The following is a 71,542-nucleotide window of genomic DNA, read 5'->3' on the forward strand; positions in this document are numbered from 1 at the left end:
AGTGAGGGCTGGGAGCCGTGGCTCATGCCTGTAGTCCCAGCACTTTGGGAGGCAGAGGCAGGTGGATTGCCTGAGGTCAGGAGTTCGAGACCAGCCTGGCCAACATGGTGAAACCCCGTCTCTACTAAAAATGGAAAAATTAGCCAGGCATGGTGGCGGGTGCCTGTAATTCCAGCCACTCAGGAGGCTGAGGCAGGAAAATCGCTTGAACCTGGGGGGCGGGGGTTGCAGTGAGCTGAGATTGCGACATTGCACACCAGATTGGGCAACAAGAGTGAGACTTCGTCTCAAAAACAGAAAAAAAAAGAAAAAGAAAAAAAGGAAAATCTAGAGTGAGTCAGCAGACGGGAGTGGAGGAGGGGAACAGTGTCTATTGCTCCTCCAGAATGGAGCACAAGGGAATTCAGGTCACCTAAGAACAACTGGGGCCACCTAGCCGAGTGGCTGGCCGCCTCTAGACCTTTGGGGCTTGACTTCGCCTCAGAATTCTGGATTTGGGAAAGTTCGCCTTTTATGTTGTTCATATATCCTGTAATTATTTCCCTTATTTTCTTTTTTTTTTTTTTTTGAGATGGAGTCTGGCTCTGTCACCCAGGCTGGCATGCAATGGCATGATCTTGGCTGACTGCAACCTCTGCCTCCTGGTTTCAAGTGATTCTCCTGCCTCAGCCTCCCAAGTAGCTGGGATTATAGGCATGCACCACCATGCCCGGCTAATTTTTGTATTTTTAATAGAGACAGGGTTTCACCATGTTGGCCAGGCTGGTCTTGAACTCCTCACCTCTGGTGATCCATCCACCTCAGCCTCCCAAAGTGCTGGGATTACAGGAGTGAGCCACCGTGCCAGGCCTGGTTATTTATTTATTTATTTATTTATTTATTTTATTTTTTTATTTTTTTAAACTTTCCATTACTAGCTACTGGGCCAAGGGGACTCAAGAGGAAAGATGGTTGTGTCTCCCTCCTTGGGCCGGAATTTGAAAAATACAATTGCCTGGCTCTGAGGGCTAGGTTTGGTGGCAGTAGCAGGAATCAAACAGAGAGAACTCCAAAGCAAGGGGGATAAATCTGAGAGAGAAAAGTTGGGGTCATTTGTGTAATTAAACTTTCCTTCCTTGAAGACCTTCCATTTAGAGGGCTGTTTTATTAAGAGATTTAATAAATAAAATAACATGTATTAAGTGTCTTCATGTCACTACACATGGCGATCGATGTCCACTTGGAATCACCAGGCCTCTCCACCAAAACCAGGGAGGCCTTCAGGGAAGCTCCCCTATCCCAGCCCAGGAGTCTCACAGGCACCGCCTGCCTCTGTCCTACAATGTGACTCATCTCTAACAGCAAAAGCATTGCCTCTATTCCAAGAGGTCTGGGACCTTGGAGTGTGGACCATGTGCACTGCTTGCGGGGCAGGCACACCTCTCACCTCCTTGGGAAGGGCCTGGGGTTTGGCGAGATGAGCTCCAGGAGACTCCTGTGCATCCCTAATACCCTGTGTTCACACATGGACCAACTAAGTCAACTGAACAAGGACCTGGTTCCCAGATGGGGCAGTTGAGCCCAGCCTGAATTCAACTCATGCCTGCAAAGTGAAGATATTACTCTGTGGGAACCTGTGTGTGTGGTGGGGGTGGGAACTGAGGAAAGACCCTGTCCATATGCTCAGCCAAGAGTACTGGCTGCAAAGGAAAAGGGGGCAACACGTTCCAACTCAGTTTCTCTGGCCAGTGCCATGGTACTTCAGGCCAAGGTGAAGGGTGCATCCGAAGGGACCAGACATGTCCATCCTCTCTGAGAAAAAGGACCTTGGGACTCCTGGGCACCAGGCAAGATGGCAGCAGCAGAAATCCCAGTGAGAGACGCTCATGGGATGAGAAACATCCCCCGACCCCCACCAAGAGAGGTTTTCCAGGAAGACAGAATAAATTTTTATTGCACCCATACCAAACTACAGACACAAATCTTTGAAAGGTAGTACCATTTCATTTAGTGTTGTAGGAAATGTTGGGTTACTTCTTAAAAATGAAACCAAAGAAATTCAAAAGTCTCAAAGAAAGAAAGCAGGAAATAATTCTATAATCCAAAAACATTGGGCGATCCTTCAGTTGGAGGAAGGGGGCGTCAGTTAAGTAGCTCACACAGTAGATATGGAGACACCACGGAGTTAAGTTTGGTGGATACTAGGAATTAAGTTCTCTACCTAAGGCAATTAATTTTTCAGTCGTGAGAGGTTATTATTAGTTCTAGAAAAAGAAAAAAGTTGACTGGGAGAAGGGACCCAGGAAGGAAGAATGGCGTGTCATTTAACATTAAATTGCCTCTCCAGTATATGGCTGAGCATCATGGACCTTCCTCCCTCTCTGCCCCATTGAGCTCCCACTGTTAGCAAAACTGAGAAGCACACGCCTGTGTCTTCTTCATACAGGCATGTGCACACACACCTGTATCTCCTTCATACAGGCATGTGCAGAGCCGTCACCAATCGGGGCCCACAGCTGTTCAGTATGGCAAAGGGCAGGCTTGCTCCTTCATCCACTCTGCTGCCTTGATGAGGTGAACACACTGGAGTAAGATGGAGGGCAGGATACCTGCCAAAGCCTGAGGAATGAGATGATCTGCAACAATCAGGCAAATGCTGGACATTTCAAAAAGCTGACCTCTAACTGCAGTTTATGGGTATAGAATTTGATGCTTCCTTCAAGTCCTAACTGCTCTTTCTGAGGCAGCCAGGCTAGGCCAAGAATGAGCTGCTCCAGTTTCTCCAGAGCACAGCTGCCTCCCAGGGCCTGTCAGCATCTGCAGCAGTTGGAAGGAGGTCCCACCTCTTCTGAGATACAGTCCATTTGTAGGATTCTCCAGTGCTCCAATTCACTAATGTCTGCTAATGGCTCAGAACAGGCTAAAGCTTCTATCAGATAACCCCTCCCCCAAAACTGAGTCCTCAGGGACAGTTGTTGACTGAATGATCTCCAGGTTATCTACTTTGGGAGGTGCAGAAATGCTATAAATTGAATTTTTTCTCAGCAGCAGCAGAAGCCAGGCACCCTTGAGTCAATTGTCCTTCATTGTCCAGAGCTCCCAAGTGGCATTTCAGAGCACAGGAATTCACTCCTCCACCCAGATGTCCCTCTCATATGGACTGAGTCACACACCCCAGGTCCTAGCAGCAGACATCTCCAAACCAACATCCTTATGAACACTGCAGGTCTCTACTCCAGCTCTCCAATGGAAGAAGAACCACGCAGAGCACAACTGCCCCCAGTGCATTTGGGCTATCACAGTAAAAATACATTTATATCAAGTAAAAAACATAATGCGGGACAAATATATACATGCACACTTCCTTTCTTTCTTTTTCTTTTTTTTGTTTTTGAGACAGAATCTCACCTGTTGCCCAGGCTGGAGCACAATGGTGTGATCTCGGCTCACTGCAACCTCCACCTCCTTCGCTCAAGCGATTCTTGTGCCTCAGCCTCCCAAGTAGCTGAGATTACAGGTGGCTGCCACCACACCCAGCTAATTTCTATATTTTTAGTAGAGATGGGGTTTTGCCATGTTGACCAGGCTGGTCTCGAACTCCTGACCTCAAGTGATTCACCTGCCTCGGTCTCCTGGGATTACAGGCATGAGCCACTGCGTCCAGCCATACGTGTACATTTTCAGAGTTCAAGTGAATATACAGTTTTCTTTATAAGTATGTAAATAAATTTCATAACACTACAAAAATACAAGTCATCTGAGAAGTTTACAGTGTTACAGTGATCCCAGTACTGTAGGAGAGAAATAAAATAGCTGTAGATAATTAAAAGCTAATTAGATAAATCAAGTTACAGTATCATCCTTCAGATTAAAGTGCTCTGATACAACCAATGCCACAGCAAACAAAATCCTGGAAAGGGACTGCACTGCCAATGATTTTGCCTTTTAACCTCAGTGTAACAAGTACATACATAAAAGTGATTCTCGATTTCATAACTGCTAGCATCTCCACCCCTGCCCACGCTATTGGCCTGTGACATTCTTCCCCTAGGAGAGATGTCAAGGTTAGATGAGATTCTATCATAGCCAGGAGAAAAAATGAGCAATACCGGAAACATACTAATTCCAGTCTTAAGTGAGTAACAACAAAATTACCTGAAAAATCTGAACTGGTGCTTTTAGCTAAGAAGGAAGCAAGTGTCCTAGTTTAAAAAAAAAAAAGTCTATAAATCTAGTTTTAAAAATACAAATTCAAAAATAAGTATCATCTTCTTGCTCTGCACAATTTTATAACAAGGGGGTAAAATACTGGTGAGTCTATTCATGAGGGAAAATGGAAAAAAATGCAACCATTTGAAGGCTGAGGCATTTCTGTTTTCTACTGACTTTTCACTTTTATTAACTACATTAAGCCCTTCACTACAATTTCCCCAGTATCCCAGAAATAATTTGGGTTTCCTTTTGGGCAGGCAGAGAAAGTGTTCAAAGGACAGACATGCAGATGCAGTTCAATCCCTTTGTGGTCCAGTCCGTGGTCTCCTGTCCCCTGCACAGTGAAGGAGCTTTTTTCTATTTTTTTTTTAAGACGGAATCTTAAAAAAATTGCCCAGGCTCTTTAAGAGTCTTAAAAAACCTCTTGCCCAGGCTGGAGTGCAGTGGCATGATCTTGGCTCACTGCAGCCTCCATCTCCCAAGTTCAAGTGATTCTTCTGCCTCAGCCTCCCAAGTAGCCGGGATTACAGGCACGCACCACCACACCAAGCTAATTTTTGTATTTTTAGTAGAGACGGGGTTTCGCCATGTTGGTTAGGTTGGTCTCGAACTCCTCACCTCAAGTGATCCACCCTCCTCGGCCTTGCAAGGTGCTGGGATTACAGGCATGAACCACTGCGCCTGGCCTGAGGGGGCTTCCTCATCTTGGGGAGTTGGTGGACCCTGTCTCTGCCCCTCACAAGGAGTGTTGCTGAGGAAACCAGGGCACCGAGCAAAGGCACAGGGGGAAAAGGCCAAGCAATCCTATTGACATCATTCCACACCTGCCAGAACTGTATTAGCGAGTGCGTGGACCACCCAAGCAAAGCGCTGAACAGGCTGGTCTAGCCAGCAGGAACCTGGCTGTCAATAAGAAGAGGGGCTTTTACCAAGTTCCTCAAATTGAATAAAGAGTAATTCTTTTAATTCCTGAATTCTACTTTTCCAATCTCCAGTAAAAGGGCCCTGGATCTAAGCAGAACATATTTTAAGGCTAGAGAGTAGTAGAAGTTGATGTTTAGAAAAGGCCACTTGTTCGAAATCCGAAAGGCACACTCAGAGGCTTATTCTAAACACCCCTGCTCCCATCAAAAAACAAGACCCAAGTTTGAGAAGCTGGGTAGGTTTACATGGTATCAAAATTTAACATCTGCAGCCAAAAGCCACACCTGAGCTACTCAAAAGCCAAGAAAGTATGTGTATGTAACACAGCACCAATGGCATGGTCCTTTTTTCATTTAAAGCTTTCTCAGGTAAGCTTTAAGAGCTGGAGGATACATATTGAAAAAAATCTCAGTATGAAAGAAAGAAAACCCCAGTGTTAAAATACATGAATACCTCCTGTGCCATCTGAATCTCTGGCTTAGGATCAGATCTTATGACCACGTCTCTGGTGGGCATAAAATATTTACAACCTAGTTAAAGGCACAGCGGCATTTAAAAATAAAGCCCTGGGAATGTATAGTAAAAGATTCATTGTAATCATTAACCTGGCTTCCATTGGTAGAATTCACTCTTGCCAGATAACATGTGAGGGAGACGGTGATTCGGAGTCTGCTGGCTGGTTATCAGGCAGGGCGAGTCCTTGACCCCTAGAGCAGGTGAAGGTGAAGTCACAAAAACGTCTCGGGGTTTTTTTTCCTGCTGATTTACATCTTTCCTGCTTTTTTGCCAACCTGAGTCGGGATGCGGAGGATATTGGGGGTTTCTTCCATGACTCGGACAAGCAGGTTGTCAATGTAGTCTTCCAGCTCTCGGACCTGGAACTCCTTCTTGCTTATCGTTTCCTTCTGTTTGAGGACCAGCTGGATGAGCTCATCATGGGTCAGCTGTGCGTACGCAAATGCAGGGTCTGAGGGGCTGTATTTCTTTGGAGAGGGGGAGAAAGTTGGGAAAAAGGAGTTATAAAATCAGCATAGAAATCTAAAACCTAAAAGAAGTGCAAAGGAGGAAAAAGTGACTAGTGATCTGGGTTTCTTGGGATCCATTTTCTTTCCTTTTTTTTTTTTGAGACTGAGTCTCACCCTGTCACCCACCCTAGAGTGCAATGGCATGATCTCGGCTCACTGAAACCTCCGCTTCCTGGGTTCAGGTGATTCTCCCACCTCAGCCTCCTGAGTAGCTAGGACTATAGACACGTGCCACCATGCCTGGCTAAATTTTGTGGGGTTTTTTTAGCAGGCACAAGGTTTCACCATGTTGGCCAGGCTGGTCTTGAACTCCTGACCCCAGGTGATCTGCCCGCCTCAGCCTCCCAAAGTGCTGGGATTACAAGGATAAGCCACTGTGCCCAGCCAGGGAATCCATTTTCAGTTTATGGTGAAAACAGGTTGTTGACTGATGAAGTTTTCTGGAAAGGGCCAGATAGCACATATTTGAGTCTTTGCAGGTCACAGATGGCCTTTGTTAATATATTCTTCCTTGTTTTTTTTTTTTTATTTGTTTTGTTTTATTTTGTTGTATGACCTTTCAAAAATGTAAAAACCATACTTGGCTCACAGGTCGAGGACCTCTGGACTTGACTCTGGGTTTGGATTTTAAGCAATGCCATCATGGGAGGACTCAGTTCTCCAAATGAGTGCTCACTCCTCTGGGAACACTAGGAGCTCACATGACCAAACATCAGTGCAGAGCTGGAGACGACTCCCAAGCCAGAGGGGGCCCAGGAAGACATAGCTGTGACAGCAGGTGCAGGGGGCAAGGGCTCTCCTTCCAGGGCAGCAGGTCGAGGTCCAGCCCAACTGTCTGCTCCTGCCAAAGCTGTGCTCGGAAGGACTCGGTGAGCAGGTGGATGCAGAGGACACCCAGGGACTCCAGTTCACATCACTTCATACTTGAGAAATATGCGGAGTCAGAGCCAGGTGCCATCATGCCCCGTCCTCACCCGTGGACATCTAGGCACGCCCTTGGGTACACAGCGGCCTGTCCCAGAGCTGAGTGTTCTGCTCCTGAGGAGAGCACACACCCTGTGGAGTCACTGTGCTTTATCAGCATTTGTGATCTGGGGCCCCTGCCAGCCCAAGCAGCCTGAACCAGGAGGACACGCAAGATAAAGCTTAAATGAAAAGTCACACGCTGTGCAAGTCCCCAGTAAGGAAAAAAAAAGTGACTTTTCCTGAAATCTGTAGCCTGAGATTTACATGTTTAAAGAATCAAGATGATTTTGCTGGCAGAGTTCTGAGGCAGGAATAGCTTTATTGCCCTGAGGGTCTAACGGTCTCACTGTCTACCAGGAAGGCCAAGAGACTACCTTCTCCACGAAGAATCAACACTCGCTCCTCAGTGACATGATAGAAGCCCCAGTTCAGTCCAGTGACGCAAACTGCCTGGACACGAGCCAGAAGTCAAAGGAGGGATCCCAGCCCTCCCATCCTGGCCAGGAACAAAAGCACGATGATGGCGGTACTAACTTAGACACACAACACCAATGTTTCCATAGACAGAGTGAGTTCAACCCCATACAGGCTGCACATTCAGAGGCGAGACACTGGACTGCTTTTCCAAAACCTGCTTCTCCCCTAATCTTTGTTTTTTAAAACTTTGAAGGCATGCATTCATAGCGCACCTTCTCTGGACCTCAGTCACTGTAGATATGACTTCCAAAACAATATTTCATTGAAAAGTTGCATGTCTGGAAAAAAGCCCTAGAGATTGGTTGTACAACAACGTGAATGTACATAATGCCCTTTTTTTTTCCCCCATAGAGACAGGGTCTCGCTATGTTGCCTAGCCTGGTCTCAAACCCAAGCTCAAGTGATCCTCCCACCATGGCCTCCCAAAGTGCTGTGATTACAGGCATGAGCCTCCACACCCAGCCTTACATTTTATATCAAGAAAAAAGAGTCACCTTTGTAAATCATGGCAAAGAGTATGTCCTCAAGGGATTTTAGATTATACTTCTGTCATATAAGGATCTTATTTATTTATTTTTATTTATTTATTTTTTTTTAAAGTTGCAATACATAAGATATTCTGCATGGAATTTGAAAGACAGAGGGATACAGAGGCTGACACCTGTAGGGTGTCCTATAATTAATTCCAACACCTAACATTTGGGTCTCTTTATTTTTCCTGGGATTCTTTTTCTTTCTTTTTTTGAGACAGTCTCACTGTGACGCCCAGGCTGGAGTGCAGTGACACGATCTCGGCTCACTGCAACCTCTGCCTCTCAGGTTCAAGTGATTCTCCTGCCTCAGCCTCCCGAGTAGCTGGGATTACAGGCACCTGCCACCATACCCAGCTAATTTTTGTATTTTTAGTAGAGATAGGGTTCTACCATGTTGACCAGGCTGGTCTTGAACTCCTGACCTCAAGTGATCCTCCTGCCTCAGTCACCCAAAGTGCTGGGATTACAGGCATGAACCACTGAGCCTGGCCTTCCTGGGGTTCTTGATGATATGTTTTATAATGTCAGCCTCATACAAAGTAATAGTTTTACAGCTTTGTACTATTTAGTAAGCATTTTTTCCATCATAACATTTTAGCAAAACTTGCTTTTCTAGTGGATGCTTAAAATCCCATTATATTTTAACTATTCCTCTATTGCTGGATATTTATGTTGTTTTCAATTTGTACAATTATATATAACATTTTAATCAAAATGCATGAACATAAATCTTTGGCCATATCTCTAAGTACTGATAAATGCCTAGAATTGAAAATGTGTACACACTTAAGGTACTTCATACGAACCACCAAACAGCTATTTAATTTGGATTATGTAATTCAAAGGGAAAAAGGATATAAAGGACTTTAAAATCATTAGAAGAGCCTAGTTTTGCGATATTAAAAAATTATAAAACAGGGCCAGGCATGGTGGCTCACATCTGTAATCCTAGCACTTTGGGAGGCTGAAGCAGGTAGATCATGAGGTCAGGAGTTCGAGACCAACCTGGCCAACATGGTGAAACCTCATCTCTACTAAAAATACAAAAAAATTATCCAGGCATGGTGGCGGGCACCTGTAGTCCCAGCTACTTAGGAGGCTTAGGCAGAAGAATCGCTTGAACCCGGGAGGCGGAGGTTGCAGTGAGCCAAGATCGTGCCACTGCACTTGAGTATGGGCAACAGTGCGAGATCCTGCCTCAAAAAAAAAAAAAAAAAATCATAAAATAATCCAGCATCATAAAAAGTGAGTAATGGCCTTGAAGAAAAAGCACAGAGAAAATACCCACAAATGCAAGAAAGAATGGTACCCATTGTCATGTATTTCTCACCAGGATTCTTACCCTGGACTTTTCCTTTTACGTAGTTGTAATAATGACATACATTCAAATGTGCATCCAACTTTTTCCATATCACAGATGATTTTTGGATCTAGTTGGCTTTATTTTAAAACGGAAATGTTAAAGCCACCTGGGTAAATAAGACACTCTCAGTTATAAATCATCTATAAAGGATGGAGGCCCTAAAACAACAACCAAGAAAAGAAAAAAAAAATCACTGTAGTAATGATCCAGCTAGCTTTTCATAACTTTAGCTATGCAATTTCTTTCCCTTAAACCTCTCTTACTTTGCAACATTCCAAAGAGTAGGTATCTTTATAAATACTGTCTTATCCCTTAACACAAAACATCTATCATGCGGCAGGCCAATAGCAGAGTCTCCAGGAAATGTCCCGTATTTACCCAGAATGTTTACTAGGCATGGTCCAGAACCAAGAGATGTGTTGCAGGCAGGCAGCAGGGCGGCAGTCAGGCTTACAAATCATGAGCAAAATAAGCAGCAGTTGCCTTTGTTTTGAGCTAAGTTATTCTCTTAGGGCCAGGAGATAAGCCATTGAATTAAATGAGCTTTGAAGAGGAAATAAAATGGTAGCCAAAGGTCTTGCTAACTTCCCAGAAACAAGGTGTTTGTTTCTCTTTGGAGCCACACTGCATTCCAGTGTGTAGTAAAAGGAAGATGGATGGGAAGCTGCTGAATGACTCTAATGTTCATTGCTGTCCTTTTATCCCATTTCCTGATAAATATCATTAACTCCAGGAAGACAAGTGCTGCCTCTTCTATCTGCAACAACCACACAGAAGCCAGGCAAGCTGGTTCACATATTGTACATTTTTAGGCTAGGGCTGAAATGTAGTAGGTACACAGTTCTGGCTGTGGCTGATAATTTTGAGACCAATGCTTACCACCTGCCCTGTCAATGTGTTCTACAAAGAAAGAGTGGGGGCCAGGCACAGTGGCTCACACCTGTAATCCCAACACTTTGGGAGGCCAAGGCGGGTGGATCACCTGAGGTCAGGAGTTCGAGACCAGCCTGACCGACATGGTAGAACCCCATCTCTACCAAAAATACAAAAAAATTAGCTGGGGGCCGGGCGCGGTGGCTCAAGCCTGTAATCCCAGCACTTTGGGAGGCCGAGACGGGCGGATCACGAGGTCAGGAGATCGAGACCATCCTGGCTGACACAGTGAAACCCCGTCTCTACTAAAAAATACAAAAAAACTAGCCGGGCGAGGTGGCGGGCGCCTGTAGTCCCAGCTACTCGGGAGGCTGAGGCAGGAGAATGGCGTGAACCCGGGAGGCGGAGCTTGCAGTGAGCCAAGATCACGCCACTGCACTCCAGCCTGGGCGGCAGAGCGAGACTCTGTCTCAAAAAAAAAATAAAAATAAAATTAAAAAAAAAAATCAGCTGGGTATGGTGGTGCATGCCTGTAATCCCAGCTACTTGGGAGGCTGAGGTTTAAGAATTGCTTGAACCTGGGGGGTGGAGGTTGCAGTGAGCTGAGATCGCACCATTGCACTCCAGCCTGGTCAACCAGAGCGAAAATCCATCAAAAAAAAAAAAAGGAAGGAAGGAAGGAAGGAAGGAAGGGAGGGAGGGAGGGAGGGAGGAAGGGAAGGAAGGAAGGAAAGGAAGGAAGGAAGAAAAAAAAAAAGTGGGGCAAGAAAGAAGATGCTAACTTGTTTTCAGCAATCATCAGTTAGGATTACTTGGCTTCTTTTACCAAAAACTTGGACCTCCAGCTTCCTGTGAACCTTTATCCCAGCTCTTACTGGTAGATGTGCAATGAAGCCAGAGGGAATAACAAGTACCCAGCACTTGAAAAACACTTTCAGCCAAGCATGGTGGCGCATCTGTAGTCCTGGCTACTTGGGAGGCTGAGGTAGGAGGATCACTTGAGCCCAGGAGTTCGGGGATGTGATAAGCTATGATTGCACGTATGAATAGCCATTACCCGCCAGCCTAGGCAACAGAGCAAGACCCCATCTCCATTAAAAAATAAAACAAAGCTAGGCATGATGGCTCATCCCTATAATCCCAGCACTTTTGGAGGCCAGGGCTGGTGGATCACCTGAGGTCAGGAGTTCGAGACCAGCCTGGCTAACATGGCAAAACCCCATCTCTACTAAAAATACAAAAATTAGCTAGGCATGGTGGCAGGCGCTTATAATCCCAGCTACTCTGGAGGCTGAGATAGGAGAATTGCTTGAACCCGGGAGGTGGAGGTTGCGGTGAGCCAAGATGGCGCCATTGCACTCCATCTTAGGTGACGAGAGCAAAACTCCATCTCAAAAAAAACAAAAAAAAACAAAAAAGAAAACTATTCAATATCCAGAGTCCCTGGGACTGTAAAATCTATGATGGAATGAAATTTTAGCTGCTCTGAACTAAAATAAAAATAAAGTGTATTTCTATAGACTGCAGTTCCTAGTGTCAGTTGGGAAGTCCCTCTCTACATATTTGAAATACAACATATCCTGCCCACTAAAGGTCACCAATCCCTCAGTAAATCATTCTCTTCTAGTCCAGATAATGAGTTGAAGACCAGGGATTCGCAGCAAGGCAGTATTCTAAATCCTTGATTCTAGAACCAGAAAGGGCAGGATGAAGACACTCCCAGGCAGAGTTCATCTGGGAGGCTGGTTTTCTTTTGTGGGGAGTTGTTTTTTAATATGAGCCCATACTTTTCAAAGAGAAGAGACCCTCCAAATGAGCAAGATACTTCCTGGAAATTTAGCTTAAGGAAATCATCTAAAAGAGGAGAAAAAGTTCCATATAGAAAATTATTGACTATAGTGTTAATTCATACTGAAAAACAGAAAACAGGCTGGGCATTGTGCCTCACACCTGTATCCCAGCACTTTGGGAGCCCGAAGCAGGTGGATCACTTGAGCCCAGGAGTTCAAGACGAGCCTGAGCAACATGGTGAAACCCCATCTCTACAAAAAATACATAAATTAGGCCGGGCGCGGTGGCTCACGCTTGTAATCCCACCACTTTGGGAGGCCGAGGCAGGCAGATCACGAGGTCAGGAGATCGAGACCATCCTGGCTAACATGGTAAAACCCCATCTCTACTAAAAAAAATACAAAAAATTAGCTGGGCGTGGTAGCAGGCGCCTGTAGTCCCAGCTACTTGGGAGGCTGAAGCAGGAGAATGGCGTGAACCCGGGAGGCGGAGCTTGCAGTAAGCAGAGACCACGGGCCACTGCATTCCAGCCTGAGCGACAAAGCGAGACTCCGTCTCAAAAAAAAAAAACAAAAAACATAAATTAGCCAGGCGTGGTGGCGCTCGCCTGTAGTCCCAGCTACTTGGAAGGCTGAGGTAGGAGGTTTGATTGGGCCCAGGTGGTCGAGGCTATGATGAGCCGTGATCATGCCACTCCATTCCAGCTTGGGCAACAGAGTGAGATCCTGTATCAAAAAAAAAATTTCCTGATTTTGATGAATCTCCTTACTGTTAGAAATATTTAGGGGTAAAAGGAGCATGAGGTAGGCTGGGCGCAGGGGCTCATCCCTGTAATCGCAGCACTTTGGAGGGCCAACACAGGCGGATCACCTGAGGCCAGGAGTTTGAGATCAGTGTGGCCAACATAGCAAAACCCTGTCTCTACTAAAAATACAAAAATTAGCTGGGCATAGTGGCGCATACCTATAGTCCCAGCTACTCAGGAGGCTGAGGCAGGAGAATTGCTCAAACCCAGGATGGGGAGGTTGCAGTGAGCCAAGATTACACCACTGCACTCCAGCTTGGGTGACAGAATGAGATTCCATCTCAAAAAAAAAAAAAGTTCCCTGATTTTGATAAATGTCCTTATTGTTAGGAATTACACAGTTAAGTATTTAGGGTTAAAAGGAACATGAGGTACACAACTTACTTCCAAATGATTTTAAAAAAAAAATTATGCATACATCTGCATGTGTATATTCAGAAAGAGAGAAGGTCAGGCAGAGGAAGAGAGGATGAGACTGATTGGCAAATGTGGTCAAATGTTAACCACTAACAAACTGGGAGGAAGGGTTTACAGGAGCTCTTTGTACTGTTCTTGCAACTTTTTTTTAACATTTGAAATTATTCCAAATAAAGTTACCAGAAAAGTATATCTATGCAATGATTGCAATTATCAGAATTTTACATTCTTGCCAAAGGAAAGGAAACAAGAGGGAAAAAGAAAATACCTGACCTGAATGGGCCAGATTGTGGGTGACATTTTCTTCTCATTAAAAAGAAGCGCCAGGCTGGGTGTGGTGGCTCATGCCTGTAACCCCAGCACTTTGGGAGGCCAAGGTGGGAGGATCACTTGAGCCCAGGATTTCAAGACCAGCCTAGGCAACATAGCAAGACCTCATCTCTATTAAGAAGGAAAATGTTTAAATATTTTTTTTTTTTTTTTTTTTAAATTTTTTGAGACGGAGTCTAGCTCTGTTGCCCAGGCTGGAGTGCAGTGGCCGGATCTCAGCTCATTGCAAGCTCTGCCTCCCGGGTTTACGCCATTCTCCTGCCTCAGCCTCCTGAGTAGCTGGGACTACAGGTGCCCACCACCCCGCCCGGCTAGTTTTTTGTATTTTTTAGTAGAGACGGGGTTTCACCGTGTTAGCCAGGATGGTCTCGATCTCCTGACCTCGTGATCCGCCCGTCTCGGCCTCCCAAAGTGCTGGGATTACAGGCTTGAGCCACCACGCCCGGCCAATAATTTTTTTAAAAAAGAAGGACCAGCGTCAATCATGTTGCTTGAGACAAAAAAAAATTTAACAATAACTAAACAAGTAAACAAGTATAAGGGAATAAAGTAATTGTCCAGTGGAATGTCTGGGGGCTTCCAAAGTTTACTTAAAGACTCCAGATGTATGACTAAGTGGTTCCTGGCACCACCAGCTGCCCAGGGTGAGGTATACGATGGTGACTATGGAAACAGGTGCTCTGTCAATCCCTAACGAATGCACCAGCTTCCCAGAAGACATACCTTCATCATGGCCTCGTTGTTCAAGTTCTCACTGATGATGGTGGCAGTTCCCAAGCTGGAGTTAGCAACCTTGGTGGTCGTTGCATTCATTGGCTTCACAGGATGCAGTCTAAAGAGAAGGGGAAAAGGATCTTTAGACCCTCCTGACATGGCAAAACTGAGCAACTGCCCACCACAAAGATGGCAGCCAGTAAGCCAGACAAGGGGCAGGTGGGTCACATGCTGCCCTCATCTCCGGGCCAACACACTCCGATGTCTCAGTGCCTGTGGAAACAAAAGTAGTCAGGACTGGGCCGCCACATGCAAGCCAGCAAAGCACGTCCTTGCCCAGATGTCCTGGTATCTTCACGGGACCCTTGGTCTTCTTACAAACATCAGAACATTAAAGGCAGTCTCTTATTTTCTGAAGTCAACTAGAGCCTAGGCGTTCACTGTAAAACTTTGCAGAGGCTTCTGTCCCTCCATAGTAAAGAGAGTTCAAAAGAAACATACAAGCTTCACGTTGGGCAGTGCTTGAAGAAGTTTTTGACACTGCTAGATGCTACCACCGCTCAATGCCAGTTAGTTCTGAGACTGTTAAGATACTGGTGGCATTGCGTTTCTGCAATGTGAGTGCTCCAAATCTGACTGTGCAGAATAATTCCTAAGCTATATTTACAGACTGCTATTATGTTCTTGCTATAAACGCAGCAGCGTCTTGAGGTATTACCACCACAAGGGGCAGTCCTACCAGCAGGACAGTGATAGGCGGGTTGTCCTGTCAGACGTCTGTGTGGTTAGAAAGCCGTAACCTCTGCAGGTAGGAAGCAAAGGGGGACATTGCTGACATTTACATAGACAATCTCCCCCATCTCTCACCTGTGCTTGGCTGACCCAGTTCCAGCGCCTGGCTGAGCTGAGACTGGATGTGTCTCCGAGGGTGAGACCCAGGCCTGGAGGAGTGGCTTCCTCTTGCCAAAATTTTCAACTCTACCAGCGGAGCCCTCTGCTGTGGCTTTTTTTTGAGATTCTGCTGTGCTGGTGTGGTGAGTGTCAGAATGTGCAGAGCTGGGGAAAGACTGTGTGGCAGGAAAGAGCTCAGAAGGGGAGGGGCTGGGTACAGGATTGTCCAGGGACGTGCCAGGAGGCGGGCTTGGACTCCCATTTCCCATCGGTTTTTCTTCCTCACCACCACTGGGGCCTGGCAGCTGTTCATCAGAGCTTGAGCTCTTGCCAAGATGTGGTTTGTGAATTCCGAACTCTGTGGTCTGCTCTGAAGGAGCTGTCACAGATGCTTTGGGTGCTTGCAGGCTGAAATCATGCAGGCCCTCCCCCAGTGCCAACCTATCTGCCTTGCCACTGGGCCCCTTTCCCCTCTCAGGACAGGGGACTACCAAGCTCAAGGACGAAGCTCCTATGTCCAGAGTTGACGACTTTGCCGTCTCTCCATCATCTTCAACCTGATCTATTCTTTCATCATCCGATGCAACTTCAGGAATGGAAGGAAGGCTTAAGTTCAGATCGGCTGTGACTGGAGATTTAAAATCTGAGGCCAACTGAAGGTCACTCAAGGGGTCAGACAATAAACCTTCATGGTCACTGGCTTTGCTCTGATACTGAGTCACAAGGGCATCCTCTCCCTCCATCCTAAAGAGTGGAGTGTCTTTGGCTGAGCTTGCTTCACTCGTGGGGCCTTCGGAGAAACTCTCCTCCAGGGAGGGGAGGAGGAGGTGACCCGCCAGGGAGGCTGGCGCACCGCACGTCGCTGGCCCAGGTGTGGTCACCGATTCCCTCTCTGAGTCCTCTGTGTGGGGAGACCCAGGAGACTCTCCAGCAGAGGCGTTTCCAGCAACAGCCCATGCAGGGGTCAGCTCCTGGGGACAACTGCTGTGTCCTTCCACCAGCGGGACGGCCCTCTCTACCACCTCTTCTGTGAAGAGCTGCTCAGAAAATGACACGCGCTTCTTGGTTTTCTTCTGGCCCTCACGGAGGTTCAGACCCATCTCTTCCAGCTTCTGCATCGTGGAATCAATGGAAGGGACTGATTCTCCCATGGGAAGAGGAGGTGCTGCTTCTTCAACTGCATCCCTAGCTTTGCTCCCCACAAGAGACCCAGCCTGACTCTCCAAGTCTTTGTCTCCTCCTGCCACAAGCTCCCCAACGGGGCTCGCAGCTCCATCACTGCTGAGTGAAAGGGCAGACGGTACTTCCTGGGCCTCTCCAGATGATGGGCTGTAGTCTTGTTTTTTGTGGGGGAATCTCGGAAGTTCTTCCTCTTGTCGCCCCGTTTCAGGCTGCTCCGGGAGAGACTCCTCCAACTCAAGGCTGCTGGTGTTCTTCTCTGTGCCTGTCTCACAGGTCCTGCCCATCAGAGAATTTTCTGTCCCTTTATTCACTGGAATGGATGGCTGTTTGAAAAGTGATCCCGGGGCAGAAGAACCAGAATTTGGAACTGGTGTTAAACTCTCCGTTTGCAACTCTGCCTTAGGGAGCAAGGGTGGTTCTTCAGACTTGGCCTGGCCCCTATCTATGAGAGGACAGCTTTCAATTGGAGTGGATGTGGAAATGGGAGCTGCTATGGGAGATGAGAGAGAGGAGAAGACAGAAAGACTCTCAGAAGACTGTGTGTCTGTACCATGTCCCAATTCAGAGGGGACAGGTGCCTGGCCAGAACTAGAAGGGAGAGGAAGAGAGGAAGGGGAGTCAGCGGGGGAAGGAAGCCTGGCTGTGGGTTGCGCCTCCGGAGACACTTCCAGTCTGCAAAAAGGACAAAATAAAATCTGCAGGTCAGTGCAGATGCATCATGAGAGACAAAGAAAATACACAAAAATCAAGTCATTCACCAGGGGAGAACGTCTTTACACGGGCAGTACCTTAAGAAGTTAAAAAAGGAACACTAGCCAGGCGCAGTGGCTCACACCTGTAATCCCAGCACTGTGGGAGGCCGAGGCAGGCGGATCACCTGAAGTCAGGAGTTCGAGACCAGCCCAGCCAACATGGTGAAACCTCATCTCTACTGAAAAATACAAAAATTAGTCAGGTGTGGTGGTGTGCACCTGTAGTCCCAGCTACTCTCAGGAGACTGAGGCAGGAGAATTGCTTGAACCTGGGAGGTGGAGGTTGCAGTAAGCCGAGATCGCGCCACTGCACTCCAGCCTGGGTGACAGCGGAAGACCGTCTCAAAAAAAAAAAAAAGGAACACTAACACTTAACAGACACTTTTACAACCAAGCAGATCTGTCACACAAAAGTCTGTTGCAATAGAATGAAAAGATCCCAGTAAAGATCTGGTTTCTTGTGGTGATTAACACAAGGCCCGAACATTTGATTATTACAGGACAAAATGCACCTAAAAGTTTCAAAGTGGTTAAAGATGTTAACACAAAGCAATAGGCACAGATAAGTTCAAGAGGAACAGTGTGTATGTGTGTATGTGTGCATGTCAAAGTAAGCAGAATCTCTCAAAAAACAAATCTCTCACTCCCCAGACCACAGAAATATTGTCAGTGTCAATGTGAGTCACACAGAAAAGCACAAGTCCCCAAGGCCAGTCCCCAAGTCTCACGCTGGCTCTCACAACAAGGGGCAAAGTGGACACAGAGAACTGTCACTGTCACTCGAGAGAGGACCATCACTGTCACTCGTCACTGTCACTGTCACTCGAGAGACCAAGGGTCTCTCGTACCAGAAACCAATGCCAAAATGCAATGAGCCAGGATAACATCTGGCTCAAGGGGAAATATGAGATAAGAACTTCGTAAACACAGGTACTGCATATACTACAACCCAAACCCAGTATTCCCAACTTGCAACACCCAGAGTCTGCTACAAACCATTGCATTCCACTGAGATCTGATAAGCTGACAGAAAGGACAGACCATGCCTGCAGGGCAGTAGCTCTGGGCTAGGAAACATCACTGCAATTTGTACAGGGCAGGCCAGACTGGCAGTAGGGACTCGTTAAAAAAAGAATTTAGACCAGCAAACCTTTGGCACGTACGGGTACTGTGACATCATGGAACCAGCAAGAGCTGGTCTAACGTAAGCCTGAAAACCACCAATGGCGAGGTAGAAATGCCCTGCATGAGAAGAGCCAAAACTCACCGGGGCTTGACAGCTCTGGTCTGGGGAGCCCTCTGAGAGGAAATTGGAGGTTTTGGTTCAGACTTGGACTCCGGCTCAGCTTCTGGTTCTGTGATCTGCACATCTTCAAAGGGGTTCAGGGAGCTGCCCTGTCTGGAGACAACAGCTGCGGTATCTTTCTCGGATCTTCTCACAAGGTCTTCAGCAGGCCCCGACGCGTCCTCCCCGGGCTTAACCCCCATCAGCATGCCTTCCTTCTCCCTCCCCAGGACCGTGAGAGGGTTTTCACCTTCACTGCTCTTAGCCACGTCCTTCTTCCCCGTCATCAGAGACAGCAAAGAGGACCTCCTGCTCTCTGGTTTCTTGCTCTCCTTGGCTTCTTTTGCGGCCTCCGAGTTTGCGGGGGCCATGTTTTCCCTGAGGTCCCCACTGACCAGTGGGGCAGGTCGGTAGGACGGCAGGGTCATAGACTTCAAGGAGTCCTTGGTGGAAGATTCGGAGAACCGCCTGTCAGAAGACAGCCCACCTCCTTCAGCAGGCTCCTTCCAAGACCCAGCCGCCAGGTTCTCCGTAGAAGAGAACAAATGCTTCTTTCTGAAGCCCCTGGGGGATGGGGAGGAGGATGGGCTACTGTCCTTGGTCTCACCCTTGCCTTCTGGCTGCTCCAGGTAAACATGGTTCCCATTGATGCAGACATTAGAGCGGGAAAGGACATCGTTCTTAGACCGAAGGCCGCCAAGAAAGGAAAGTCCTTCCTTCTTGGGAAGGGTGAAGTTGACCTGGTTCAGTTGCTTAAGATCTGTACTCGCTGTTCTCTTGTGAGACATGACTTTGGGAAGAAAAACAAAGAACAGAAAGGGGATAAGATGTTAAACGGGTGGTTTGCAGTGTGGGGGCATCTGTCAATGTCTGGATACATTTCTGGTTGTCACAGCTTGGAGGGGGTGTGCTGCTATTCGTATCCAGCAGGTAGAGGACAAGGATGATACTGAACATCTTACAATGTATAGCACAGTCCCCCCCCGACAAAGGCCTATCTAGGTCAAACTGTCCACAGTGCTGAGGTTGAGAAACCCTGGATTAAACCAATGAAAAGGGCAGCAGTAGAAGGTAGAGTAGCAGAATCCAGCCAGTGGGAGGGATTTAGACATTGAAATCGAAGTTCAAAATACATAATTAACTCAGAGCTAAAGGAACCAGATTCCTTGGCTTCTGATAAGACTATATCCCACAAGGGTTAAGCACATCACAGGAACTCAATAACTACCTGATGAATTAATGAAATATCAGAATTACTATAAGGTTTCATGGTTTTACCCTTAAAAAAAAAAACAACTTTGAAGACACTCGTTCTATTAGCTCTAAAAGTTTGTACTAACGGACATCATTTATAGAGCCAGAAACTCTGGAAAAGGAATTTAGGCATTCTTAGAAACCAGAGGGTATAATCCCAGCACTTTGGGAGGCCGAGGCAGGCAGATCACTTGAGGTCAGGAGTTCAAAACCAGCCTGGCCAACATGGTGAAACCCTGACTAAAAACACAAAAATTTGCCGGGTGTGGAGGTGGGCACCTATAATCCAAGCTACTCAGGAGGCTGAGGCAGGAGAATCGCTTAAACCCAGGAGATGGAAGTTTCAGAGAGCCAAGATCGCACCACTGCACTCCAGCCTGGGTGACAGAGCAAGACACCATCTCAAAGAAAGAAAGAAACCAGAGGGCTTAGAAATAGAGAGGGCATCTCAGCTATGGGCAGTGGTTCACACGGGTCATACCAGCCGTTTGAGAGGCTGAGGCAGGAGGATTACTTGAAGCCAGGAGTTTCAGACCAGCCTGGGCAACATAGTGAGACCTCATCTCTAAAAAAAAAAAAATTTTTAATTAGCCAGGTGTGGTGGTGCACACCTATAGCCCCAGCTCCTCAGAAGGCCAAGGTGGGAGGATTGCTTGAGCCCATGAGTTGGAGGCTGCGGTAAGCTATGATCGTGCCACTGCACTCCAGCCTGGCAATAGAGCAAGACCCTGTCTCTAAAACAAACAAACAAAAAATATTTTTTCTTTTTTTTGAGACAGAGTCTCACTCTGTTGCCCAGGCTGGAGTGCAGTGACACAATCTCGGCTCACTGCAAGGTCCGCCTCCTGGGTTCACACCATTCTGCTGACTCAGCCTCCTGAGTTGTTGGGACTACAGGCGCCTGCCACCACGTCCGGTTTCACCGTGTTAGCCAGGATGGTCTCGATCTCCTGACCTCGTGATCCACCCGCCTCGGCCTCCCAAAGTGCTGGGATTACAGGCATGAGCCAACAAAAAATATTTTTAAAAAAGAAACAGATAGAGCTTTTTTTTTTTTTTTTTTTTTCTTTTTTTTTTTTTTTGAGACAGAGTCTCACTCTGTTACCCAGGCTGGAGTGCAGTGGCACGATCACAGCTTACTGCAGCCTCTACTTCCTGAGCTCAAGCAATCCTCCCAGCCTAGCCTCCTGAGTAGCTGGGACTACAGGAGTGTGTCATCACATCTGGCTAATGTTTGTACTTTTTGTAGAGACAGGGTTTCACCATGTTGCCCAGGCTAGTCTCAAACTCCTGGGCTCAAGCGATCTGCCCGCCTCGGCCTCCCAAAGTGCTGGGATTACAGGCGTGAGCCACCGCGCCTGGTTTGAGAGACGGCATCTTAACCACCACGATCATCACCACCATCACCATGATTTTGTAACTGAGGAATTGAATTAGACTCTTTCTCTTAAGATTTGTCTGTTTCTTCTCTCTCAGAATGAAGCATGGTAAGTGGAAGAAGAGATGTCAGGAAGTGGAAGCAGGAAGAGGCAGAAACTCACCATCCGAGGCTGAGGAGGACTCGTCCTCATTGTCGTCTTCATCCCACTGGGACTGAAAGTCTCCGGGACGAAGCAGCACTTTTTCTGGCTTTGAAGTCGGCAGGACAGACATGGACTGGGAAAGAGGCGTCTTCTGCAAATTCGACTTGGAAAATAAGGTCTTGATCTTCGATTTCTTTTTCTTGTCTTTGCCCACAGACTCATCATCACTGTCGACCGAAGGTGTCGTGCTGGGGATGATGGCTGAGGCGGTGTCTGACCCGCTGTCCTTATTCTTCCCCTTGATCTTGTCCTTCAGTTTTCCAAATGGATTCCGAGACTTGTCTTTCATAGAAAGGTCAAACATGCTGGCAGTCATGTTGTTTCTCATAAACTGAATGTCAACCTCAATTTCTCCTCGCTCCTTGTCCTTCTTTCCTGGTTTGGATTTCAGCTTATACCACCTGAAAGGAGAAAGGCCGAGGAGTTACTTTTGAATGGAAGCAACTGCAACGATGTTCACAATTCCCATGAACTGGCCTCTCCTCTTTGCTACCAACAGCCTCTTCAATGCGTGCATTCTCACACTTTCTCTTTGGGAAAGCAGAATGAGAGCAGAATTTTTTTTTTTTTTTTTTTTGGACACAGAGTCTTGCTCTGTCACCCAGGCTGGAGTGCAATGGAGTGATCTCGGCTCACTGCAGCCTCTGCCTCCCGGGTTCAAGTGATTCTCCTGCCTCAGCCTCCTGAGTAGCTGAGATTACAGGAGCTCGTCACCACATCCGGCTAATTTTTGTATTTTTAGTAGAGACGGGGTTTCACCATGTTAGCTAGGCTGGACTCGAACTCCTGACCTCAGGTGATCTGCCTGCCTCAGCCTCCCAAAATGTTGGGATTACAGGCGTGAGCCACTGCGCCCGGCTGACAGCAGAATTTGCACTTTTTTTTGAAACGGAGTTGCGCTCTGTGGCCCAGGCTGGAGGGCAGTGGTGCGATCTCGGCTCACTGCAAGCTCCACCTCCCCGATTCATGCCATTCTCCTGCCTCAGCCTCCCCAGTAGTTGGGACTACAGGTGCCCGCCACCACGCCCGGCTGATGTTTTTGTTTTTTGGGGTTTTTTTGTATTTTTTTAGTAGAGACAGGGTTTCACCATGTTAGCCAGGATGGTCTCGATCTCCTGACCTCATGATCCGCCCTCCTCGGTCTCCCAGAGTGCTGAGATTACAGGCATGAGCCACCGCGCCCGGCCTGCACTTTCATTTCTTTTGTTTTTTATTTTGCACTTTTAAGACATGCACTAGACAAAGATAGGATCCAGTGTTGTGCTTAGTGTATAATCACCTCAGATCCTGATTCAATAAAGAGCTCATTCTAAAAATAAAGAAAAAAAAATATTCTATGGAATCACTTCCGATGACTGATGTTTTCCTTCAGTAGGGTAAAAATGCAATGATCAGGGCCGGCACGGTGGCTCACACCTGTAATCCCAGCACTTTGGGAGGCTGAGGCGGGTGGATCACAAGGTCGGGAGTTCAAGACCAACCTGGCCCATATGGTGAAACCCTGTCTGTACTAAAAATATAAAAATTTAGCCAGATGTGGTAGCAGGCGCCTGTAGTCCCAGCTACTCGGGAGGCTGAGGCAAGAGAATCACCTGAACCTGGGAGGTGGAGGTTGCAGTGAGCCGAGATCGCACCACTGCACTCCAGCCTGGGCAGCAGAGTGCAACTCCATCTCAAAAAGGATAAAAAAAAAAAAAGCAAAGATCATACACAAACAGCTAAGAAGGGTGGCGTGCAAATTATGTATAATTAAATCTCAGAGAAAATTTAGTTTATAGTAAGGAATAGTCCCTGGAGGGAGTAAAAATATATATATATAAAACACAGAATTTAAAAAAATAATTTTAAAAAGGTGGGGAGGGGGGTTGGGCATGGTGGCTCACACCTGTAATCCCTGAACTTTGGGAGCCTGAGGCAGGAGGATCACTTGAGGCCAGGAATTCAAGACCAGCCTGGGCAATATTGCAAGACTGCATCTCTATAAAAAATTTTAAAAATTTGCTGGCATGGTGGTGTGCGCCTATACTCCCAGCTACTCAACATAAGCCTAGGAATTCGAGGCTGCAGTGAGCTATCATTGCACCACTGTACTCTAGTCTGGATGACAAAGTGAGACTCTGTTTCTAAAAATAAATAAATAAAAATAAAGAATTTTTTTAAAGAGTGAAATTAGGCTAGGCATGGTGACTTACACCTGTGATACCAGCACTTTAGGAGGCTGAGGCAGGCAGATCACCTGAGGTCAGGAGCTCAAGACCAGCCTGGTCAACATGGTGAAACCCCGTCTCTACTAAAAATACAAAAATTAGCTGGGCATGGTGGCGAGCGCCTGTAATCCCAGCTATGCAGGAGGCTGAAGCAGGAGAATTGCTTGAACCTGGGAGGCAGAGATTGCAGTGAGCCAAGATCATGCCACTACACTCCAGCACTCCAGTACTCCAGCCTAGGCGACAGAGCCAGACTCCATCTCAAAAACAAACAAACAAAAAAAAGAGTGAAATCAGTCAGTTAGAAAATGACAAACACTATATGAGTCTGCTTATGTGAGGTTCCTGGGTTAGTCAAATTCATCGAGTCAGAAAGTAGAATGGTGATTGCCGGAGGAGGGGAAGGACAGAATGAGGAGTTAATGTTTGATGGGTATAGAGCTTCAGTTGCGGAAAATGAAAAAGTTCTGGAGATGGATGGCGGTGATGGTCACACAACAATGTGAATTTTTTTTTTTTTTTTTTTTGAGACAAAGTCTCACTCTGTCACCCAGACTGGAGTGCAGTGACCGGATCTCAGCTCACTGCAAGCTCTGCCTCCCGGGTTTACGCCATTCTCCTGTCTCAGCCTCCCGAGTAACTGGGACTACAGGCGCCCGCCACCTTGCCCGGCTAGTTTTTTGTATTTTTTAGTAGAGACGGGGTTTCACCGTGTTAGCCAGGATGGTCTCGATCTCCTGACCTCGTGATCCGCCCGTCTCAGCCTCCCAAAGTGCTGGGATTACGGGCTTGAGCCACCGCGCCCGGCCGTGAATGTTCTTAATGACATTGAACTACACACTTAAAAATGGTTAAAATGGGGCCAGACGCAGTGGCTCATGCCCGTAATCCCAGCACTTTGGGAGGCCAAGGCTGGCAGATCACTTGAGGTCAGGTGTTTGTGACCAGCCTGACCAACATGGTGAAACCCCATCTCTACTAAAAATACAAAAAATAGCTGGGGGTTGTGCCACATGTCTGTAATCTCAGCTACTCTAGAGGCTGAGGCAGGAGAATCGCTTGAACCCAGGAGGCGGAGGTTGCAGTGAGCCAAGATCACACCACTGTACTCCAGCCTGGGTGACACAGCAGGACTCTGTCTCAAAAAAAAAAAAAAAGAAAAAAAAAGGCTAAAATGGTAAATTTAATGTTATGTATATTTTACCACAATAAAAAAAAAAATGGGACTTCTTCCCTAGCTTAATAATCAGAAAAAGGAACATTTCGAACACTATCCAAGTATTACACTTGGTCATTTGCAACCTACTTTAAGATGTGAAAAATTACATTATACCAGTCCAACTTCACTGAGAGACAAGGTTAAGAAAAAGGAAATCTCATGGCATTCATTTTCTACTTAGGAACCCTTTACCTTTGGTGAACTCTAAGAATGTGAGCCTGGTTGGGTACAGTGGCTCACACCGGTAATCTCAGTGCTTTGGGAGGCTGAGACAGGAGGATTGGTTGGATCCAGGAGTTTGAGAACAGTATAGGCAACAAGGTAAGATACCACTTCTCTAAAAAAAAAAAAAAAAAAAAAAAATTTTTTTTTTTTTTTTTGAGACAGAGTCTTGCTCTGTCTCCCCAGGCTGGAGTGCAATGGTGTGATCTTAGCTCACTGCAACCTCTGCCTCCTGGGTACAAGCAATTCTCTTGCCTCGGCCTCTTAAGTAGCTGGGACTACAGGCATATACCACAATGCCCAGCTATTCTTTGTATTTTTAGTAGAGATAGTTTCATCATGTTAGATAGGCTGGTCTCAAACTCCTGACCTCAAGTGATCCACCCACCTTGGCCTCCCAAAGTGCTGGGATTACAAGCATGAGCCACCAAGCGTGGCTAAAAATATATTTTTTTAATTAGCTGGGTGCAATGGTGCGCACTTAATAGTCCCAGCTACTTGGGAGGTTGAGGCAGGAGGATCACTTGAATCGAGGAGTTCGAGGCTGTAGTAAGAGCTATGATTGTACCACTGCACTCCAGCCTGTGCAACACAGTGAGACCCTATCTCTTAAAAAAAAAATAAATATATATATATATATATATATATATGCACATTAGTAGCAAGACCATACAATGGAACAAATAACTCCAAATACCTGGTCTATAGCGAGCTGTCTACCGGGTCACCCTCACAAACTGAGAACTCACATTCTGATGTTCTTTTCGGTGACCTATTTAAGAGCTGAGGGTAGTGGACTTAAAGGAAATGATGGTTTTGCCCAAATGAGCACAACTTCCTCTTTCACCTTCAGCCATGGCTGGCGGCTCATTCACAGGGCAGATCCCTGCCCCCACTGCTATGGCTCCTTCTACACTTAGAGGGAAGGCGCAGGGGAAAGTGGAAACCTAACCTAACACCTAAACAGCACCTGTGGCATACCTGACACTGCATACACACAGAGACACCCTCATTTCAGCCTCACAAGAACGACACAGAGTAGATACTATACCCATTTTATAGATGAAGAAATTGAAGCTCAGAGGTCTGAAAACTGGCACAAGGTCTTGCAACCATTATGGGGTTGCAAATGGGATTCCAAATCAGTTTCCCCAAAGCTCCTATTCTTTCCTCTACACCAAGATTCCTGCTTTAAATTCTCTAATTTATCTTGGACGGGTCACCTTTTGTAACTTAGAGAAAGGAGGGTTCAAATTTAAATTCTTTTTGAGAAACATTTAAGCTTCTAATTTAAATGTTAAAAGATAAAAGAAGAAAGGAAGGAAACTAACATACCTTGCCATCAGTCATAAATCTAACATAGCTTGCCATCGGTCATAAATCGTTAAGATTACTTAAAGGCCAGTATACAAAGTCATCAAGAAGAACTTAAAATGAATTCACAAAATACAGCAAAGAGAGGATAAAATTACTTGAGCTATAATTTTGGACCTTTAGGAGACAAATCTTTTATGGTTTTTATAACCCCAATCCACAGCTGGGCAGGCGGGGAGTGGTGGGTGTTGCAAGATGCAAGGTCTTTTTTTATTTTTTATTTTTTGCAACAGGGTCTCACTCTGTTGCCCAGGCTGGAGTGCAGTAGTGCGATCATAGCTCACTGCAGCCCTGAACTCCTGGGCTCAAGTGGAAGATGCAAGGTCTTTATAGACAATGTCACCCCTGCCAGCCTAGTGTCTGTCCAATACATTTTCCAGGGCCTGGCCTGGAATCGTTTGCATATTTGTCACTTCGATTTTGAGAGGATTATTTATATTTTTTCTCTTCTGACAGTCATGTGGTAAATGGTAGCCTTGGTGATGAAGGGTGTTTAGCTTTTGTAAATACCAGTTGCAGGCCCCTGAAAAGGAGAAGTTGCTGAACACTGACCGAGGAGGTTTCGATGACCTCGCCAACCGCAGGCAGGCAGCATGCTTCACCTCCCCGCCCAAGGCAGGAGCATCAGGCAGGGGTTTCTCCACAGCTCTTCCACATAGCCCCTTCTGTTAGCCCTCCCCCGGGATGCAAAAATGTGACAGGCCTCCAAAGTAGCTGTCAGAGGCGTTCAGACCAGAGCAACTCCATCTTGAGTGAGGGCTAGGAAAATGAGGCTGGAACTTGCTGCGCTGCATTCCCAGAAAGTTAGGTATTCCTAGCCTCTAGATGTTTATGGGTAAGGGAACAGATGGATAATGCTTACCAAACAGACTCAGACTTAGGAGTGTTCTAATATCTCAAATCTGGAGAACAAAGGCAATCCTAATTTTGCTTTAAAGATACTAATACTGCTTTTTGAAAAATATAGTAATTAAGAAAATTAATCCTTTATCACAAACCCTTGTAGTAGGGCACATCTCTTGATGATCTTTTTATCCTGTATATAAATAAGCATACTACCTAGAGTGGATGCGTTCTCCTCTTACTTTCGGGAACGTCCTACTCTGTCTATGGAGTAGCTGTACCTTCAACACTTTACTTTCTTAACAAGCTTGCTTTTACTTTGCACTGCAGACTTGCCCTGAATTCCTTCTCACAGGAGATCCAAACACCCTCTTTTGGGGTCTGGATCAGGACCCCTTTCCTGTAACACAGCCACTTGACAATTCCAAGGGCCAGCCTTGCCTTTCCAAAAGTATCAGTGAGGTTTTGTTTGTACTCCTAATGGTTTTTGAGCAAAGCTACAACCGATTCCAGAATCCTCCCTCAGGACCAATTATTACCTGATCCTCAGGTCCAATCCCTGGGTCCTAAAGTGGGATTTGCTTTGGAAACTTCCAACACCATTAGGAAGTGCAAATAAAAACGTCACCGACTGTTCTTGCTGCTTCATTTCACAAGCAAACCTAAAACCAAACATCAAGTAGCCAGGCATAGCCACTGGGCTATTGAAGGATATGAAACAGGCTGAATCACAGACCAGCAGGGAAACAGCCCAGGCAAAGGGGCAGAATTTACAAATGTGTGCTCAATGTATTAAAGCCGGAAAGGAAAACAAGAATTGTTTCTTTTTTTTTTTTTCTGTTTTTTTTTGAGAGACTGAGTCTCGCTCTGTCGCCCAGGCTGGAGTGCAGTGACATGATCTCAGCTCACTGCAACCTCCTCCTCCTCCTGGGTTTAAGCGATTCTCCTGCCTCAGCTTGCAGAGCAGCTGGGACTACAGGTGTGCACAACTATGCCCAACTAATTTTATGTTGGCCAGGTTGGTCTCAAACTCCTGACCTCAGGTGATCCGCCTACCTCAGCCTCCCAAAGTCTTGGGATTACAGGCATGAGCCACTGTGCCTGGCCAAGAATTCTTTCTTTCACTAGCAATATTATCCTCAAATTCAAAAACAGTTTAATCAAGGGATGTTTGATACAAGCATACTTTGATAAGATAGTGAAAGCCACAGTGCTTGAATATCTTGCCCTAAGAAATCCCAAACCAGAAGAACACATCTGTGGGTTTTTATATTTAAGATCAACTCAGTTTCTAAGTGTTACTGCCCATGCGTTTTTCAGTTCACTTAATTCCTGCACCTCACAGAAGTCGCTCATAAATAATAAAGTCCCAGCTTAGCAACATAGCATGTGATGGCGGCATGGGTGTGTTCCTGTATTATCTTTCACGTAGGCCCTGAAAGCTTGAATTATCTCAGAAATCAGGGTTGGGTCCATTTCCCTAGTCCAAAGGGCAGAAAAAGACAGCCATAATCCCAATGTAGCAAGTTTATTTTTAACCCTATATTCTGAAAAAATCTTGCCATCTATCGAAAGTAAAAATCAAATATTCCTTCAATAAGCAAATCATTATGGCTTATCATTAAACTCAGTTCTGCAAGAATTAAAAGGATATCTGGATATGTAGAAAGTGACTTTTTTTTTTTTTTTTTTGAGACAGAGTCTCACTCTATTGCTCAGGCTGGAGTACAGTGGCACAATATCAGGTCACTGCAACCTCTGCCGCCCAAGTTCAAGTGATTCTCTTGCCTCGGCCTCCCAAGTAGCTGGGAGTACAGGCGCACGCCACTGCACCCGGCTAATTTTTGTATTTTTAGTAGAGACAAGGTTTTACCATCTTGGCCAGGCTGGTCTCAAACTCCTGTCCTCATGATCCACCCACCTTTGGCCTCCCAAAGTGCTGGGAATACAGGCGTGAGCCACCGCACCCGGCCAAAATAAAACTTCCATAAACTATATACACACACATATATATTTTTTGAGACGGGGTCTTGCTCTGTTTTCCAGGCTGGAGTACAGTGCACGTTCATAGCTCACAGCAGCTTTGAAGTCCTAGGCTCAAGCCACCCTCCCACCTCAGCCTCTTAAGGAGCTGGGACTAAAAGCATGTGCCACCACACCCAACCAGTTGTTGTTGTTGTTGTTGTCGTTGAGACAGAGTCTTGCTCTGTTGCCCAGGCTGGAGTCCAGTAGCATGATCTCGGCTCACTGCAACCTCCACCTCCCAAGTTCAAGCAATTTTCATGGCTCAGCCTCCAGAATAGTTGATATAACAGGCATGTACCATCATGCCCAGCTAATTTTTGTATTTTTAGTAGAGACAGGGCTTCACCATGTTGGCCAGGCTGGTCTCAAACTCCTGACCTCAAATGATCTGCCTGCCTCAGCCTCCCAAAGTGCCGGGATTACAGGTGTGAACCACTATGCCAGCTAGTCTTTTGTTTTGTTTTAGAGATAGGGTCTTGCTATGCTGCCCAGGCCGGTCTTGAACTCCTGGCCACACAGAATCCTCTCACCTCAGTCTCTCATAGTGCTGGGATTATAGGTGTGAGCCACTGCACTTGGCTTATATTCTTTAATTTTTTTTTTTTTTTTTGAGATGGAGTCTCACTCTGTTGCATAGGCTGGAGTGCAGTGGCGCGATCTCAGCTCACTGCAACCTCCACCTCCCGGATTCAAGCAATTCTCCTGCCTCAGCCTCCTGAGTAGCCGGGATTACAGCCATGTGCCACCACACCAGGCTGTTTTGTATTTTTAGTACAGACAGGGTTTCATCATGTTGGCCAGGCTAGTCTCGAACTCCTGACTTCAGATGATCCATCCACCTTGGCCTCCCAAAGTGCTGGGATTACAGGTGTGACCCACCACGCCCGGCCCCCAGCCTATATTTTTAAGTAATAACAGGCATTGGGTAAAAATTCAAATCACACAAAATGGTATAGGATGAAAAATTCCATCTTTCCACCCCTCCTGATCCCATGCCCCTCAGTCTCCGTATCAGAGACAACCACTATTATCAGTTTTATACACCCAAATGGTGGTCTCACCACAAACAAGCAAAACTGTGTATTATCCAAATAGGCTACCCTGTGGTTTTTGTTTTTGGGGATTTTATTTTTTTGGTCAAACACAAGACAAGGCACAAATAAAAGTATCCAAAAAGTCATTTAAGTTTTCTATACTTTCAAAAAGATGTTTATGAAGAGAAATAAGGGAACACAGAAAAAGAATGAACTAAGTACAGTGCAGAAAAAAACACGAGCCTGTGCCCACACACAAGAGCGGGGTGCAGGGCACCAGCCCGCCTCCAGAGTAGCCCACTGGGGAGCCCGTGCCTGCATCCATACTGCGAAATCTCTTGGGCTTTTCAGTCCTTCTGGAGCAGCTAAGACCATTCAACCATGCCTATTCTCAGGGCCGGTGTGCCTCAGAACGTGGTGCTGGCTTCCCAGACACACGCAGAGCTGACCCCAGGGGGCCTTCTGTTGGAATGGGGCAGGATCAGGGCAGCCTGGCTCTTGCTATCGGGAAATGAAAAGCCTTCCCTTGCAGCCCAGCAGATAGTCACGATTACACTGGTAAAGGACTGACTAGTATGTCTCAAAAATAATCTTTCTGCAGCCGAAACAAACATGTTTTTTCCCTTGAAAACATTCTGGAGAGCAGACATATGCAGAGAAATGATGCCTTCGGAGATTCAGTTCCAACGTGTCTACATGCCAAACACTGGAAATACAGAGAATGAAGAGGACTAAAAAGCTTACCCTACAATGGGATGGGGAACAGGCTCGCCCAAGATCACAAAGCATTTGTCACACTGGGGCAACTGTTTCCAACTTTCTAACTTTCAGGCATGAGAAAAATTAACTACAGGTAAAACTCCTGCTAAAATATACAATTTCATCACAAATAATGACTCACGTACAAATAAGGTTTCAGGTCATTTAAGCCCCAACAGGCTATCAGAACCACCTATCTAGGGACTGTTCAGCAAGTGAATAAATACTGCATCCCCATATTAAACACAGGAGTCTCCAGGAAAGGCCAGGCAAGGAGGATCACCAGCTCTCTGGGTTACCTCCACACTTTACAGGTGTCAGTGTTAATTTCAAGGGATCATTGTTTCTGCATCCAGTTTGGACTCCTGGTTCGGTTAGTACTGCCTACTTCCTTGGCTGTACAAAATCCCAATCCTGATTTACAGCATGAGTCATCTCCATGTTAACCAGGCATCATGACACAGGGGATGATGGCCTCAAGTGAGGAAAGAAGCAGGAAGAACAGAACCACCCCTGACCTAGTGTGGGACAGAGGACACACTTAACCTTTCTTAGATGAAGAAATTTCAAAAGCAGTTCATGAACTGTCTTCCCCAGGAAATAAAAAATCAGGCTGCAAATCATGTGGTTAGCAGTTGAGAACATCTTTTTAAAAGGGTCTGAAAAGGAGTGATTCCACATGGGTAAAATGTCCAGTTTCTTCTTCTGGTCACCTAGAAGCAATGCACAGCAAACAGACAGAAATGTTTATGACCTATAAAATGTTTGTGCTGTGTACCTTCCAGAAGCTATGCAGTTTAATGAGTGCAAGGTAGCTAGTCATCATAACCTACCTCTGAACACAGAATTACCCATCAGCCAAGCTGGCCTCCCTAGACCTTCCCCTCTGCCCACTGTCAGCTACTTGGAAAAACTGGTAAATCACAAGGGTAGCAAATCGGTCATGGCTCATTTTTTTGGCCTTAATTCCTAAAACAGCCACTCCAGCAGCATGGAAAGGCCGTTTGTAGCCACCAAACTGAATTCTAAGAACTGGTAAATGACAGTCAGGCACGGAGGCTCACGTCTGTAATCCCAGCACTTTGGGAGGCCGAGGCGGGCAGATCACTTGAGGTCAGGAGTTCGAGACCAGTCTGGCCAACATGGTGAAACCCCACCTCTACTAAAAATACAAAAATTAGCTGGGTGTGGTGGTGCGCACCTGTAATCCCAGCTACTCGGGAGACTGAGGCACGAGAACTGCTTGAACCTGGGAAGCAGAGGTTGCAGTGAGCCGAGATCGCGCCACTGCACTCCAGCCTGAACGACAGAGTGAGAACGCCATCTCAAAAAAAAAAGAAAAGCAAAAATGAACTCAGTCCCATGCTAATCTGAACACTGCCTTTTTATAAATCTTCCTGAAGTCTTTTTCCCATACATTTTAACAACTAGCAGCTGAGACACCTTCGGCAAGATATTTAACCTCTTTGTGGGACAGGCTCCTCTTCTGAAACAGGGTTAGGAACATCCACCTCGTAAGAATGTTAGGAAGATTAAATGGCTTAATGTATGCAAAGTGCTTAGAACAGTAACCTGGCCATAAGTCTTAGCTATAATTACTACTTAGCTGTACATATGCAATTTTCTTTGTAGTGCATTATACATTACTGCCTTATAATTGTCAAACTTTTAATTTTGAATGGCTAAATGATATTCTGTGAAATGGGTATACGCCATAGTTTATCTACCCATTCAGATGATTCTCAAAAGGGAACTTAGGATTTTAATAGTTTCAATACACTGTATTATTAACTACCCTAACTTATCGACCAAATATAAATAACAATGATTTGCATTTGAAGGGAACAGAAATGACTCACTTCCAAAATTGGTTTGTATTACATAATTTCCAAAATGATGTATCTGTTTATCTATTTTTTTGGGACGGAGTCTCACTCTGTCGCCCAGGCTGGAGTGCAGTGACGCAATCTCAGCTCACTGCAGCCTCTGCCTCCTGGGTTCAAGTGATTCTCCTGCCTCAGCCTCCTGAGTAGCTGGGATTACAGGCACCCACCACTACACCCGGGTAATTTTTGTATCTTTAGTAGAGACGGAGTTTCACCATGTTGGCCAGGCTGTTCTCAAACTCCTGACCTCAGGTAATCCGCCCCGCTTGGCCTCCCAAAGTGCTGGGATTGCAGGCATGAGCTACCACACCTAGCTAAATTTCCAAACTTAAAAAATATATAAAATTTTTAACAAACCATGATCAGTGTGTACTTTCTTTAAAAAAAAAAATGTGTTTGTTTTTATTTTTTTTCAGATGGGCTCTGTCACCCAAGCTGGACTGCAGTGATGCCATCACGGCTCACTGCAGCCTCAACCTCCCAGTCTCAAGCAATCCTCCCATCTCAGCCTACCGAGTAGCTAGGATTACAGGCGTGCGCCACCATATCCTGCTAATGTTTTATTTTTTGCAGAGACAGGGTGTCATCATGTTGCTTAAGCTGGTTTTAAACTCTTGGATTCAAGTGATCCTCCCACCTCAGCCTCCCAAAGTACTGGGATTACAGGAATGAGCCACCACTGCACCCAGCCCCTCAATGTATACTTTCTGTAACTTAGTGAGAGATGTCCTGATCCTCATGGACCCCTTCAGGGTTTCTACACAGAAAAGAAAGAGACAAGAAACAGAGGGCTCTCGAACTCTCAGAAATAGGCCGAGATGGCATAATTAAGTCTATGAATCAAGATAGGTTTTCTAAGTGGAAAGCAATACTAAATTTCTTGTAGGTGAAAACTAAAGGAAATACCAAGCATCTTTATTTTAGCAATTCTCTAAGAATTAGAAAAATTAATTCATTTTTAAATATTTAAGTCTACCACACTCACCATCATGACTTACCAATTCTTTTTCAAAGCTCGATCCTATCTCAAAAAGCCACACATGTTAATATTCTACCATCAAATCCAGTATCTCACCTCTTGGTCAAATGTAACTGCCACTGATGCATTTATTTGTTCTGTCAAAGAATACTGTCTTGTGGCAACCATGGGGTCCTCACACACAGAGACTTTAAGAATGGAAAAACAAAATGCAATAGTTTGGTTCACCACCTCTTAACCAGGACAAAAAACAAACTTCAGCATGACCGACATCAGGGAACACTCAGCCCTTCCTCACCACATAAACTCCCACACTTCTATGAGAGTTCCTGGCAAGGAACAGAGTATCTGTGATTTATTCCATAAGCAAGGTAAGTCCAAATGAAGGGAAAATAATTACACCAAAAGCATCTTTTTTTTTTCTTTCTTTGAGACAGAGTCTCACTCTGTCACCCAGGCTGGAGTAGAGTGGCACGATCTCGGCTCACTGCAAGCTCCACCTCCCGGGTTCAAGTGATTCTCCTGCCTCAGCCTCCTGAGTAGCTGGGATAACAGGTGCCTGCCACTATACCTGGCTAATTTTTGTATTTTCAGTAGAAACAAGGTTTCACCATGTTGGCCAGGCTGGTCTCGAACTCCTGACCTCAAGTGATCCACCCACCTCGGCCTCCCAAAGTGCTGGGATTACAGGTGTGAGCCACTGCACCCGGCCTCACCAAAAGCATTTCTAAATCCTGTTTTAATAACAAATGATTAGTAAAAATGAAAAGTTCTATTTTGGTGAACCACGTCACAGTGCTCTGCATGGGAAAGGGGCAGACTGAAGAAACATCTGGGGCCCCAGCCGGCTGCTACTGTATTTCACACAGGATGCCCATTCTTTTATAATAATAACCAGAGGCCTCTTTAGACCAGGCTTTCTAGAGGCTTAGTTGTTTTACCTAGAGCCTAGCCATGTCCTTTTTTTTTTTTTTTTTGAGACGGAGCCTCCCTCTGTCACCCAGGCTGGAGTGCAGTGGCCGGATCTCAGCTCACTGCAAGCTCCTCCTCTCAGGTTCACGCCATTCTCCTGCCTCAGCCTCCCGAGTAACTGGGACTACAGGCGCCCACCGCCTCGCCCGGCTAGTTTTTTGTATTTTTTAGTAGAGACGGGGTTTCACCGTGTTAGCCAGGATGGTCTCGATCTCCCGACCTCGTGATCCACCCGTCTCGGCCTCCCAAAGTGCTGGGATTACAGGCTTGACCCACCGCGCCCGGCCTAGCCATGTCCTTTTTAAAAAGTGAAGGGTGTGTGGCAGTCACACCTCTAGAAATATTTTTTAGGGATTTCTTATAAATACCTTCCCTCTACTTCATTCAAAGGCCAGTATTCAGGAAAAGATACTTAATTACCATTGCCTTTTTTCTCTCTACAGGCACATTCCTAAATGTGTCCCCCAGGAACACCCTGGAGACTAAAGCCCTTGATTTTCCTCTAACAGATTATCAACAGGCGTCTCCCTGCAGGAGAGGAATTTCTGTCTCATTAGTGGTGAAACCCGCCTCCTTTGCCACAGGCATCATTAGCCAGCAAGCCACAGAAGGTAACCTGCTTCTTCAAGAGGAAAAGGGTACTCAGGAGGCTGAGGGAGGAGAATCATTGCTGGAACCTGGCAGGCGGAGGTTGCAGTGAGCCGACTGCTGCATTGCCCTCCAGCCTGGACAACAAGAGCAAAATTCCGCCTTAAAAAAAAAAAAAGAAAGAAAGAAAGAAAAGGGCACTGACCACAAAGCCATACCCCAATCTGGGAAACCGAAAGAAGCAGAGCTTTGATTTCATACTTCGGACATCCCCAGTCTGTAAGCTACAGAGCTACACATAAGATTAAATGTGTCTCCACGTTCACCCAGGCAATCTACTGCCTGCCCCGTGCCTACAGGAACCACAACCACTGCCTCCCTCGCAGATGCGTTTATTGAGCCCCTGCACTGGGTCACACAGCAAAGGACACGATAGAAGTGGTCCCTGTCCCAGAGGAAAATAGGGCAAAGTCAGGCTTGGTCTCCTCCTGAGTCAGCTGGGGCATGAGATCCGAACCAGGACACCTTATGGAGAGCAGAACCCCTCTCTCTGCCAATACAAGGGTCTGGGTGTTAATTTTGTTGGAATTCAGAGACACTTAGGTCTGGAGATCTGTGCCAGACCCAGAACCAAAGGCCACCTAGGGAAGTGCTCTGAGATGAAGGCCTAAAATGACCTCCCATCACTCTCTCTATTCAGTGCTAGAGTTTCTTAATCCTTCTGGAGCTAAGCCAAAGCTAGCTGTCCCTCCTTCAAAAGTATAGGGTAAGAAGCACAATTTTCCAGGGCGTATAGCTATGAAAACCATAGTATCTTAATGGATATCTAAGATTATTGTTAAGGGAGAGGAAGAGTAATGTCAGCAAATACATGTTGGAGTTGATGGCATTTTAATAAGCATGTGGATTGCTTGTAACATAATTATAACTTTTTTAGTTAATAACTACAATTAAAATGACATATCAGATACTCTTTATAAAAATCTTCCTCTGATGGGAGTTACAGAAACACAATAGAAGTCTTTGTAACCAAAGGCAGTTTAAGTAAAATGAAAAAGGCACAAGACTCTTTTCTATGCTTACCGTTTGTAATGCAAAAAACATTTGACTGGTTCACTTACTTGAGAATTTTTTTTTCATTTATGGGTCTAACTTTACTAATGTTATATATTATGTTCTCCTTTTCTTAGTCCTATATCCCTTAAAGCAGTGACTTCATCTGCTGTGTGAGAGCACATCAATGAGATCATAGCAGCTCTGCTGTTACTAGACAAAGACTTGGCGGTACTGAGTGGGTAAACACTTGCAGACACATACATACACGCCCTGGTTTCAATGGCATTTCCTAGTAATTCACTCCAACAGAAATCTCCACTCACAGCCAGGTGTCACAGCCCAAAGCTGTCTTTGTAATGGTGACCTCACCCTGGTATCACAGTGACTGTGAGGGAAAGAAAGCAGCTGCCACTTCCTGGTTCACTTTCAACACCAAGCTCTCCTGATTTTATGTGTTCATTCTTATTACTTCCTTTCCCTCCCGCCCTACCATAGCCAATCCATCACATGTCAGGTCAGTTGAACCTCTAAGATATTTCTGAAATCCACCCACCTCTGTCCACCTCCCCAGGTGGCTTAGACATCATTCTAGTCCAAGCCACCACCGTCCACCATCTAGATTACTGCAACAGCTTCCCGTTTTGTCTGTTCAATCTAGGTTAGGTCAGCTTCAAATCCATTCTCTACCCAAGAGCCATGGTGATCTCTGACAAATAAATTGGATCATATCAACCCACTACATTTATTTATTTACTTATTTATTTATTTATTTATTTATTTATTTGTCGTTTTTTGAGACGGAGTTTTGCTCTTGTTGCCCAGGCTGGAGTGCAATGGCACAGTCTCAGCTCACTGCAACTTCTACCTCCCAGGTTCAAGCGATTCTCCTGCCTCAGCCTCCTGAGTAGCTGGGATTACAGGTGCCCGCCACCACAGCCGGCTAATTTTTGTATCTTTAGTAGAGCCCATGTTGGGCCAGGCTGGTCTCAAACTCCTGACCTCAAGTGATCCACCCACCTTGGCCTCCCAAAGGGCTGGGATTACAGGTGTGAGCCACCGTGCCCAGCCCCCACTGCTTTTAATTTTAGCAGTCAGTGGCTTCCCATTCCTCCTAAGTAAAGCCCCGCCTTCCTCTTCAGCCTCATCTTACACAAGTACTCCCCCACTTCCCAGGTATTCCTGCCTCAGGGCCTTTGCCCGGGCTGCTACTCCTCCACCAGGCCCCCTTCCCCCGCTCCTCACTAGAAAAATTCCTCTTCATTCTTCAGCTCTCTGCCTCAGAGAGGCTACCTGCAATCTCCTTCTTTAAATCATGTCCTTCCTGCCCTTTTCTTCTATAATACCCTGTCCTCTTTCTCCACAGTACTTACCACAATATATGATTATTTATTTGTGAGTTCATTTGTTTTTTTGTTTTTGTTTTTTGAGACAGAGTCTCACTCTATCACCCAGGCTGGAGTACAGTGGAGCAATCTCGACTCACTGCAACCTCTGCCTCCTGGGTTCAAGTGATTATCCTGCTTCAGCCTCCCAAGTAGCCAAGATTACAGGCGCATACCACCACACCTGGCTAATTTTTGTATTTTTAGGAGACAAGATTTCACCACGTTGGCCAGGCTGGTCTCGAACTCCTGACCTTAGGTGATCCACCTGCCTCAGCCTCCCAAAGTGTTGGGATTACATGTCCATTTGTTTAATGCCTACTCCCCCAGAAGGCTCTGGGCTTCCTGAAAGCAGGGATCATCCCTGTTTTCTTCACCATTGTTTACACTGTATATCCAACACCTGACACTTAGTAGGCAATAAAAAATACTGACTACAAGAATGGATGAGGTTGTCCACGGTGGCGCACATCTGTAATCCCAGCACTTCAAGAGGCTACAGCAGGAGATTGCTTGAGCCTAGGAGTTCAAGCACAGCCTGTAACATAGCGAGATTCCATCTCTGCAAAAACAAAAACAAAAAATAAAGTAGCTCGGTGTGGTGGCACACCCCTGTAGTCCCAGTTACTCGGAAGCTGAGGGGGAGGATTGCTTGAACTCAGGAGGTCGAGGCTGCAGTGAGCTGTGATTATGTCACTGCACTCCAGCCTGGGAAAGAGTGAGACCCTGTCTCCAAAAAAAAAAAAAAAAGATGACCTTTAGAAACAAGAAGATGGAAAAAAAGCAGGTAGAACTTTCTCCATACTAACTGAATGTCTTACAAATGAAATCATAAACAATACCATCAAAAAAAAAAAACCATGAGGGAATATCTTCCACATCACCAAAACAACTCTGAAGGACTCTCATCCTTTTTAGTCATTTGATTCCTTTGTTATAAGCAGTTTAGGGTTATTTATTCTAGAACCTACAGAGAATTCAGGCTTGAGCACCGAGTTGTCTCAGTTTCCTATACTAGAGTGGGAGGGGACTGTGGCTTCATAAGACCTGCGGAGGTTTCCAGTAAGGCTCAATATTATCTTTAAGGGAAATTCCAAGAAAAGAAAAATTTAATCAGTAATAACATTACTCGAATTTTCCAACCTACTAAGCAAAATCTAAATGTTCTTAGGAAACCTAAAGGTATAAAAACAAACACCCATTGCTTATAATTTGTGAATTATGAACCTCTATGGTCATCTATGTCATTTTTCTGCATCCAACTCTCCCAGAAAAACAACTATCTAGCCCTTGCTTTTTTTTTTAATAACCCACATTTCTGTTGGCAACTTATTTCATCATCTTATTAAACTTGCAGTTCTTCCAAGTATCTAACCCTTTATAATACCTACGTCCTTTCATATGCAACCAAATTCTCTCTTGAGTTTTAATAGGTATAAGAACATGGCCCTTCATCACTCACGCTCTCTCTTCATGTGGGGAGGACTATCGCAATATTAAGTTTCATGGTGCTTAGTTACACAACGGCCTTCTAGTCACCAGGCTGCATAAATATTTGTTCTAATCTATACTTAAGAAATTATTTCCCTAAATTTTCTTGCTCTTAGTATCCTAAAAAGGTTTTTCATTTTGATTTATATATACATAAATACATGCATACACACACACACACACACACACACACACACACATATATATATATATATTTTTTTTTTTTTTGAGAGGGAGTTTTGTTCTTGTTGCCCAGGCTGGAGTGCAGAGTGGTGCGATCTCAGCTCACTGCAACCTCCACCTCCTGGGTTCAAGCATTTCTCCTGCCTCAGCCTCCCGAGTAGCTGGGATTACAGGCACCCAGGCACCCGCCACCATGTCCAGCTAATTTTTTGTGTTTTTAATAGAGACAGGGTTTCACCATGTTGGCCAGACTGGTCTCAAACTCCTAACCTCAGGTGATCCACCTGCCTTGGCCTCCTAAAGTGCTGAGATTACAGGCGTGAGCCACCATGCCCAGCATATTTTTTTTTTCTTTGAGACAGGCTCTCACTCTGTTGCCCAGGCTGGAGTGCAGTAGCCTGATCACAGTTCACCCTAACCTTTAACTCTTGAGCTCAAATGATCTTCTCACCTCAGCCTCCGGAATAGCTGGGACTAAAGATGCCTGCCAACATGCCCGGCTATTTTTTTTTTTTTTGATAGAGTTTGGGTCTCAAGTTACCCAGGCTGGTCTTGAACTCCTGAGCTCAAGTGATCCTCCTGCCTCGGCCTCCCAAATTGCTAGGACTACAGGTAGGAACCACCACGTCTAGCCTCCTAAAAAGGTTTCTATCAGTCTAGGATCCCAAACTACATGAGACTAGAGAGTTGAGCAGAGAATCTCTCAAATTGGTCACCCGATTCTACCTCTTCGATTCATGTCTGTTTTGCAGTCACAGTACTTGACCGATTCCCAGTTTCTGAGACCCACAGAGACCCCAGGTCCTTAGCAGATGTGTAAGTGCAAAGTCAATCCATTTCAATTTTTCCTAATGGGCCACACATTCTTCCCTATTAGATGTATCCTATTTATTTGTTAGCCTCTGGTGTTTTAAAAGCGTACATCATCACATCTTGACTCTAAATAAATGACACCGGGGTCTTATCAATAAAACAAATGGAAATATTTGCACAGTTAGCTTTTAACTCCTCGAGTTTCAGCTTCTGGACCCAAGATAAAAGTCATATTCTGTTGCAGCAACTCTTCTTTGCTAGAGATTAAGACAAAGACAGACAGACACACAGACACACAGACCAAGATTTAGCTTTTGTTTCTTGTTTTTAATGTCTGAAATGGAGTCGAACCATTAATAACCAGTTCAAATGACTTTTGTAGCACAATTCATTTCCTCATTTCCTTCTGGTAAAATTCCACCTTTCACCGGGCACGGTGGCTCACGCCTGTAATCCCAGCACTTTGGGAGGCCAAAGTAGGTGGATCACCTGAGGTCAGGAGTTCGAGACCAGCCTGACCAACATGGTGAAACCCCATCTCTACTAAAAATACAAAAATTAGCCAGTCGTGGTGGCAGGAGCCTGAAATTCCAGCTACTCGGGAGGCTGAGGCAGGAGAATTGCAGAACCCGGAAGGCAGAGGTTGCAGTGAGCCAAGATCGCGCCACTGCACTCCAGCCTGGGGGACAGAGTGAGACTCTGTCTCAAACAAACAACAAAAAAATTCCACCTTTCAATGCATATCTTATTCTTTAAATCTCAGCTATCTTGGGCACCGGGGCATCAGACAGCACCCTTGGCACCTTGGAAAGTCCCAGAAAGTTGTAGATGGAAAGTGGAAAGCTTGCAATTTCATCTACCCATAGAGATGCAAAGAAGCCTTCCTTTGAAGTTATTTTAAGAAAGAAAAAAAAAATCAATTAAGCACCATTTTCCTGGAAGTCAATACTGTGACTAGGTGGTAATTGGTTCATATAATAGATGGGAGTTATCGTGTAGGTTTAGGGTTACATTGGATAAAATGAGAAAAATGAAGATGCAGAGACTGAACTCTTCCTGAAAAAAAGAGCTCAAGGAGGTTTCAATCTTTCACAAAGCAGTTACAGAACCTTTTCAATCACTTCTTGAATACATTGGCCCCATTAATCCAGGAACCCGGAAACATCTAACAAACATCAATTAAGTCTGGCAACATGCTTTATTTACAAATAGGGAAACTTGGCTGTTTAGGGACAGAGAAGCCCAACAATGAGTCAGGGCCGCTGTGGGCACTGGACCCGGGACTCTGGAATCTCCATCTCTGGCAGGGAGATGTGATCTACCTCTCAAGGGGATAAAATGTCCACATAAGAAACAGGTGGCAGAGAAGGAAGTGAATACACACTTGTTGGGATGGCGCAAGACAATGGATGGCCAACAGCACCCGTCTGAAGCTGGAAGGGAAGCTGACCCACCGCCCCCAGTGTCATTTAATCAGAGGGAAGATCAGCATTGCTGCAGCCCCTCCTTAGCAAAAACACTGCTCACCTTATGGCTTGTAAATTGATGCTGTGAGATACCCCACATCCATCCTCACATCAAGGCTGGTTTTATCTGATTTGAGTTCAGAAATGCCTGATCATCTTTGGCCAGGTAAGTGCATCATCAGATATTCCATTTGCAAGCCTACATGCTGAAATGGAACCCACCCCACAGTAAAGGGAGCCTCCGAGGACAAACCCTCTGGCTTTTCCTGTCTCCCTCACAAGGGAAAGTTAAAAGGCTATGTATATCTAAAACACACAAAGCGAATCAGTGTGCTTCCTAAACTGTAGGCTTTTGGTGCTGACTGGCCTGCATATTTAAGATCTAACAAAGTAACCAGCTAAGCTAATCGAGGCTAGCTTTGGTATACTAGATGAATATAATCAAACGTTCCTTTGGGTGAAGTACTGCCCTTTCCGAACACCTGTGAAAGGGAACAAGTAATTCGGTAATATCATGGAGTGAATGGTTTTTGCCCCATTTTTACTGCGGAAGTGAAATACCGTGACACAATCTTTGGGAGCTACATCCACCAGGATTAGGACCAGAGAGAATAACTCTACCAACTCCAAAAAGAAACAATGCCCAGTTCTGCTCGGCCAAGGGCCCATCCGGGCTCCCTCCAACCCGGGGAAATATTTACTAACGTGGGGCCCAGGGCACACACCACACTGTTGTAACATTCTTTCTGGAGGGGCAAATTCTCTTCACCAACCCCCCAGGCAAGTACAAGGTAGAAGGGGTTAGCAGTCAGGTGACAGCCCGCATACACCATTCCCCTCCCCCAACCTCCACCCGCCCTGCATTGTAAAGGCGTTGCCCCTGGGGTTAGCCTTTAGGGCGGGGGTGTCAGCTGGTTTCATGTCAGCTGGTTTCATGCCTCCGGTTCATCTGCCCTGAGCCCTGGCCCAGTCATTCTGGGCTCGAAGTGTTCTTCCATTCAGTGAAATACCCAGGAGGCCTTCCACCCAAGCGAAGACGAGTATCAGACAGGGACTACCACCCTAGTAAGAAGGCACCTGCCCATGTTTAGTTGGAATTCATCTCAAATTCACTTAGTGCTTACTGTGTGCCAGACGCTGAGGGGCGTCCTGCAGACTCAAAAGCGCCCCAGGCCGGGCGCGATGGCTCACGTCTGTAATCCCAACACTTTGGGAGGTCAAGGTGGGCGAATCACCTGAAGTCAGAAGTTCGAGACCAGCCTGGCCAACACGGTGAAACCCCGTCTCTACTAAAAATACAAAAATTAGCCGGGTGGGCCAGGCGCGGTGGCTCACGCCTGTAATCCCAAAACTTTGGGAGGCCGAGGCGGGTGGATCACGAGATCAGGAGTTCAAGACCATCCTGGCCAATCTAATGAAACCCCATCTCTACTAAAAATGCAAAAAGTAGCCGGGCATGGTGGCGCACGCCTCTAGTCCCAGCTACTCGGGAGGCTGAGGCAGGAGAGTCGCTTGAACCCGCGAGGCGGAGGTTGCAGTGAGCCGAGATCTTGCCACTACACTCCAGCCTGGCGACAGGGTAAGACTCCGCCTCAAAAAAAAAAAAAAAATTAGCTGGGCGTGGTGGTGCGCGCCTGTAATCCCAGCTACTCGGGAGGCTGAGGCAGGAGAATCACGTGAACCAGCGAGGCGAAGGTTGCAGTGAGCCGAGATCGTGCCATTGCCATTTGCACTCCAGCCCGGGCGACAGAGACTCTTTAAAAAAAAAAAAAAAAAAAAAAAAAAAAAAAAAGCGCCCCAGACACGGCCCCTTCTTCCAAAAAATCCCAAAGCTGGGAGAGCTGGGCGGGACAGAAGGGAAAGCCAGGTGACCAGCACCGGCCGAGGGCTCAGTCCCGAAAGGCCTTCCTTGACGCTGCCCGGCTTACTCTCGAAGGGTCCAGAGCCCAGACCTCCCTGCTAGAGGGGTCCGCGCCCCCAGGAAGGGCCCTCCCCTCCCCGCCCGTACTCACTGCGTCTTCTTGCGGCCCTGGTCGCGGTGCAGATCCCGCAGGTCCACCTCGGCGCGGCCCAGGAACTTGTCGAGGCCAAGCAGCGCGCGGTGCAGCACGGTGAGCTGCAGGGTGGCGGCGGCCGCGGGCCCGGAGGACAGCAGCGGCGGCAGCTCGAAGGTGGCCTCCTCGCGCCACACAGGCGCGCCCAGGCTGCGCTCCGACACCGAGGTGGCGTACTTCTCCTTGCCCACCTGGATCACCGCGTACGCGTCGCTCGTGCCCCCGGGGCCCTTGGCCCGCAGGCCCCGCGCCTGCAGCACCGTCACCTGCACGTGGGTTGGGGACCACACGGCCCCCAGGCCCCGGCCCGCCGAGGCCATTAGGGACATGGTGACGATAACGCCCCAGACGCGAGGAGAAGATCGCGGCGACTGGCGGCCTCTACGGCCAGCCCCGGCAACCAGGCCACTTTAAGGCTTCCGGCCACACCCCCGCCAGGCCACGCCCCTCACGGCTAAGGCCACGCCCCTGCCCGAGCCGCCTGCTCCACCTGCTGCGCCGCGCCGCGCCCCGCCCCGCCCCACCGGCCTCAGCAGAGCCGGCAGCTCGGGGCAGCCGGGCGCCGCAGGCGGGGCTGGCGTGGCCAGGTAGGCGGGGGAATCACGTGGACAGGGGCGGGTGCATCGAGAATCCGATCTGAGATGTGGTAGGTGACGGATGGGGTCCCCAGCTGCCAAAGGTCGCGCGGCGGGAAGGAGCTGGCCGAAGCACTGACTTGGAAGTCAGACCTCATTTCCTGGGTCACATCGCCAGTCGTGGCCTTGCGCGGGTTACCTAACGTCAAGTCTCAATTTCTTCACCTGACAGGCACCTCCTAGGATTGCTGTAAAAAATAATAATAATAATGCATTACAGTTCTTGGCCCAGTACCTGGCTCATGGTGAGTTGTCAGTAAATAACCATGACCAGCACGTTGAGAGGCTGAGACGGGAGGCTCTCCTGAGCCCAGGAGTTCGAGACCAGCCTGGACAACATAGCCAGATTCCCGTCAATACAAAAAAAATTAAAAATAATTAGATGGGAGTGGTGACAAGCGCCTGTGGTCTCAGCTACTTGGGAGGCTGAGTCTGGAGGATCTCTGGAGCCCAGGAGGTCGAGGTGCAGTGAGCCGAGATTGTGCCACTGCACTCCCAGCCTGGGCAACAGAGCAAGACCTTATCTCAAAAAAATAAAGTTGGTAACTATGAGGGTGCTAAGGAAGATGCCCACCCAATTCACTACGCTTTCTACTTCTCCCGCTGGAAAGCCTTGCTCTGGAGGAAGGCAGCTGCAGAGGAAGGTGAGGACCTTGTGAGGGATGGAAAAGGTGAAGGTATCCTGGGGGGCATGAGTTCAATGTGGGAGTGTCCTATTTTGCCCTCCCCTCACCAGATAAGGCAAGGCTGAGTTAGAAAAAGGGAAGAAAGGAGGAACTGAAAATGGGATTGCCAAATCAAACATCGGGACAGTGGCAGGCCCCTAGCCCGCAGTTCCCCATTTCTCCCTTGCCAGGCCCTCTTTAGTCTCTCCCTGCCTCTATCCCTGGGCTCCCAGGCAGTCCTTTTCTTGTTCCAAATGCCTAATAGATTGGCTGCTTCCCTTCATTTCCCAGGTCCTAGTTCAAAGGCTCAACTGTTCAACTGAGTCATCAGATTGGAAAGGTCACTTGGAAGGTTTTAAAGTTTTACAGTTAAGGAAAGGCTCAGAAGAGAGGAGTGACATGTCCAAGGTCCCTCTGCAGAGCTGGGACTGGGATCCCAGTGTCCTGACTCCCAATCAGCTGTTCAGTGCATCTCTTGATTCTTCCAGATCCACAGAACCCCAGTCGTGGATGGCTACTCATGTCCCTCCAATCTCCAGGCTCTCCTCCCTCTGGTCCACACTGCACATTGCTTCACTAACCTGCTGGCTGCCTCACCAGCAACCACATTATCTTCCGACTGAACAGAGATTTCAAGACATTCCATTTTGGCCCCACCCTACCTCATTCTCCTCTATCTCCCCAACAAGCAAACCTGTAGCCCAGACACTTTTTACCTCCAGGCCTCTATGTTGTACCCTTGACTGTCCTTGCCAACCTGTCACTGCAAGGGTTCACTCATATTTCTCCAAGATTTTATTTTCTATGCCCTGCTGAAGGCAGGGACCAGGCGGTAACTTATTCAACTTGTCTCCTTCACAGCCTCCAGCACAAACCTGGGTACACAGTAGGTACCCAGGAAGTGCTACTGAACTGAAGAGTTTGCAGGTTAAGTCGGCCAACCATGAGGACCAAGTGTTTCCTTTTACCATGTAGGAAATTAGAAGACAGAGGTATGCCTCAGGTTTGCAACTGAAGGCAGCTGCAGTGCGGGAAGGACCTGTTTAGTATGTTGGAATTTTTCTTTTTCCTTTTTTCTTTTTCTTTTTGGAGACAGAGTCTTGCTCTGTCACCCAGGCTGGAGTGCAATGGCACAATCTCAGCTCACTGCAACCTCTGCCTCCTGGGTTCAAGCAATTCTTGTACCTCAGCCTCCCAAGTAGCTAGGATTACAGGTGTACACCACCATGCCCGCTAATTTTTGTATTTTTAGTAGAAATGGGGTTTCACCATGTTGGCCAGGCTGGTCTTGAACTCCTGACCTCAAGTGATCTGCCCACCTTTGCCTCCCAAGGTGCTGGGATTACAGGTGTGAGCCACTGCACCTGGCCATGTTGGAAATATGTAAAGGTGATGGGAGGAGCGGGGGAAAGGACCCAGCAGGCATAGAAGGGGCAAGAAAGCCTAACAGGACTGTGTTGTTTTGGTACCATTTTCCCTTCTGGATGATCCATTATACTCATTCAACATTATGGCTCAATTAATTTCCATAAAGGCTTCTTGAGGCCAGATGCAGTGACTCACACCTGTAATCCCAGTGCTTTGGGAGGCCGAGGTGGGAGGATCGCTTGAAGCCAGGACTTCAAGACCAGCCTGGGCAACACAGCAAGATCTCATTACTACAAAAAGATAAAAAATAAAACCAAAAATTAGCCAGGCATGGTGGTACGCAACTATAGTCCCAGCTACTCAGGAGGCTAAGGTGAGTGGATTACTGGAGCCCAGGAGTTTGACGCTACAGTGAGCTATGATTATGTCACTGCACTCCAGCCTGGGCAATAGAGCGAGACCCTGTTACGATTTATTGAGCACTTGCTTTGTGCTAGGCATGTGCCAGGTGCTACCAAGGGCACAAAGCTGAATGAGACTCAGTTCCAAGGTACTCCATCATCATCTAAAAGAAATCCTGATTACTATGATGCTTTGGGTGTTTTGAGGAAAGAGCGATTTCTGTAAGTTGGTGGATTTTTGTGAAGGAGGAGGGGCTCAGCTGGGCCCTGAAGGATGTATCAGATTTGACAGAAAGAGGAGGAGACATATGAGAAGAGCATTTCAGGAGACAACAGGAGAACAGCCTATGCAAAGATATGGGGACCAAAGAGTCGTGGCATTTCCAGGTTTCACATACGCCATTGTGACTGGAGTGTAGGATGCTTTAGGAGGCCACTGAGAATGAGTGGTAGAAATAAGACAGAAATAGGACAGGCTGGGCTCAGACCACGAACACCAGGCTAAGGAGTTTATGCCACAGTGTGAGACCGGGGAGCCAGCCTTCAGAGAACTTTGAGCAGTGACCTGGTTAGGCTGTTCTCAGATTGCAAGGAGATATGAGCAGAAGGAGCCCAGCAGCCAACAGCTTGGCAGGCAGGTCACAGCCAGATGCCTTCATTCATTTTCACCTAGGGATTGTCTGCCTTCTGCCCCAATCTGCCTACCCCTTCCCCATCTTGGAGTCTCTTCTAAGTTGGTACTGAATTAAATAAGAGGGTATACACTTTCCTCTTGATTATCCTACCTGTCCAATGTTCTACTACACACTAGCCGAACAAAGTCATAGATTTCAGTTCAAAACTGACCTGGGGAGGTAGGGCACAGCGTCTCACACCTGTAATCCCAACACTTTGAGAGGCCAAGGCTAGAGGATCACTTGAACCCAGGGGTTCAAGACCAGCCTGGGCAACATACTGAAACTCTGTCTCTATAAAACAAACTTCAAAAATTAGCTGAGTGTGGTGGCATCCACCTGTGGTCCCAGCTACTAGGGAGGCTAAGGTGGGAGGATTGCTGGAGCCCAGGAGTTCAAGGCTGCAGTGAGCTATGATTGCACCACTGCACTTCAGCCTCGGCAACAGAGTGGGACCCTATCTTTAAAAACAAACAAACAAACAAACAAACAACAGAGCCTGGGAGGAAGTTTTTCAGCTCTAGTCCCCCCCTCCTCTCCAACACTCACATTTTTAGTGCTGCTCCCCCAATAAAGAGAACAAGGCATAAAGCCTAGCTGGACAGCCTCCCCAGCTGAGTATGAAACAAAGCGTGTCTTCCACTCATGGAAAGGATTAGAGGACAAAGAGGGTGGGGAAGGACCTGTGACCTCATGTGTTTGAGTTTCTGTGAGACACAAATAGACTTTGGTGAAAGCCGATGTGGTAGTTTGGAGGCGGGCGCAGCTGCCTCACCACCCAGGAGAAATCCAGACCATTCTCATCAGACACTGGCCACTGGCAGGGGTCAGCTCAAAGGAGTGGGGGCTTCCCAAGGCAGGAACTGGAAATTTTTCAGAGAAGAGAGCGGCCAGAGCCCCAGCACCAGGTGTGCCACAGAGCTGCCTTGCTGCCTCCAGCTGCTTTGGTAGCTGTTTTTTCCCCTCCACCAGCCCAGAGCACATTGTCCCCACGACTCTCTGCCCAGGAGTCACTGTCTTCTCTCAATTTTCCAGACCCAGAATCCAGGCTGGGGGATGCACAGGGACAACAGCAAGGGCAGTGACAAGGCGGGCACCCTGCAGGCCCCCGGTTCCCTGCCAGCCCTGGGAAGACTCCACCGTGGCCGACCCTCCCCGCTCCCAAAGGCCAGGCCGTGTGCTGGCCGGCTGAACCCGCACAGGGTCACTGAGTTCCAGGAGTGTTTGTAAATACCTCCCGCAGCCAGGGTGCAGCGGCGGGACAGGACAGCTGCTCCTTCCTCCCACCCTGCCCCGCCTCTAGCTGGGACTGAAAGAGGAAGAGTTTCAATCAGCCCTGAGCACGTGGACAAGCCTGGCAGGTTAGACTGGACAGGTGAGACACCTGTCCTACTTCAAAAGCAGCAGAGCAGAGAGTGCTAGGACTCCCAGCCACCTGGATGGTCCTGGGCAGCCGAGCTGTGCAGTTAGAGCTGATGAGAAGGTAGGGCTGTGTCTAGGCCAGCAGGAAGCACCTCTTGCATAAGAGAGTCTCTGGTGCCATGCTGGGGGAGGTGAGAAAAGGGGTTCCAGGGAGAGAACCCTCCTGGCAATCACTCCCCCAGAGCCCTTCAGTGTCCCCGATCACCCTGCTGCAGGGACACTAGCTCAGAAACCATCTCTGGGGACTCCAGGTGGGCTCTTGTGCTATCCTATGGAGGAGCAGAAAGGGACTGGAAATGGCTCCTTGACCTTCTGCTTTCCTTCAGACTCTGGGGTGTGGTGACAAACATCCACACAGGGTGATTCACTCACCTGGCTCCGAACAGGTGTCGGGCTTCCCCGTGTCCAGCTGCCTCAGCCTCCTGCCTGCTTGGTTGGCCGTGGGCACCTTCCAGGTGTAGGTTTGAGGAGCAAGGGCTTCCTGCCTTGTGGGGTCAGTGAGAAGCAGGGAGGTCGAAGTGCCTGACGTCGGGTTCTCTTTCCCTTGCTCCAATAGCTTTGGCAATGTGGAGGTTGAAACTGTGGCCCAGGCGCCTTGGTGGCTGTTTTCTCCCCTTCACCAAGGCAGAACACATTGTCCTGAGATTCACTGCAGTCCCCGCAGTGCTGCAATCACAGCTTACTGCAGCCTCAAACTCCTGGGTTCAAGCAATCCTCCTGCCTCAGCCTCCCAAGTAGCTGGGACTACAGGCACACACCACTATGCCTGGCCAATTTTTTAAAATTTTATCGTAGAGACAGGAGTCTTGTTGTGTTGCCCAGGCTGGTCTTGAATTCCTGAGCTCAAGCAATCCTCTTGCCTCAGCCTCCCAAAGCAGTGGTTTGTAGGCATGGGCCACCGTGCCAGCCAGTACTTCACCTCTGCGTTACCATTTCTAGCTTTCCTGATTGCTTGCAAATAGAAGGCAGTTCAAGGTAAGTAGATCCATAAATGACGTGCAAGCCTTCGGCATGGACAGAAAACTGGACAGAAAATGATCTCAACAGGTAAGTGGCTAACCATTTCCCCTGCAACCTTGTTAAGAGCATGGCTTTGTTGAACAAAGCTTATGTTATAGATAATGCAAACATATTGTCTTTCCAATTTGTCAGGTCCCCTCAAAGAAGACCCCTGGATCCCATAAATACAATATAGTAGAAAATGTGCACCCCTTTCCTTCCCTTCCCACTACACAAATCCCTCCTTTAGGCCTGTCCTAGCCAGATTGCTTCTGTTTCCTAGTTGATTTCTTATGCTTTATTCAGGACTTGCTTTATTCACTTGGAATCATCTCAAAAGCAGGAAATGGGCACCTCACCTTTGTTTCTTGTTTTGTTTTTTTGTTTGTTAGTTTGTTTTTAGAGACAGGGTCTCACTCTGTCGCCCAAACTGGAGTGCAATGACGCAATCATCACTCACGGTGTTATGGGATAGAAAGTCTTGACTGTGAGTTGTCCAGGTTCTTGATGCATTAAATAAAGAGTTGAACAAAACACACAAAGCAACAAAAGGAAAAAGCAACAAAAGTGCAGATTTATTCAAGTGAAAGTGCATGCCACGGAGTGGGAGCAGGCTCAAGCAAGTGACTCAAGAGCCCCGATTGCAATGTTCTTTAGGGTTTTTATTAAGCTAAAAGAATTTGGTAACACCCCCAGGTGCCCTTTAGAGGCCTCCATTGGTTATACCCTATGACGGATTGGTACACAACAAATCAGAGTCTGAAGTGTTATCACAGGAGTGAGGATGTGGCCTGGATGCTGCCTAATCTTGCCTAGAACTGGCTGCACCTGTTGTTCTTTTGCTTATGTCTTAACCCTTAGTTACCCTAATTCCCTATTCTCCTGCCTCAACTGCAACCTTGAAGTCTTAGGTTCAAGCGATCCTCCTACCTCAACCTCCCAAGTAGCTGGGACTACAGCTGTGTGCCACTATGCCCGGCTTTCTTATTTTTTGTAGAGATGGGGTCTCACTGTGTTGCCCAGGCTGGTCTCAAACTCCTGGCCTCAAGCTGACCTTCCCCCACCTGGGCCTCACAAATCAGTGGCTTGCAGGCATGAGCCACTGTACCTGGCCAGTACTTCACCTTTCTATCACCATTTCTAGTTCTCCTGATTCTTTGTAAATAGAAGGCCGTTCAAGTTAAGTAGAACAGACATAAATAACTTGCAAAGCTTCAGCATCTGTCCATTCAATCCTTGCCACCTTTAGCACTACACCGTGTATAATTAGCTTTCTAAAATATAAGGTTTAGGCCAGCATAGTGGCTTATGCCTGTGATCCTAGCACTTTGGGAGGCTGAGGTGGGAGGATCCCTTGAACTCAGGGGTTTAAGACCAGCCTGGGTAGTAACATAGTGAGACCCCCCATCTCTATCTTTAAATTTAAAAATTATTGTTTGGCTGGGCACGACTATAATCTCAGCGCTTTGGGAGGCGGAGGAGGGTAGATGACTTAAGGTCAGGAGTTTGAGACCAGCCTGGCCAACATGGCAATACCTGTCTCTACTAAAAAAATGCACAAATTAGCCTGGCATGATGGTGGGTACCTATAATCCCAGCTACTCAGGAGGCTGAGGCGCAAGGATCGCCTGAACCCAGGAGGTAGAGGTTAAAGTGAACTGAGATTGTGCCACTCCACTACAGCCTGGGCAACAGAGTGAGACTCCATCCCAATATGTATGTGTGTGTGTGTATATATATATATATATATATATATATTTGTTTTCTGATGCTAAAAATACGTCTGTTCATCATAAGTCAGGCATGGTAGCTCACACCTGTATAGTAACAATTTTTTTTTCTTTTTTTGAGATGGATTCTCATTCTATTGCCCAGGCTGGAGTGCCATGATGCGATCTTGGCTCACTGCAAACTCTGCCTCCCATGTTCAAGCGATTCTCCTGCCTCAGCCTCCTGAGTAGTTGGGATTACACACGCACACCACCATGCCAGGCTAATTTTTGTATTTTTAATAGAGACAGGGTTTCACCATGTTAGCCAGGCTGGTCTGGAACTCCTGACCTCTGGTGGTCCGCCCATCTCAGCCTCCCAAAGTGCTGGGATTACAGGTGTGAGCCACCGCACCCAGCCAGTAATAAGATTTTTTTTTTTTTTTTTGAGACGGAGTCTCGCTCTGTCGCCCGGGCTGGAGTGCAGTGGCCGGATCTCAGCTCACTGCAAGCTCCGCCTCCCGGGTTTACGCCATTCTCCTGCCTCAGCCTCCCAAGTAACTGGGACTACAGGCGCCCGCCATCTCGCCCGGCTAGTTTTTTGTATTTTTTAGTAGAGATGGGGTTTCACCGTGTTCGCCAGGATGGTCTCGATCTTCTGACCTCGTGATCCACCCGTCTCGGCCTCCCAAAGTGCTGGGATTACAGGCTTGAGCCACCGCGCCCGGCCAATAAGATTTTTTTTAAACAAACTTCATTAAAATGTAGCATAGCTATAATAAAGGAAAGAGGATGAAAAGAAAAATGTATTATAGCCATCCTATGCAGAAAAAGTGTACCTTAGCCGGACATGGTAGCGGGAGCCTGTAGTCTCAGCTACTCAGGAGACTGAGGCAAGAGAATGGTGTGAACCCAGGAGGCAGAGCCTTCAGTGAGCCGAGATCGCGCCACTGCACTCCAGCCTGGGCAACAGAGCGAGACTCCGTCTCAAAAAAAAAAAAAAAAAAAAGATAAAGTGTACCAAAATGTTTGGTTTGGTGAATTTTCACCACCCAGGTAAAGAAATAGTATCAGCACCTACAGAAATCTGCCTGTGAGTCCTTCCCAGTCCCCCTCCTCTCCAAAAGTTACCCCTGTCCTAATTTCTATCTTCATACATTAGTTTTGCTTTTTTTTTTTTTTTTTTTTTAAGAGACAGGGTCTCATTTGTCACCCAGGCTGGAGTGCAGTGGCATGATCATAGCTCACTGCAGCCTCAAACTCCTGGGCTCAAGTGATCCTCCCACCTCAGCCTCCCAAGTACCTGGGATTACAGGTGTGAGCCACCTCGCCCAGCTTAGTTTTGCTGTTTTTGAACATAAGTGAATCAAACACTTATCAGACATTTGGGTCTGGCTTTTTTTTTTTTTTTTTTGAGACAGAATCTTGCTCTGTCATCCAGGCTGGACGACTCACTGCAACCTCCGCCTCCTGCATTCAAGCAATTCTCCTGCCTCAGCCTCCTGAGTAGCTGGGATTAGAGGAACACACTACCATGCCTGGCTAATTTTTGTATTTTTAGTAGAGATGGGATTTCACCATGTTGGCCAGGCTGGTCTCAAACTCCTGACCTCAGGTGATCCGCCCACCTCAGCCTCCCAAACTGCTGGGATTACAGGTGTGAGCCACCACGCCCGGCCAGTCTGGTTTCTTTCAATCAGCATTATGTTTATGAGATTCACTAATGCTGTTCCTGTTGCAATAATTTTTTCATTTATATTGGTTTATAGTATTCCATGGTATGAATATACCACAGTTTATTTTCCATTCTAAAGCTGATAGACATTCATGTTATTTGTAGTCTAGGGCTTGCAGTGGACTGAACAATGGCTCTCCAGAAGATATGTCCATGTCTTAATCCTCAGACCTGTGAATGCTACCTTGTTTAGAAATAAGAGTATCGCCGGGCGCGGTGGCTCAAGCCTGTAATCCCAGCACTTTGGGAGGCCGAGGCGGGTGGATCACGAGGTCAGGAGATCGAGACCATCCTGGCTAACATGATGAAACCCCGTCTCTACTAAAAATACAAAAAACTAGCTTGGCGTTGTGGCGGGCGCCTGTAGTCCCAGCTACTCGGAGGCTGAGGCGGGAGAATGGTGTGACCGGGAGGTGGAGCTTGCAGTGAGCCGAGATCGCGCCACTGCACTCCAGCCTGGGTGACACAGCGAGACTCCGTCTCAAAAAAAAAAAAAAAAAAAAAAAAAAAAAAAAAAAAAAAAAGAAATAAGAGTATCATGGGGCGTGTGAGAAATAAGAGTCTCACATGCATACAGGCATGCACCTGTAGTCCCAGCCACTCAGGAGTCTAAGGCTGGAAGATTGCTTGAGTCCAGGAGTTCTGGACTGTAGTGCACTAGGTTGCTTTGGTGTCTGCAGTAAGTTCAGCATCAATCTGGTGAGCTCCTGTGAGCATGGAACCACCAGGTTGCCTAAGGAGGGGTGAACCATCCCAGGTTGGAAACGGAGAAGGTCAAAACTCCTGTGCTGATCAGTAGTGGGATCACACCTGTGAACAGCCACTGCACTCCAGCCTGGGCAATATAGTGAGACCCTACCTCTAAAATAAATAAATTTTATATATATAACAAGAGTCTTCGCCAATGTAATTAAATTAAGGCCCTTGATATGAGACGATCATCTCAGATTATCCAGAAGGACCCTCACTCCAGTGACAAGTGTCCTAACAGAACAAGGCAGAGTGAGACTACACAAACAAGAGGAGAAAGCCCTGAGAAGGAGGAGGCAGAGATGAGACTGATGCATCCACAAACCAAGGAATGCCCAAGGCCACCAGAAGCTAGAGGACACAAGTGACAACACCTCCTTAGAGCCTCTGGACAGCGTTCAACCCTGCTGACACCTTCATTCTGGACTTTCGACCTCCAGAACTGACAGTGAGAAAATAAATATCTGTTGTCTTTTTTTTTTTTTTTTTTTTAATTTGAGATGGAGTCTCGTTTTGTTACCCAGGCTGCAGTGTAGTGGCACAATCTCAGCTCACTGCAATCTCTGCCTCCAGGTTCAAGCAATTCTCCTGCCTCAGCCTTCCAAGTAGCTGGGATTACAGGTGCCCACCACCATACCTAGCTGATTTTTTTTTTTTTTTTTGAGACGGAGTCTCGCTCTGTCGCCCAGGCTGGAGTGCAGTGGCGCGATCTCGGCTCACTGCAAGCTCCGCCTCCCGGGTTCACGCCATTCTCCTGCCTCAGCCTCCCGAGTAGCTGGGACTACAGGCGCCCACAACCGCGCCCGGCTAATTTTTTGTATTTTTAGTAGAGACAGGGTTTCACCGTGGTCTCGATCTCCTGACCTTGTGATCCGCCCGCCTCGGCCTCCCAAAGTGCTGGGATTACAGGCGTGAGCCACCGCGCCCGGCCGCCTAGCTGATTTTTGTATTTTTAGTAGAGACGGGGTTTCACCATGTTGGCCAGGCTGGTCTCAAACTCCTGACTTCAGGTGATCTGCCCACCTTGGCCTCCCAAAGTGCTGGGATTACAGGTGTGAGCCACTGCGCCCGGCCATCTCTTGTCTTAAGCCACCCAGTTAGTGGTAATTTGTGACAGCAGCCACAGGAAGCGAATACAGGGGTATGGGGAATAAAATTGCTCTACATTCTCCTCTTTCAGTGCATAGACATAAGTGTGCACCCACACCCAAGAATGGAATTGCTGGATCAAAGGGTGAGTGTATGTTCAGCACTAAGGGATATTGCTAAACAATTTTCTAAATAGGTTATACCAATTTATACTCCCACCAATGTTTGAGATCCAGTTTCTCCACATGGTTGTCAACCTCAGTGCTATGGTTTGAATATTTGACCCAACCAAACCTCATGCTGAAATGTGATCCCCAGTGTCGGAGGTGGGACCTAATGCGAGGTGTTTGGGTCATGGGGGCGGATCCCTCAAGACCTCAGGGCAGCTTGGTGCAGTCTTGGAAGCAGTAAGTTCTTGCTCTGTAAGTTCCTGTGAGGGCTGATTGCTTTCTTTCGTTTTGTTTGTTTGTTTTTCTTTGAGACGGAGTCTCGCTCTGTCACCCAGGCTGGAGGGCAGTGGCGTGACCTCGGCTCACTGCTACCTCCGCCTCCCAGGTTCAAGCAATTCTCCTGCCTCAGCCTGCTGAGTAGCTGGGATTACAGGCTCCTGCCACCATGCCCAGCTAATTTTTGTATTTTTAGTAGAGACGGGGTTTTGCTGTGTTGGCCAGGCTGGTCTTGAGCTGCTGGCCTCAAGTGATCCAAACGCCTCTGCCTCCGAAAGTGCTGAGATTACAGGCATGAGCCACCACGTCCAACCTGGGCTGGTTGTTTAAAAAAAAAAAAAAAAAAAAAGCCGGGCGCGGTGGCTCACGCCTGTAATCCCAGCACTTTGGGAGGCCGAGGCAGGCGGATCACAAGGTCAGGAGATCGAGACCATCCTGGCTAACACAGTGAAACCCCGTCTCTACTAAAAATACAAAAAATTAGCCAGGCATGTTGGTGGACGCATGTAGTCCCAGCTACTGGGGAGGCTGAGACAGGAGAATGGTATGAACCCGGGAGGCGGAGCTTGCAGTGAGCCGAGATCGCCCTACTGCACTCCAGCCTGGGCGACAGAGCCAGACTCCGTCTCAAAAAAAAAAAAAAAAAAAGACTGCTACCTCCCCTCTCTCTGTTGCTTTCTCTCTCACCCTATGGTCTCTGCACACGCAGGCTTCCGTTTGCCCTCCGCCATGAGTGGAAGCAGGTTGAGGCCCTCATCAGAAGTAGATGTTGGTGCTGTGCTTCTTGTACGGCCAGCAGAACCAGCAGCCAAATGAAACTCTTTTATTTATAAATTACCCAGCCTTGGGTATTCCTTATAGTAACACAAGCAGACGAAGACATTTAGTATTATCTTTTGTATTTCACCCTTCCGGCAGCTGTGCAATAGTTTTAATTTTTATTTCCCTGGTGACTAATGAGGCTGTATGCTTTTTCTTAAGCTTTTTCACCGTTTAGATATGGTTTTCTCGTGATGGGCCTTTTCATATCTTTGGCCCATTTTTCTTCTGTCTTTGTATTGATTTGTAGATGTCAATACAAAGATAGAGATATCAAACCTATAATGTAATGCAAGTATCCTCTCCCACTCTGTGAAATGCCTTTTCACTCTCTTGGTGGTGTTTCTTGATGAAAAGCAGTTCTTAATTTTTTTTTTTTTTTTTTTTTTTTTTTTTGAGACGGAGTCTAGCTCTGTTGCCCAGGCTGGAGTGCAATGGCCGGATCTCAGCTCACTGCAAGCCCCGCCTCCCGGGTTCACGCCATTCTCCTGCCTCAGCCTCCCGAGTGGCTGGGAGTACAGGCGCCCGCCACCTCGCCCAGCTAATTTTTTTTGTATTTTAGTAGAGACGGGGTTTCACCGTGTTAGCCAGGATGGTCTCGATCTCCTGAACTCGTGATCCGCCCGTCTCGGCCTCCCAAAGTGCTGGGATTACAGGCTTGAGCCACCGCGCCCGGCCGCAGTTCTTAATTTTAATGACACCCAAATGATCAGTCTTTTCTTTTATGGTTAGGGCTTTAAGTCCTGTCTAAGAAATCATTGCTGTCCCAAAGTCATGAATATATTCTCCTTTATTGTCTTCTAAAAGCATTTTACTTTGCCTTCCACCTTTATATTAGCAATTCACTTAATTTTTTGTATTATTCAAAGTTAATTTTTTTTGAGACAGGGTCTTGCTCTGTCACCCAGGCTGCATGATCATGGCTCACAGCAGTCTCAACCTCCCAGGCTCAAGTGAGCCTCCTACCTCAGCCTCCCAAGTGTGAATAGCTGGCACTACAGGCATGAGCCACAATGCTTGGCTAATTTTTGTAGTTTTTGTAGGTGTGGGGTTTCTCCACATTGCCCAGGTTAGTCTCAAACTCTTGAGCTCCAGTGATCCACCTGCCTCGGCCTCCCAAAGTTCTGGGATTACAGTGTGAGCCACTGTGCCTGGGCAAAAGTTAATTTTTTTTTTTTTTTTTTTTTGAGACAGAGTCTTGCTCTGTCACCCAGGTTGGAGTGCAGTGGCTCCATCTCACCTCACTGCAACCTCTGCCTCCTGGGTTCAAGCAATTCTCCTGTCTCAGCCTCCCGAGTAGCTGGGATCACAGGCATGAGCCACCACGCCCAGCTAATTTTTGTATTTTTAGTTGAGATGGAGTTTCGCCATGTTGGCCAGGCTGGTCTCGAACTCGTCCTCAGGTGATCCACCTCCCTCGGCTTCCCAAAGTGCTGGGATTACAGGCATGAGCTACTGCACCCAACCCAAAAGTTAATTTTTTTAAAAAGATAAAATTATGAACTTTCATACAGACATGAAAATAAACATATTAAAATTTTATTTCACTTATTATTAAGAAATATTAGTAAGGTGTTACAACCAGTTCAAAGGTGAATCCAAAGAATAGACACACTTAGAGACCAGAAATATTGAAACGAATACGCAAATGGAAGCAAAGCTGGTTTTTCTGGAGGAGGTGGCAGGGAGTGTCCCTCCACTAGACAATTTGCTTTTATGAATTTTGCATTGCTATCAATTGTCTACCAGACACAGAGCTGTAAAACAGCTACCACAGAATCAAAATCAGATAATCCAGAGAATGTGCTATAGATAATGCAGTTTTCCAATGAAGCACAAAATTTTCCCTACCACATAGTATCTGTTGGGACCAAGATTCATTTTTCCCCATATGAATACTGAAAGAACCCAAAAGATTTCACTCCAAAATGTACTTTGGCATTTAAAAAAATTTTTTTGAGACAGGGTTTCACTCTGTCACCCAGGCTGGAGTGCAGTGGCACCATCTCTCACTGCAACCTCCGCCTCCCAGGTCCAGGTGATTCTCCTGCCTCAACCTCCCAAGTAGCTGGGAGTACAGGCACGCATCACCACACCCGGCTAATTATTATTATTATTATTATTTGAGACAGAGTCTTGCTTTTTTTGTCATTGCCCGTGCTGGAGTGCAGTGGCACAATCTCGGTTCACTGCAACCTTCACCTCCTGGGTTCAAGCGATTCTCCTGCCTCAGCCTCCCAAGTAGCTGGGATTACAGGCATGAGCCACCACACCTGGCTAATTTTTGTATTTTTAATAGAGATGGGGTTTTGCCATATTGGCCAGGCTGGTCTTGAATTCCTGACCTCAGGTGATCCGCCAAGCTCAGCCACCCAAAGCGCTGGGATTACAGGCATGAACCACCGCGCCAGGCCTAATTTTTTGTATTTTTAGTAGAGACAGGGTGTCACCATGGTGGCCAGGCTAGTCTCGAACTCCTGGCCTCAAGTGATCTACCTGCCTTGGTCTCCCAAACTGTTGGGATTACAGGCATAAGCCACCGTGCCCAATCTTAAATCTTTTTTGAGACAGCATCTCTCTCTGTCCCCCGGGCTGGAGTGCAGAGATGCAATCACAGCTCACTATGGGCTCCAGCAATCTTCCCACCTCAGCCTCCCAAAGTATTGGAGTTACAAGCATGAGCCACCACATCCGGCCTAGTTTGACCAGCCTATTTTGAGATGGTTGTTCAGAGGACCTGTGGACAGAAGGAGTCCTACCAAGCTGTCTTTTTTTTTTTTTTTTTTTTTGATGGAATTCCACTCTGTTGCCCAGGCTAGAGTGCAGGGGCACCATCTCAGCTCACTGCAGCCTCCACCTCCTAGATTCAAGCAATTCTCCTGCCTCAGCCTCCCGAGTGGCTGAGGTTATGGTGCCCTCCACCACACCTGGCTAGTTTTTGTATTTTTAGTAGAGATGAGGTTTCACCATGTTGGTCAGGTTGGTCTCGAACTCCTAACCTCAAGTGATCTGCCTGCCTAGACCTCCCAAAGTGCTGGGATTACAGGTATGAGCCACCGCGCCCAGCCCCAAGCTGTCTTTCATGAGGGAGATTTGCATCGGTTGAGAATCTGTGTGATACAGTCAGGCTTTCTCTGAGGTCCTTCCTTGCCTGGATCCAGGAAAGATGAACACCATTAAAGGTCTGAAAGGAACATTTACCACCTATTCTCTCTGAAGGCTCCTACCTGTGAGATCTCCGTATAACAAGACACCTTTGCTAGCCAGTCCCCTCTTCTCTCCCTCCCATAACCTATTTTGCCACCAATCCAAGCCCCTATTCTTTCTGTAACTTCGAGATAGTATAAAAGCATCAATGATATTTTTCTTTGAGATCTTATATTTTGAAAAAATTCCTGTTCATGTTAAAAAATTTGTAGGCCATTTCTCTTCCTAATCTGCCTTTTGTGAGTTGATTTTTCAGTGAACTTTCAGAGGGTAGAGGGGAAGTTTTTCCTCAGCCCCTACAATATCCCATAGACCCAGTGCCATTTATTGAATAACCCAGTTTTCCCCTATCAGCTTGTCAATATCATGTTTCTGAACTCTATTCTGTTCCCTGGTCTATTTCATTATTACTGAACCAATACCGTACTGTCTTAATTACCACAGTTTCATAACATATCTTAATATCTAGTAGTGTAAAGTCTTCAGCTTTGTACTTCCTCTGTCAAGATTTATCAGCTATTCTTAGATCTTTGCATTTCTTTTTTTTCTTTTTCTTTCTTTTACTTTTTCTTTTTTTTTGAGACAGGGTCTCATGCTGTCACCCAGCCCAGAGTGCAGTGGCACAATCTCGGCTCACTGCAACCTCATCCTCCCGGACTCAAGTGATCCCCCTGTCTCAGCCTCCCAAGTAGCTGGGACTACAGGTGAGTGCCACCACGCCCAGATAATCTTTTGTAATTTTGGTAGAGACAGAGTTTCACCACGTTACCCAGGCTGGTCTTGAACTTCTGCATTCAAGCGATCCAACCACCTCAGCCTCCCAAAGTGCTGGGATTACAGACATGAGCCACTGTACCCCACCTGGACCACTGCATTTCATATTCATTTTAGAATCAACTAGCCAGCCACAGTGGCTCATGGCAGTAATCTTAGTATTCCGGGAGGCCGAGGCAGGAGGATCAATTGAGCTCAGGAGTTTGAGATCAGCCTGGACAACACAACGAGACCCCATCTCTACAATTTAATTTTAAAAATTATTTTTTTATTTTAATTAAATAAATTAATTAAAATTGTTAATTTAATTTAAAAAGTTAGCCAGGCATGGTGGCACATGCTTGTGGATCCAGGTACTCGGGAGGCTGAGGCAGGAGGATCACTTGAGCTGAAGATTTGGAGGCTGCAGTGAGCTATGATTATGCTACTGCATTCCAGCCTGGGGGACAGAGCAAGCCCTATCTCTAAAAAATAATAATAATTGTGGGGAAAAGAAAGAGAGATCAGCCTGTTACTGTGTCTATACAGAAAGAAGTAGACATAAGAGACTCCATTTTGTTCTGTATTTGAGATGCTGTTAATCGGTGACCCTACCCCCAACCTTGTCCTTGCAAGAGACATGTGCTGTGGTGACTCAAAGTTTAATGGATTTTGGGCTGTGCAGGATGTGCTTTGTTAAACAACTGCCTGAAGGCAACTTACTGGTTAAAAGTCATCACCATTCTCTTAATCTCAAGTACCCAGGGACTTGACACTGCCAAAGGTCCCAGGGACCTCTGCCTAGGAAAGCTAGGTATTGTCCAAGGTTTCTCCCCATGTGATAGTCTGAAATATGGCCTCGTGGGAAGGGAAAGACCTGATCGCCCCCCACCCTGACACCCGTGAAGGGTCTGTGCTGAGGAGGACTAGTGTAAGAGGAAAGAAGGCCTCTTGGCAGTTGAGATAGAGAAAAGCATCTGTCTCCTGCCCGTCCCTGGGCAATGGAACATCTTGGAGTAAAACCTGATTGTATGTTCTGTTTACTGAGAAAGGAGAAAACCGCCTTAGGGCTGAAGGTGGGTCTTGCTAGCGCAATGCTGCTCTTTATGCACTAAAAAGGTTTATGGAGATGTTTACATATGCATATCGAGGCACAGCACTTTTCCTTAAACTTACGTCACAGAGACCTTTATTTATATGTCTTACTGCTGACCTTCTCCCTACGATGATCCTATTATCCTGCTACTTCCCTTTTTCCAAGATGGTAAAGATAATGATCAATAAATACTGAGGGAACTCAGAGACCGGTGCCGGCGTGGGTCCTCTGTATGCTGAGTGCCAGTCCCCTGGGCCCACTTTTTCTTTCTCTATACTTTGTCTCTGTGTCTCATTTCTTTTCTCAAGTCTCTCATTCCACCTAACAAGAAACGCCCACAGGTGTGGAGGGGCAGGCCACCCCTTCAAATAATAATAAAGTTTCAGTCTTATGAGCTCAGAGCTTTAGAAGCTCTGCTAGGGGCATCAAGGGAAAGTTCATGAGTCCGTAATGACAAGATGGTTAAAGCGTCCCACTCCACCCCACCCGAAAACTTGGTGGTAACAGCAGCAACCCTAGAAAAATGCCCAGGGGAAACATGGGGAATCCCAGGGGCCCAAAGTCATGGCTATGTGGTTCTGCTGCCTTTTCCCATAGGAGTTCATCTCTCTCCCACCAGTCTTGGAGGCTTCTAGATTTTATGGTTCCTGAGGGATGTAGTCATTTTCTTACATCAGCACAAGGTTCAGCAAATATCAAAACATCTAACCTTTTAGCGCTGTGTTTTTCTTTCTATTTATTTGTACCCTGTTCTGTTTCAAAAAAGATTTAAGGTTGTTTACAACACCACATAAATTAAGTTAAACAATATAAATTAGAACACCAAGAGAAAAGTAAGGCCAAGGGAAAACAAGGGTAGGGACACAGAGGTATTAAGAGAGACACCAGCGGGCCATGAGGTTCCACGGGCTTTGGAGTGCAGGGCTTTTTAAAACTTGCTGAAGCTGCCAGACCAGTGTTGTGTTCTCACATCCCAGAATCCTAGCATTGTTGGGGGCAAAGCCCAGTGAAACAATCAAATACTGATCCCCAGGGTAGAAGGAGACCTCTTCCCTAATCCCACGCTCTGCCCACACAGAAAGCACCACAGTTCTGGAACCTGAGTTCACTGGATAAAAATCTGAAATTTAAAAATGCGTGTAAGTAGAGGCTTTTCGAGTGTTTGGTCTGTTTGACGGTGGAGCCCCGGAAAGCTGAGAGCAATTCCAGCTTCCTAAGGAAAGGAGGTAATCCTAGGGTCAAGAGGAGCTCATAAAGCTGTTGAAGCTACCCTTAGCTGAGGAGACGGTGAGTCAGCCCAACCGATGGAGGGGTGTGTGAGGATGCCCTCGAATTTCCTCACCCCTCCCAGAAAGGCTGCACCTGAGCCGCATTCCAGAGACGTTTGGGATACCAACACACGTGGGAAACACACATGAAAACAGATCTCAGCCCTCCCTCCTCCCTGGGGCCAGCAGAGGAGCTCTAAGGAGCTTAAAGAGGAAGAAGACTCCCACCTCCCATACCTTCCTCTGGCCTGGTAGACGGAAGGGAGAGTTACCCGGGTGCAGGGGCCAATGTCTCAAGTTAAAAGTTCAGGTTTCTTCTGCTTGGCACCCAAGTTTGCTAAACAGCACCACCTGCTGCCTCAGAAGTCATGCAACTGGAAAGTAGCAATGCCCATGTGAACCTTCCAGATTCCCGACTAGGGTGCGCCCGTGAGACTCTTCCGGAAAAGCAGAGGGCAGGATACACCCGCAGGCCAGCTTTGTGCTCTCTCCTCCTGCCCCTCCAATTAAACTCACTTTTTTTTTTCTTTTTCTTTCTTTCTTTATTTTATTTATTTATTTATTTTTGAGACAAGTCTCACTGTGTCACCTAGGCTGGAGTGCAGTGGCATGATCTCGGCTGACTGCAACCTCCGCCTCCTGGCTTCGAAGCAATTTGCCTGTCTCAGCCTCTCGAGTAACTGGGAGTACAGGCGCACCCCACCATGCCCAGCTAATTTTTGTATATTTAGTAGAGATGGGGTTTCACTATGTTGGCCAGACTGGTCTTGAACTCCTGACCTCAGGGTGATCCGCCCACCTCGGCCTCCCAAAGTTCTGGGATTACAGGCGTGAGCCACTGTGCCTGGCCCTTCAATTAAACTTACCCATTTTCTATAGCTTTACACTAATTCCACCACTGGCACCATCAATGATCACACAATCATCAACTTACCATTGACAAAACAGGCCCTAGACCAAAGTCTGTCATTGAGCTTATGCACTTTCTAGAAGGTAGGTCTGGCAGGGTAGACCCTAAACATTCTCATGGAGGACGTGATGGCCAGTAACTAAAAATTATGGTAAAGGCCAGGCACAGTGGCTCACGCCTGTAATCCCAGCACTTTGAGAGACCAAGGCAAGAGGATCACTTGAGGCCAGGAGTTCGAGACCAGCGTAGGCAATATAACAAGACCTCATCTCTAAAAAAAATTTAAAAATTAGCCTGGCTTGGGCTCACCCCAGGAGGTTGAGGATGCAGTAAGCCGTGAACTTGTGCCACTGCACTCCAGCCTGGGTGGCAGAGTGAGACTTTGTCTCAGCATTTAAGTGTCTTACATTCAAGTTCATTAGTGTTACATACACTGACGTCGTTGTGTAACCAATCTTCAGAGCTCTTTTCCTCTTAGCCCCAGTAACATTACCAGGCCATTCTCCCCCTCCTCCCATTCCAACCCCTATTTCTCCTGCAATTCACAGAGTTCTCTTGGTCACCATGTATCTTTCATTGAAACCATGAATCTTCGTGAAGCTCACAAAACATGCTCCTGTCCACTTAGTCGTTTCTCACTGCTCACAGCCTGACTCGAAGTACTGGATGATTTTTTTTTTTTTTTCTTGAGATGGAGTCTTTCTCTGTCCCCCAGGCTGGAGTGCAGTGGCGTTCAAGCAATTCTTATGTCTCAGCCTCCCGAGTATCTGGGTTTACAGGGGCACACTGCCACGCCTGGCTAATTTTTATATTTTTAGTAGAGACAGGGTTTCACCATGTTGGCCAGGCTGGTCTCAAGCTCCTGGACTCAAGTGATCCACCCGCCTCGGCCTCCCAAAGTGCTGGGATTCCAGGCGTGAACCACCTCGCCCAGCCTGATTTTGTTTCTTTCTCTCCCTGATCCCCTTAGAGCAGTTATTATTTCCTTCTCTTGGCACCTCCTGACAAAGGGAAGGCAGGAAAAGGGGAAAGAATTGAGGTCTGTTTTTCTGCTGCTGCAGTTCTGTGAGAGACTGCCCGGGAAGGTACTGAAGGTGTCATCTGGGCTACCTGGGTCTTGGGAACACTTGGGTAGCACTGGATGGGCTTCCCTGCGTCCAAGAGCCCCTGAGATTGTAGGCAAGTGTCATGTGCATGTGAGAATATATATCTTTCTAGAGAGACAGTCCCTACCTTTCATCAGATTCTAAAAGGGTCTCTGACCCAGAAAACGTTATGAGCCACTGACACACACCATTGGACACTGGCATCAGGACTTTCATGTATCCAGCTCCTTCCTTGAACAATTGAGGGCTGTGAACCTCACGATGCCCAGTGGTACCCCCTGCTGCATATGTGCCCATGGTTGTGGAGGGAGAGAATGAGGACATTAGAAAGTACAGGGGCATCACAAAAGGGAAATTTAAACAAAGAGCTAGGAAGAAAGATTGAAGTGGGATCATGAGATAAGGATTCTCATCTTCAGACATTCCTGGGAAGCCAGAGAAATGAAGAGGCTACACAGCAACCTTTCATGACCCACAGTGGCTGCGGTGGCTTCTTGAATTCCCTCCTGGGGACTTTAGTGATGAATGAACCTTCTGGAAATTCTGGAAGAGCTCTGCTAATAATAACTTTTATTGAGCACTTATCATGTACCAAGCTGGTTTTTTTTTTTTTTTTTTTTTTTTTTGAGATGGAGTCTCACTGTCACCCAGCCTGGAGTGCAATGATGCAATCTCAGCTCACTGCAACCTCCACCTCCTGGGTTCAAGCGATTCTCCTGCCTCAGCCTCCCAAGTAGCTGGGATTACAGGCATGCGTCACCATGCCCGACTACTTTTTGTATTTTTAGTAGAGACAGGGTTTCACTATGTTGGCCAGGCTGGTCTTGAACCCATAACCTCAAGTGATCCGCCAGCCCCAGCCTCCCAAAGTGCTGGGATTACAAGCGTGAGCCACCATGGCCAGCTGTGCCAAGCTCTTTACATAAATGATCTCATTCATCATCACCACAACCCATAAAAGTAGGGATATTTTATTTTATTTTATTTTATTTTATTTTTTGAAACAGAGTCTCACTCTGTCACCCAGGCTGGAGTGCAGTGGTGCCGTCTCTGCTCACTGCAACCGCTGCCTCCCGGGTTCAAGCGATTCTCCTGCCTCAGCCTGCCAAGTCGCTGCGATTACAGGCACCCACCACTACGCCTGGCTAATTTTTGTATTTTTAGTAGAGATGGGGTTTCACCATGTTGGCCAGGCCAGTCTTGAACTCCTGACCTCAGGTGAACTGCCCGCCTTGGCCTCCCAAAGTGCTGGGATTACAGGCGTGAGCCACCACGCCTGACCTTAAAGTAGGGATTTTTATCCCCATCTTACAGAAGAGAAAACCAAGCCTTAGGGAGAATAGAGAACTTGCCCAAGGCTCCACCGATCAATGCAGAACAGGGATGTGAACCCAGGTCTGTTTCATGCCAAAGTGGTCTCCTAACCCCTAAGCTACACTTTTTAATTGTAATAAAATGGAGAAAAGCTAATTTTTCTTAAGCACAGAATATACTCCCACTGACCAAGGAAATCCACTTTCGTTGGAGGACTACTAACTAAGCCGCTCAGCTGTGTATCCGGGGAAGCGTGCTCTATGAACTGCCTTCTAAAGGCAGGATTATACCGAAGGGAGGGTATAAGCTTGGGGTCTGAACTGATCTGCTCAAGGCCATTAAGAGATGTGAGAGATTCTAACAGAAACAAGCAAGAGGAAGAGGAGGAAAACAAGGCCACTGGTAGATCAGGGGAGTCTAGTGGGGATTTACTAAATTTCCCATATGGGGTAAATCCACTTCTCCATGTTCCCGTGACAGCTTCAGCGCTGTGGCATGGGACCAGTTTTGCAGGAACCCCGGGATGTGCTGAGTGTGTTTCAAAGAGGGGATGGCCCAGGCAGCTGTGGGAGGCCCACCCCCACTCAGAACTCGGTATTTATTTTTCTGAGTGCCAGGCCCTGTGTGAGGGCCCAGGCATTCTGCTCCTGCAAGGCAGCTGACTTAGGTGTCTAAGGGAGAGTTCAGGGTGTGAAGACCTCATTAGCCCAAGAAACGCTGGGGAAGGCCAGTGCCACACCCACAAACTGTTGTACTCTAGCGCCCAACCGGGGACACAAGTCCCCAGCATTCTCTGGAACCCTCTGGAATCCCAGTGTGCCCCGCTGAGAGAACCTTGGAACTGCCAGGAATTTTTTTTTTTTTTAAGTGGAAACAGGGTTTCGCCATTTTGGCCTGGCTGGTCTCGAACTCCTGAGCTCAGATGATCCACCCGCTTAGGCCTTCCAAACTACTGGGATTATAGGCATGAGTCAGCGTGCTCGGCGGCCAGACGCTTTCAAAGGCGGATTCACCTGAAGACCAACCTCCCTGACGGCAGGTTTGGGGCGTCCCGTACTGCACTTTGGAATACTTCCTCTTGGCGCCCCACTCTTCAACACCTCACCCCAATACTTGCAGAAGCCTGGGCCAGCCAGGTCCACGTGGGCCGTCAGCAGTGCCGGCGTGGTAACTGACAGACACCAGAAAACGCAGAGTCACCTTGTCTGCTAAAACCGCCTTGAGCCCGGGCCTTTCTGCAGCCACCTGCGTGCGCAAGGGCTGGTGCGCAGCTGGTGGGGCGGCTTGTCCTTTCTTTTTTCTTTTTTCTTTTCTTTTTTTTTTTTTTTTGAGACGGAGTTTTGCTCAGTCGCCCAGGCTGGAGCGCAGTGGCATGACCTCGGCTCACTGCAGCCTCCGTCTCCTGGATTCAAGCGATCCTTCTGGCTCAGCCTCCTGAGTAGCTGGGATTACAGGTGCACGCCACTGTGCCTGGTTAATTTTTGTGTTTTTTTTTTAGTAGAGACGGGGTTTCACCATGTTGGCCAAACTGGTCTTGAACTCCTGACCTCAGGTGATCCGCCCGCCTCGACCTCTCAAAGTGTTGGGATTACAGGTGTGAGCCACCGCGCCCGGCCGGCTTGTCCTCTCCATAGGGATTCCTCCAGGTGAGAAAGGCTGTGGACCCGCCCCTCCCTCCTGCCCGTTCCTTCATTTCCTTGGTTGTGCCAGCCCCGCTGTGGGCAAGTTTTCCTCCCTCACCGAGAACACTGTCTGCCGGCGGATATGCAGTTCCACCGTTCTTTGCTCTGTGCAAGGTGGTCCAGTGGGCTAATCCTAGCGTGCACGGACTCCAAGAGCTCTTGGCTTCCTCTGGGTCCTGCCCTGGGTGCTTAACATCTCCTCAGGGCAGAGCCTGTCCCCTGGAGACGGGAATGAAGAGGTGCTGGGGGGCCGCCTGGATGGGGAAGACAGCGCTATAGCAGGGGTCAGGGCGCCACACATGGACGCCACCGGTGCCTCTTGCCAGCTGCGTGACCTTGGTTGGGCAGGTTACAGACGCTCGCTGAGGGCAGCGGCTCGCGCCTGTAATCCCAACATTTCGAGAGGCCAGAAGCGGAGGATCGCTTGAGGCCAAGAGTTCAAGACCAGTTTGAGCAACATAGTAAGAGCCCATCCAATTCTATTAAAAAAAAAAAAAAAAGCAGGGCGTGGTAGCCTGGGCCTATATTCCTAGCTGCTCTGGAGGATGAGGCGGGAGGATCCCTTGACCCCAGGAGTTTGAGGATATAGGGAGCTTATAATCAAGCCACTGCACTCCAGCTTGGGTAACAGAGCCAGACCCTGTCTCCAAAAAATAAATAAATAAATATTTAAAAAGATCATAAAATGAGGATAATAATAATAACCACCTATATCTCATTGGATTGTTGTCAGCATTAAATGAGATGATGGACACAAAGGCTTAGAACACACAGCTGGGGCAAGCACTTGAAAACCATTGGCAATAGCAGGAATCATGGCCCTTACCATGTGGATTCCTCGTGAGAGCCAGAAGCATTCACTAACAATTTACTCAAGCTAAGTCCCTGTGTTTCCCATGTCCTAGGCCATGTCGCTAAGGGGGACAGGCCCCTAAGTTCAAAAAGTGAAAATATATTCCTTCCCATGTTAACTCCACTCCAGCATGAGGAAATTCAGATAAAAATATTAACCACCTCTTGCTCATGCCTGTAATCTCAGCACTTTGGGAGGCCAAGGCGGGTGGATCACGAGGTCAGGAGATTGAGATCATCCTGGTTAACATGGTGAAACACCGTCTCTACTAAAAATACAAAAATATTAGCCGGGAGTGGTGTCGGGCACCTGTAGTCCCAGGTACTCAGGAGGCTGAGGCAGGAGAATGGCGTGAACCCAGGAGGCAGAGCTTGCAGTGAGTCAAGATCTTGCCACTGCACTCCAGCCTGGATGACAGAGCAAGACTCCATCTCAAAAAAAAAAAAAAAAAAGAAAAAGAAAAATTAACCACCTCTTATTATTCCTAACAAATCATTTATTTTCTGTCTTTCATATTATCTCTGGCTTACATCCATGTAATTTTATATTCTTTCATATTCTTTTATCATTTGTTATACAAGTATTTCCTTTGTTGTTGCTATCTGATTGTAATTATTGTCTTTTGGGATCTTTTTAGAGACAGGGTCTCACTCTGTCGCCCAGGCTGGAGTGAAGTGACGCCATCATAGCTCACTACATCCTCAAGCTCCTGGGTTCAAGCTCTTCTCCCATCTCAGCCTCTGGAACAGCTGGGATTACAGGCACAAGCCACCATGCCTGGCTAATAATTGTCATCTCAATTGATACATTATAGTCCCAAAGATTGATATAATTGCTTAACCATACCCTTATTGTTGGGCTCTTAAGATGTTTACAGCTTTTCATAATGCTGCAATGCAATCTTTGTTAATAAGAGCTTTTTAAAGTAAAAGTATCTTTTTTTTAAAATTGTGGCTAAAGTGACACGTAATAAACTGCACTTACATAAAGTGTGCAATTTGATAAGCTTTGATATATGTATGTACCTGTGATATCATCACCACAATCAAAATAATGAGCATATGTATCACCAGTACAGTTCCTTGTGTCCACTGGCAATCCCTCCCTCTCTCCCCTGCCCAAAACTCTCATCCCCTTCCCCAGACAGCCACTGATCTGCTTTTTGTCACTACAGAGTAGTTTTCATTTTCTAGACCATTATACAAATGGAATCATATAGTGTGTACTAATTTTTGTCTGGCTTTATTTATTTATTTTTTTTATGTTGTGGGTTTTTGTTGTTTCTTTTTAGAGACGAAGTCTCACTATATTGCCCAGGCTGATCTTGAACTCCTGAGTTCAAGCAATCCTCCCACTTCAGCCCCCTAAAGTGGTGAGATTACAGGCTTGAGCCACTGCGCCCAGCCTTGTCTGGCTTCTTTTATCCAGCATAAATGTTTTGTGATCCATTCATATTGCTATGTATATCAACAGTTTATTCCTCTTCGTTGCTGAGTAGTGTTCCATTTATAGATACATCACAATTTGTTAACCTAGTCAAATCCATTCCCCTATTGATGGACGTTTTAGTTGTTTCCAGTTATTGGCCATTACAAATAAAACTACTATAAACATTCATATACAAGGCTCTGTATGGACATATATTTCCTTTTCTGTTGGGCAAATACCTAGTAGTGAAATAGTTGGATCATATGGTAGGTATATGTTTAGCTCTTTAAGAAACTGCCAAACTGTTTTCCAAAGTGGTTGCATCATTTTACATTCTCAGCAGCAGTGTATAAGAGTTCCAGTTCTTCCACTTCCTCACCAACACTTGGTGTGATTGGTCTTTTAATTTTAATTTCCTGCCAGGCATGGTGGCTTATACCTGTAATCTCTGCACTTTGGGAGGCCAAGGTGGGCGGATCACTTGAGCCCAGGAGTTTGAGACCAGCCTGGGCAACACAGCGAGACCCTGTCTCTACCAAAAATAAAGAAAAAAATTAGTCAGGTCTGATGGTGAGAGGATCCCTTGAGCCCAGGAGATGGAGGCTGCAGTAAGCCTGAGCCAAGAGAACACCACTCTACTCCAGCCTGGGCGACAGAGTGAGACCCTGTCTCAAAAAAAATTTGTTTGCCTATTGACTACTGATGTTGAGCAGCTTTTCATATGCTTTATTTGCCAGTCATTTATCTCTTCTTTTTTCAGTGAAGTGTCTATTCAGATCTTCTGCCCACTTGAAAAATTGTGTTGTTTTCTTTTTACTGAGTTTGTAGAGTTATTTATATATTCTATATATAAGCCCTTTATTAGACATATCATTTACAAATATTTTCTCCCACTCTGTCTTATTTTTTTATTCCCTTAACAATGACTTGAAGGAGCAGAAATTTTAAATTTTGATTAAATAGATAAAATAGATCAAATGTATCTATTTTTTTCTTTCATGGATCATACTTTGGTGTTGTAGCTAACAAATATTTGCCTAACCCAGGATCATGAAACTTTTCTCTTATCGTTTCTTCTAGAAGTGTTATAATTTTATGTTTTACATTTAGGTTTTTGATCATTTTTTAATTAAATTTTATATATGGTGCAAGGTATGAATTAAAGCTCTTTTGTTTCTCTCTTCCTTTCTGAATTTCTTTCTTCTTTGTGTGTGTTTATCCAATTTTTACAGCACTATTCATTGCATTGCATTTGTATCTTTGTCGAAAATCAGTTGTCCATATATAGATGTGTTTATTCTGTA

General features: G+C 46.8%; 1 protein-coding gene across 2 annotated transcripts; it reads right to left on the reverse strand.

Annotated features, from left to right (window-relative positions):
- Positions 1-1,904: 1,904 nt before the first annotated feature.
- RAB11FIP1 (RAB11 family interacting protein 1) lies at positions 1,905-44,294 on the reverse strand. 2 transcript variants are annotated; one of them, XM_005563059.5, is made up of 6 exons: positions 43,868-44,294; positions 21,315-21,757; positions 18,502-19,309; positions 15,277-17,154; positions 14,419-14,527; positions 1,905-6,098 (listed from the first exon to the last, which is right to left on the reverse strand). In XM_005563059.5, the coding sequence occupies exons 1-6, from the start codon at positions 44,236-44,238 to the stop codon at positions 5,880-5,882; spliced, it is 3,828 nt and encodes a 1,275-aa protein (XP_005563116.3). In that variant the 5' UTR covers positions 44,239-44,294; the 3' UTR covers positions 1,905-5,879. The 2 variants fall into 2 exon arrangements, with proteins under 2 accessions (XP_005563116.3, XP_005563117.3); XM_005563060.4 differs by lacking the exon at positions 15,277-17,154.
- Between the last annotated feature and the right edge of the window lie 27,248 nt (positions 44,295-71,542).

This window comes from Macaca fascicularis, chromosome 8 (assembly GCF_037993035.2).
Source record: "Macaca fascicularis isolate 582-1 chromosome 8, T2T-MFA8v1.1".
NCBI lineage: Eukaryota > Metazoa > Chordata > Mammalia > Primates > Cercopithecidae > Macaca > Macaca fascicularis.

Excerpts from the sequence above, each read along its gene's own strand:
- RAB11FIP1 (XM_005563059.5), bottom strand. The coding sequence starts at position 44,238 with ATGTCCCTAATGGCCTCGGCGGGCCGGGGCCTGGGGGCCGTGTGGTCC. Across the intron at positions 17,155-18,501 it reads ACCAGAGCTGTCAAGCCCCG|ACTGGAAGTGTCTCCGGAGG; the intron begins GTGAGTTTTGGC and ends TCCTTTTTGCAG. Across the intron at positions 6,099-14,418 it reads ACAACGAGGCCATGATGAAG|AAATACAGCCCCTCAGACCC; the intron begins GTATGTCTTCTG and ends CCCTCTCCAAAG.